This window comes from Haliotis rufescens, unplaced genomic scaffold (assembly GCF_023055435.1).
Source record: "Haliotis rufescens isolate VD_foot unplaced genomic scaffold, xgHalRufe1.0.p SCAF_3, whole genome shotgun sequence".
NCBI lineage: Eukaryota > Metazoa > Mollusca > Gastropoda > Lepetellida > Haliotidae > Haliotis > Haliotis rufescens.
In genome coordinates, this window is record NW_025964001.1 from 62,850,744 (window position 1) to 62,922,832 (window position 72,089).

The 72,089-nt window shown below is 42.2% G+C and overlaps 3 protein-coding genes and 1 long non-coding RNA gene across 7 annotated transcripts in view; 2 read left to right on the plus strand and 2 right to left on the minus strand.

The window, feature by feature from the left end:
* Nucleotides 1-5,520: 5,520 nt before the first annotated feature.
* On the plus strand, nt 5,521-57,318 carry LOC124132431 (transient receptor potential cation channel subfamily M member 4-like). Of its 2 annotated transcripts, XM_048403246.1 has the most exons (29): nt 5,525-5,838; nt 6,685-6,853; nt 8,561-8,652; nt 10,035-10,188; nt 11,716-11,911; nt 12,898-13,070; nt 13,427-13,613; nt 14,729-14,832; nt 18,335-18,432; nt 19,241-19,395; nt 20,469-20,585; nt 21,464-21,603; nt 28,501-28,560; nt 28,821-28,971; nt 29,486-29,592; nt 33,713-33,813; nt 34,245-34,470; nt 38,554-38,630; nt 40,383-40,473; nt 42,001-42,129; nt 43,925-44,179; nt 44,929-45,115; nt 47,391-47,541; nt 49,168-49,394; nt 50,933-51,046; nt 52,213-52,377; nt 54,395-54,476; nt 56,196-56,279; nt 56,468-57,318. In XM_048403246.1, exons 1-29 carry the CDS (start codon nt 5,819-5,821, stop codon nt 56,775-56,777), a joined length of 4,122 nt encoding a protein of 1,373 aa, XP_048259203.1. In that variant the 5' UTR covers nt 5,525-5,818; the 3' UTR covers nt 56,778-57,318. The 2 variants fall into 2 exon arrangements, with proteins under 2 accessions (XP_048259204.1, XP_048259203.1); XM_048403247.1 differs by lacking the exons at nt 44,929-45,115; nt 47,391-47,541; nt 49,168-49,394; ... (3 more) ...; nt 56,196-56,279; nt 56,468-57,318 and having other exon boundaries at nt 5,521-5,838; nt 42,001-43,082; nt 43,925-44,067.
* A 4,394-nt stretch (nt 57,319-61,712) lies between these two features.
* LOC125384314 (keratin-associated protein 9-1-like) lies at nt 61,713-68,186 on the minus strand. The gene is made up of 2 exons (XM_048403248.1): nt 67,401-68,186; nt 61,713-63,463 (listed from the first exon to the last, which is right to left on the minus strand). The coding sequence occupies exons 1-2, from the start codon at nt 67,670-67,672 to the stop codon at nt 62,686-62,688; spliced, it is 1,050 nt and encodes a 349-aa protein (XP_048259205.1). The 5' UTR covers nt 67,673-68,186; the 3' UTR covers nt 61,713-62,685.
* Nucleotides 63,506-66,457, plus strand: LOC124150861. The gene is made up of 3 exons (XR_006863289.2): nt 63,506-63,746; nt 65,139-65,195; nt 66,292-66,457. It is a non-coding gene; the product is annotated as an uncharacterized LOC124150861 (long non-coding RNA).
* Nucleotides 68,187-68,693: 507 nt separating the features above from the next.
* LOC124132363 (transmembrane protein 160-like) overlaps nt 68,694-72,089 on the minus strand; it is a 7,097-nt gene continuing 3,701 nt past the window's right edge. For all 3 annotated transcript variants that reach the window (XM_046496249.2, XM_048403250.1, XM_048403251.1), the window contains exons 3-5: nt 71,058-71,082; nt 69,960-70,058; nt 68,694-69,039 (exon numbers count right to left, since the gene is read on the minus strand). In XM_046496249.2, the coding sequence (XP_046352205.2) occupies nt 68,822-69,039; nt 69,960-70,058; nt 71,058-71,082 (342 nt within the window). In that variant the 3' untranslated portion in view covers nt 68,694-68,821. The remainder of the gene's footprint in view (nt 69,040-69,959; nt 70,059-71,057; nt 71,083-72,089) is intronic.

The window sequence follows — 72,089 nt, forward strand, 5'->3', positions numbered from 1 at the left end:
TTTAAAATAGTGTTATGTGAAAGGTTTGATTTTCGAACTAAAAACGCATTTTATCAGACGGACGAACGGACACGCGCGCACGCATGCTCAGACACACGCACCCACAAACACGTGCGCGAGAACTTATCTTTCAAAGTTATCTCATAAATCACAGGAATTCACACACAAAATGTCCGTGCAAGACAACCTCCACCATGCAAATTTTAAAGCAATATTTCAAAAAGTCTAGACAGAAAATCGTTGCAGCGCGAAAATAGTAGAAACATCAATAAATGTCGGAGCCGATCGATGTTCATCTTGATTATAAAAATACCCGTATCCTATAAACTCGACATGGTGAAGTTGTTAATTCCACGTCTGCTTAAAATTCCTTTGATGGAATCGGGACTTTAAGTTCACGCGCATGAAAAACTCGTGCAGCGGAAGTGAGACACGATTGTTTACCTCGTCACGTGACAATACTGGCGAACACCTGCATTCATGAAATATACAACGTTTCAAACCAGATTTGACATTTGTTATGTCGAAAGGCTGAAGCGACGAGACTAACTTAAAGAGGGACTACATAGGGCAGTGGGGTAGCCTAGTGGCTATAACGTTAGCAAGTCGAGCCGAAGGCCCGGGTTTGATTCCTCAGGGGGGGGGGGGGGGGGGGGGGGGGGTGAAGCACATTCTTGGTGATCCCCGTGACTTGGCTGCGATAATGACATTAAGCGACAAGTCGACGGTAAAGCCCATGCTAGGTTTGGACTTGGTACTTATACTAATGCCATAATAATTATTATCAATCGTTACATTGAAATGATATGTCGGTATGATCATGTGTAATTTTATTTAGCAGACACCCAGCAAACAATTCTACGTTGTGACAACGTTGTGACAACGTTGACATTTTGTTGCTACAACGTTGTGATGTAACGTTGTCACAACGTAAATCTGTAGACTCCCAGATTGGTTGCTACAACGTTGTGCGTAAACCAAAATACAACCAAATCAAGACGTTGTCACAACATCCATTTTTTACGTTGCTACAACGTTTATCCAAAACGTCGCGACAACGTAGGTATCGCATACATATGGCGACACTACAGCCATTGCAGCACGTTGTTGCAATGTCCATGTAGATTAACGCCTGTCTTATTCCTCATTACCTCCCAGGCAGCCAGTTTGTACCAATCTAGTTAAGACATCAGGTACCAATCTAGTTAAGACATCAGGTACCAAGCAATACATTCTGCAAACTGAATTCACTTTAACCCTATCCGTGAAACAGCAAGTCAATGAAATGCACTCTCTTTTGGCAGAGTTTGAAATACGGCCAAGATAAAAATCTAAATGTTTTAAGTTACATGTACCATTTGGTTATATAATATTTATTTTCCCAAACAGTTTTCAAGGCTATGTGCAAATTGTTCACAAATGTTTCAACACAATTAAAAGATATTTGATTTTCCCACGAATTTGCAAATTAAAAACCATCAAACAATAAGCCCTGCACAAATTGAAACATTTATAAATTTTCTTGGCCTTACCCCATACATTCAGCATTGAGAGCAACACTGTGACAAACAGAATAGTCTATGCATCTGATGTCCTAAGATCCATTTCCCAGCAACGAAATGACAATAGAATTCTGGTTGAGGTGACCTTTTTTCATTTATTAAATGACTAGTCAGAACTTGGGCTGAGTGGCTGAGGAGCCTTTTCAGTCCTCAAATGAAAAGTCACAGGGATGATCTTCAACTGTATCCATAGTCTCTCCTTAGGCCTTGGTAACTGAATAAAAAATGACACAAATGTTATAAAATGGCAAGGCAATGGACATATTTCTGACATAACAAAATAATGGTTGCATTCCCCAAAATAATATTTTGATGTCTGATGTCAGTCTTTAAACAGTTAAAAACTGCTGAAAGTGCGAAGACAGTAATACCATGATGCTCTTGGATCATACATAGGCTGAAAAGCTTTTAGCACTGAATCATTGGTGTAACTTTATACCCCCGCCCTTTTAGATTGTGGGTATAATTAAATAAGAATCATCTAAATTTTAATTCTTGAAGATGTTTGTATATATTATTGCATCATACATACCTTTCTGTCAGTGATGTACTTTAAACAAATATGCTCCCACAATACTGTTTTCTCCACCTGAAAGAAAAACAGAAACCACAAAGTATCACATTTTTAAATAAACCAGTACCGTATAGATAAATCACATTTACTTAGAGTATGATGTAACTGGTGGTAGTATTGGCAAATAGTTTTATCAGTCAATAGATCAACTGTAGTTATTCCAAAGCAGTAACTTTACCTTTCTGCTGTACATCACAAACTAGTGATTCAAGTGAATATGTTGGCCAAGTTTCTAAAACCTTATTTGAAAAATATATACATAAATGAAAAATATATATTGCCAAATAAAATAAATAGTTCCCATATTTGAAGCATGAATGTTGAATATGAATTATGAATAGAAGTGTTAACACTTTGGGGTATTTATCCTAATTAAAATTGTGATTATTTTTTTGTAATACTAACATTAATATGCCAGGATATTTATATAGAATCTATGTTCTAATATTTACAAAGATAGAAACATGGGAAAATTAACAAAATGCAATAGCTTATACAATACCAGACGAAGTTGAAACAGCTCTGTAAATAATTATTGAAATTTATTTGTTACTACGTTTATTAACATAATACAGTTCAATATCGTTAAATATAATTCTGTAGACCTAGTATGGTAGCCTACGTGGCAACATATGGAGATCGAAAACCGAACGAATAGGGTTGCTATCAATTCCATTGTATGTTTCATTGGTGCACATTGGCTACACCTATCTCACCTTAATAATCCACAAACAATGACCAACTCACTGACAATATATGGTGATATTTATCTTTTGACTATCGACTAGCTTATCATCACCAATATGAAAATACCGCAAACACCCCGTTATAGCGCGCGACGAGAGACTCGTTTTACTTTGCTCGTTTTCATTAGAAGGGAGTCGGACATAGATCTAGTTATCGGAAAATGATGAATTGATTCTTTTTTGGAAATAATAAAAATACACCATGATAAGAGCCTTGCTAAAATAAAATGTATAGACAGCACCAACAACCTGATGGTCCACATTTAGGCTACTTCAGTCAGTGCTTATTAGGCCTTTTCGGAAACAGCAAGTATGTTTCTATCTCTTCCCGAAAATAAAATTTTACATAACATCATTGAGCGCATTAAGACTAAGGCTATAACTAGTAGCCTACAGAGAGTCGATCTGAAAATACTTCCATTGTTTTGATTCCCTCTCTTCGCTGTATAAGAGAAATCTACTAAACCTTTCCCATGGCCTGAATGAGCCACATTGTTTCACAAAAATCAAAGTCCGAAGATTAGTACAAGTAAACTTTGAATGGTAATGATTTCCGAAATAACACGGAAATGGCGATAACTGTCGGTGGTCAGTAGGCGATGCATAAGTTAGGCCTATTTAGGCCTATTTAGGCCTACAGACCTACACGTTTACGATCGAAACCCGAACATAATATGACGGCCACAAAACGCCGCCAGACTGAATTCTGGTCAAACATATAGGCTACTGCTTGCCCTTGGTAATTACCCTTGGTATCCATAAAATAATAACATGGAAAAAAGTCTTGGGCCTCCTTCACCTCTATATATACATTATGTTCTGTGTATCAAATATTAATATCAACACTGACGCTCAGTGAAAGTGACCGGCAAACTGCATTCTAAACCCTGCCACTGCTGAATAATACGATACATTTAAATCATTTGACGATCTGCATGTACAGAAACATATCAACAAGCGGAGGCTGCTTCTGAAAAATTAACTTACCTCATCCGAATTAACAGATCATCTGTCCAGTTCCAGTTGCTGCACAATCTCTTGGTTGTAGACTTCTAATATGTCTAGAGCGAGCTTGAACTAAGATGGCTGGTGACAACAAATCTTCCGCGACAATGTGACGTCATTCTGACGTCACTTCACGAGGCAACAGGCTAAACTTTTCAGCAGTCGCTCCCACGCCGCTAAAAATGGGCGCAATTGTTTTTAACTGTACTATTACCTGTGACAACATTTAGTAGACAGATAACATCGTTATAGATATATATGTTTAAACAAAATAAAACTAAGAGATAGTAGATCTACGAATGGTTTCCAAAACATCATTTGCAAAAAGTGTTGTAATGTCCAAAGCACAACGTTATCACAACGTTAATTTGCAACGTTGTTGTTACGTTGTGGAATAACGTTGTCATAGAGATACGCAATTACGTTCTGGAAATTTTAGTATTAAGAGATGAAAATTTAAATGCCGAATATATAGAAAGGTAATGCATTACTGCCTTGGTATTCTGACAAATTCATGTTGATTTTGATAAAGCAGTTCTATTCCTTTATGACTATCGAGGAGGAAACTCTATAACGTTTCACCGACGTTTCAGAAACGTAGCTACAAAACGTTGTGTGATGTCCAATGCACAACGTTTTCACAACGTGAATGTGCAACGTTGTTATAACGTTGTGAAATAACGTTGCACGTTGACGTTATAACAACGTTGTGACAACGTAATATCACGACGTTACCAATCCACAACCTTTCCACAACGTTGTGACAACGTCGTGTGTTAGCAGGGCAGTGTATTTGAATGAGTTCAGTCACACTTGTTGATTGACCGAAACCCTATAAACCGCAAATTTAATAGTAAACATATTTTTTTCTTTATGCTTGTAAATAGTTACGTCCTATTAGAGAAACGGGTGGGGTTTTTTTTAATTGTAAACCAATAGTTAGTGTAACCACTTTTTGTTTGTTTACGTTAAAGAATTAATGTAGAATCTACTTGCAAACTGACTGTCTGTTATGGGTTCAGTTGTTTGTTTGTTGTTTGCACTCAGCAATATTCCAGCTATGTGATGGCGGTCTGTAAATAATCAGTAAACAACCAGACAATCAGCAACCCATGCTTGTCGTAAAAGGCGACTTCGCTTGTCGTAAGAGGTGACTATGCTTGTCGTAACAGGCGACTAACGGGATCGGGTGGTCAGGCTCGGTGACTTGGTTGATGCATGTCATCGTATCCCAGTTGCGTAGATCGATGCTCATGATGTCAGTCTGCTGATTGTCTAATCCATACTCGATTATTTACAGACCGCCGTCATATAGCTGGAATATTGCTGAGTGCGGCTTTAAACAACAAACAAACAAACAACGCAACTTTTTTTTTGTTTAGGTTGAAGAATGATTCTAGACTCTACTTGCAAACAGTGGCTGTCTGTTATGACATGAAAATCGTTTAGAAAATACCCTTTAATGTGGGTTATCCTTTGTGTTGTTTAAAGGCTAAAGTCCATATCATTTTATACAAGAACACGATTCCCAGCTCAGCTGGAAGCACCCAAGACTAATACCTTGAAACGCCTTAGAGTTTATCCATAGAAGAGACGGAGTAAGGCTAGAACATTGAAAGCTCCCTGCAGCGATTGCTGTCATTAACGTGAATCACACTTCCGCAAAGGTTATGTTTGAAGTTGATACGATGCATCAAACTATCAAAGCAGAACTGGGACAATCTGGCGATGAAAGAACCTCAGTCATGGATTTGTGGAAAGACAAATGAACGGCATTTCAGGCTACATGCAGGCTGTTGCTGTGGGGAACTGTTATTCACGGAAGCACCAATTTCGATCAAGGTCGTTGAGCTGAGTCGTTGAGTGGACCGTGCGTGCTGATGCGATTGTGAAGCCAGTGGGTCAGAGAAGCCGATCAGGTTTGGATCAACATGACATTCGATAGTAGAAGGTACGTGTGTAGTCATACCCGTCATACCTTCACTTACAGCACCGTGTCTTACTTTCAATATGCCGAAATAACTGAATAATTACATCTAAATCTAGACTGGACATGGGCTCTATACCTCGGAGCTTCACGGCCTCTCAGACCAACACTTGTAAAGTTGTATTTTTTTAATTTCCCAAAGCCGTTGTCGATTTATGTAGTGACTGTATTGAACAAATATTAGGTTTAATGAAAAATGCTGAATTTAAATTCCTAAGTGTATATTAACGTTTTTCCATGCCTCTCATGCTACTATTGTAATCATTTAGTCCTAAAGTGATGGTCCACTCAATAATTCAAATGTCAGGCATATGATATCATGTCACAGAAAATAAATTTATTAACGTCTCTGTGTCTAACGTACTTTATGGTGAATAATGTAAATAATCTGAATCTACAAAAAAAATCTAATAATTAATTATACTGTTTTATTTTAGATATGTAACATATGTGTAAAGTACACTTTAATTTTTTTCAAGATCAAACACAGTTTTGTGATTGTTTATTGATGTTTTCAATGGGAGGGGATTGGAGAAGATGTGTAGAAACGCTGTGTTAAGATCTGCGACAGTTACCTGCTTGGACTACGTCAGTAAATGCCGTCATCCTGATAGAAAACGTTCTGGTGAGGGGCTTAATACGACATGATATAAGGTCTGAGAAGATGTAGACGGATGTCTGTGAAACCTCTGCCCTTGCCTGTGCCAATGTTCTGAATGACATGATTCAGGAATATGTTTGCTTTATTTCCCTGACCATATTTGTGAAATCTCATCACCATGATCACTGCTTAGAAATGTGACGTTTCAGGGTTCAGTTCCTGAATTGTAACGATGGTGACGTAGTTTGGAGTTCGGATGATGATGATGATGATGATGAAGCACATGCAAATGACCTCGGAGACCTGGTATCGGATGGCGTCGGAAGCAAGTCAGTGTTGAGAAGTTTATCCGAGTCGAAGACTACTGACTGGAGCACTGTAAGTCAGACAGTCGTATTATTCTTACCTTGCGGGGAGTGTCCCTGCTTGATGGGCGAGCTGCCTAATATAATTGAATGTTTACAATATGTGACATGGTGGATTGTATGTCATCGTGCATTAGTCATTGTTTTGCTGTTAGCCGCTCGTTTGTCTGGTCAAGACTCAATTATATACAGATCGCTGTGATATACATTCAAACTCCATTGTCTTAGACTTGGTTGTGTTGCCTGCCTGGGTTGTGTTGAATTCACAATCCAGTCTCTTACTATACATGCTATATCTACCACTATTTTAACCCGGATGTCGCGAACTGGATGTGTCAAAGTCCTGCTTGTCTCAAACTCCTGCTTGTCTCAAACTCAATTGTCCCAATATTCGTTAAAACTTACCCTGATATGTCGGATTACATTTTGTTTAAAACACAACTTAGAATTGTATTAAGCATGTGCATTAAAGAACCATCGTTTGGACCAGTGAAGATCCAGGTCAGAGTACGTCTTCAGCAACCCACGCTTGTCGTAAGGGGCGACTAATGGTATTGGGTGGTCAGGCTTGGTGACTTGGTTGATGCATGTCATTGTGTCCCAATTGCGTGGATCGATGCTCATGGTGTCAATCACTGGATTGTCGGGTCCAGACTCGATTATTTACAGACCGTCATCATTTAGCTGGAATATTGCCGAGTGCAGCGTTAAACAACAAACAAACAAACAAACACATAACCCACTTGGACTCTGAACACTGCAGAGTGTATTAGTCAAGTCAAGCAGTATGTTGTGTTCTAGGACACTGACCCTTATATTTGAGTGCACCCATCAAGACCAGGGCCTATTGTAAGCCTATGTTAAAGTATGGGAGTTATGATCATCTCAGCGCTACGGCTATTGTAAGCCTATGTTAAAGTATGGGAGTTATGATCATCTCAGCGCTACGGCTATTGTAAGCCTATGTTAAAGTATGGGAGTTACGATCATCTTAGCGCTACGGCTATTGTAAGCCTATATTAAAGTATGGGAGTTACAATCATCTCAGCGCTACGGCTATTGTAAGCCTATGTTAAAGTATGGGAGTTACGATCATCTTAGCGCTATGACTATTGTAAGCCTATACTAAAGTATGGGAGTTACGATCATCTTAGCTACGACTATTGTAAGCCTATATTAAAGTATGGGAGTTACGATCATCTTAGCGCTAAGATCGCTTTGTGCAAGTAGGCCCTGGGTTAGAATTGGTCTTCAGCATACCATGCTTGTTGTAAGAGGCGCCTATACTTTTCATAAGAGGCTGACTTGGTTGATGCATGTCAACATTTCCCCATTGCATAGAATGAGGCCCGTGAAGATCCGGGGAAGAATAGGTCTTCAGCAACACATGCTTGACGTAAAAGGCGACTATGCTTGTCGTAAAAGGCGACTAACAGGATCGGGTGGTCAGGCTCGGTGACTTGGTTGATGCATGTTATCGGTTCCAATTGCGTGGATCGATGCTCATGATGTCAATCATTGGATTGTCTGGTCCAGGCTCAATTTTTCACAGACTGACGTCATAGAGTGCGAATATTGCCTAGTGTGGCAAACCAACTAAGACAGGCACTTAATGGCAGACCTTGGTTTCTAAAAATGATAATAATTGGATAAATAGTGTTATAGTGATTTACTTACAGTGTCCCTTTGCTTTAGTCATTTTGGATGGCATATTTTCCAGACCATAGCAGCAGGTTCCACGGACGAGGTTTGGCTGCAGCAGCTGGATAAGTGCGAGTGTGTCGGGTTTGTCGCAAGTCCAGATGACGACAGGTAAACCATGCATTTTACATATAATGGTTTTCAGATATAACCGATAAAGACTTCTCTCTTTCACCAAAATCAGTGATTCTTTCAAGGCTAGGTTATGAGGTGATGTTCACTGTCCATTTGTTTATTAAAAGCCCACTTGGTCATTGGTTTATGTTGAACATTAAAACTGGTCGATTATTTTAGGGTCGGTGGACAGATTGGTCTCGGGACTATATACATTTTTGCTGCCACACACACACACACATATTTTATGTAACATCTTTACGTGCCTTAATATGCAAATAAGTAAGAAAAGCCTCCCAACATGTAAGCCGACCCCCCTGTACCAATGTGTATGAGACTTCATATTCGATCCTAATTTATATACTGTATATCGCCGTCTGTAAAGCAACCCCACTTATAAGGCGACCCACCTGTACAAGACTTCAGATTAGATCCTAATTTATATACGGGGGCACGGGTAGCCCAGTCATCTAAGGCCCCGCGATTTGCTGTGCAGAGTTGCGTCCCTTGGGCACGCAAGAAACCTATGATTGTGGGTTCGAATCCCGGTTCGCCCCGATTATGTTTCTAGGTTTGTCAGCACAATACCCGTGCTCGTGGGTTTCACCGAAGTGGTAAACGTCTAAGACCTGCATCACTTCGAGCTTTCCTCCCACATTAAGCTGACACGCCGCGATATAACTGGAATACTGTTTAAAGCGACGTTAAACAAAACTCACTCACTCACTAATTTATATACTGCATATCGCCGTCTATAAAGCAACCCCACTTACAAGGTGACGCCCCTGTAAAAGCCTTCAAAATCAGTGCTATCTTGTTTTCCCCGTCTATAAAGCCAATCAGAATGAAGCCGTCACCAGTGCATACACAATCCCTACATTTGCAATAAAAACATGTTTGTCTTCCACAGAAAAAAAATACGTCGCATCCCTTCAGCGAATTCAGGGAAATGAACAGATCATAACAATTAAACTTGGTCAATTCCTATTTGAAATTTTAGACAAAACATCACTTGACATAATGATATACAGAATAAATTGTATTTCTTTCCTGGTAGGCATTGTTTACATGAAGAGGTTAAGATTACCATGTGTATTGTCTCTTAAACTAAGCCAGAAGCAACAATCAGCTGTGCACACGTTTCTCGTAATTTACCAGTGGTTTGGGTAAAAATTACCCAATAATATTACTTTAAGGAATTTCAATTTATATACCCCGTCTATAAAGTGAATCGGAATGAAGCACATCACCAGCCCATACATAATCCCTACATTTGCAATAAAAACGTGTTTGTCTGCTGCAGGAAGAAAATACATGGTATAACTTAGCTCTACATCGGTAAGACAGTGTGTAAATGTCTCATTAACTGACTGCTTCAGCCTGTGCTACTGTGGTCTAGAAAAGAGGGATCATGCTGTGAGTCTAGATGAGAAAGACAGCAAACCTCAGTGGAACAGGAACACCAACATCAGGCGGTCGAAAACAGATGCTGTCGGCAGGATACAGTTCCAAGATGATGCTCTCGAGTCCTGGGTGAGATGGCATTTGAAGTTTCACGCAAAAAAGGCAGTTTCTCATTCATTTCATCATGATTTAAGTTAGAAATGAATTAATGCATCACCCCGAGGCATTTTCTCGCGTTAGGTGAGGTGAGGTGAAATGGGGTTTAACGTCGCGTCCAAGATTATTGCACTTATATAGTGACGTGCATGTACGTGTGTGTGTTTGTGTGGCTGCTTGTACTAGTCCGGACTGATGCCAATTTAAAGTGCTAGCTCACTGAGATACCATGCCGCAGTTTTAACATGAATACCCCACTCAGACACAGTATACTGACTCCGAGCCGACCAGTCCTTGTTTTAGCCCCTTTATGCTGAGCGCCAGACAGGGTAACAACAAGTACCATCTTTTAACGTCTTTTGGTATGACGCGGTCGGGGATCGAACCCCGGACCTTCCGCTCTCTGGGCGGACGCTCTACCACTAGACCACGGAGGCGGTCTTTTCTCGCGTTAGGTTTTATACCTTAGGAGTTGGAGGCGAGTGGTGTAAAATCTTACGTGGGACCATAAAATCCCATGTACTCCGAGTGATCCTGCAACAACAAATTTATCTTACCGACATGTTTTAATATGACATTGCGAAAGAATTAACACAAATTCAACATTGATAGAAAACAGCTGTTCGTTTGAGCTGAGCTTAGCTTGTGTTATGTCACATTACTTCCATTGACTCAAAAAAAGCGTGCTGTTTTTTTGCTTTGAAGCGGTATATAAGGGATTTATTCTGTCTCTTAGAAATCCATGTGCAGTCTGGTAAAAGATGGAACTTGTTGTTACCCTGCCTGGCACTTGGCATTAAGGGGCTAAAACAAGGACTGGTCGGATCGGAGTCGGTATACTGTGTTTGAGTGGGGTATTCATGTTAAACTGTGTCATGGTATCTCAGTGGGCTAGCACTATAAAATCAACATTACTCCAGATGAGTACAAGCAGCCACATACCCACATGTGCATACCCGTCGCTATATAAGTGCAATAATCTTGACAGTGACGTTAAACCCCATTTCACCTCACCATATTAAATTGAGTGCAAAGTTAAAATATCTCGAAAAATAAAGCGAAAAAATGGTTATATTATGGGAATGAAAGAAATTGTTGTGGTTTGGCAGATATATACCGGTACATTCAATTTGTTTTTTTGATATCATGGGCATATTATTGACCCGTGAAGATTCCGGGATAGAATAGGTCTTCAGCAACCCATGCTTGCCGTAAAAGGCGACTATGCTTGTCGTAAAAGGCGACTAACGGGATCGGGTGGTCAGGCTCACTGACTTGGTTGATGCATGTCATCGATCTCAATTGTGTGGATCGATGCTCATGATATTATTCACTGGATTGTCTGGTCCAGACACGATTATTTACAGACCGCGGTCATATAGCTGGAATATTGCTGAGTGCGGCGTTAAACAACAAACCAACCAACCAACCAACCAATCATGGGCATATTGACCTCAAGTTTTAAGGTGAGCTACAGACTATGCTAATTTCTTTTTAAAGTTTTTCCGCCTGGACTTTGAAACGAAAGAGGAGAAGCTACATTACCTCCTTGACAACATCCTGCATCTCTCCCACTACAACCTCTACATCCACTTCCTCGACTTCCAACAAGGTCACGATGACCTGACAGACAGCCAGGAGACACAGCTGCAGGAGAGACTCGAGAGTGGACTCAAAACTCTCGCACTGAGGACCAGTAAGGGTCAAATAGTTTATGTTCTGGTGGTGGGATTGGGGTTAGGTTGGGGTTGAGGTGGGACTGGGATTAGGGTTGAGGTGGGGGTGGGGTTGGGTTTGGGTTGGGGACAGGGGATGGGTTGAGGTTAGGGTAGGGGTGAGGTTACGATGGACTTAGGGTTGGGTTGGGTTGGATAGTTGTTTTAGATGAAATATATTTTGGTCACTGTCTCAAGACGTTTCATATTTTGGAAAAACAGTGACCACTATTTTTTGGTTATAAAGTAACTTTAAGGATGCCCGACCTTGCAGAACAAGTCCAACAATGACTGTCAAGAAATGAGACATGATGTGAGGCCTTGGGTACAGTGATCAGTTCTAAAAGAAATCCTTGAATGTGTAGGTGGTCAAATAATCAAATGAAAAAATGTAAAAAAATGTAAAAGTCCAGTTTACACCCTTGGAATTTCCAGGCTCAATCATAGCACCACCAGTGGCTATTACAAGCTACGTCCTTTCTATGTCCCTCCTCCTGACCAATCACTTGCATTTACTTCATACAAAATGGTGGCGCCGAGTCAAAACGATCTGATCAATAACAATGATCTTTATTGTAATGAAACATGTCTTACCTTGCAAAGTGCATCAAATCACTCGAGCACCTTTATTAAAAACATGAAAAGATTTGGAAAAAATCTGTCGACGCCCAGTTGCCATGCCAAGTTGCCCAGTGCACGCGCTCGGCAAATCCTGCAGTCGACCCAAATCTGCACTGAAGTTTACGAACCGGATGTTGATTTCGTTACGTGATTTTGATTGGACTATGCATAGACTCGTTAGTCCAGCCAAAATGTAACTCCATAATTCAAGCTGAGTTCGGCAAGGGTGGAAACTAGACTTTTATGATCAGTAACTCTCTTGCCTCGGGAAGATGAGAAGAACCAAGAAGATTTTCTGCATCTGAACATTTTGTAAAACTTGATTGATCTTCATGTTGGGTTTCAGAGTTGTTTATCAGTTCAACGGGCCTGAAGACGGGCGTGTCACGCCACGTCCACAATGTCCTGAAGAAACTGTGCAGCAACCCGGTGTTCCATGCAGAGGTGTTCCGTCTAGCGTGTGCACCTTGGGGACATCTGGCTGATTCAGAGAGGTCAAAGTTCATTGGACCAGCATCGGCAAGGCCATAATTCTTACATGACTTATTTTGTTTTCTCAAAGTGTAAAATATTTTATTGAAATTGGATGAAATGAATTATCTCAAAATATTTAACTTGTAAGGTGAGATGGTTATGTGAATGCTGCACTTCCAAGGCATAGTGACAGGTAGGGTATATACTCCCCAGGGAGCTGAGATTGTAGATTTGCTACACATTGATCATATGACCCAGGTACTGGTGCCATGATTTGTGAACATTCCGTCATCTATTTGTGGTATGGAGCGTTGCACTTTATGAGAAAGACATTGTCATTATGAGACCTTACTATAAGAGTGATGTTGGGGATAAGTTGAATATTTATTTCTTTAACTTAGGAGCAGGTTCAAGTGATAAAACCAGGTCCCAGGGATGATGATAACGTGATTGGTGAAGAGTTATCTCCCTTGTTCAGTCATTATCTGTTGTTTGACGATGGAGTCGTCAGTCAAACAGGAACTTCATCCAGCATCAAACATGCAAGCTCTTTCAGGAGGAGGATAAAATACACTCTAGATCACCTGAGTAAGTCTTATTTAAAAAGTAGTATCAGAGATGATGTCACCAATTTATACCTAATAAGAGACGCATAAAACCTACATCTACCTGAAGTGATTTTTCTTACATTTCTCAATGTGTTCTCAATGCTGTGAAAGAATTTAAACAAAGTCAAAATTGACAGAAAACAGCTGTTCGATTGAGCTGAGGTTAACTTGTACTATGTCACGTGACTTTCATTGACTCGGAAAAAGCGTGCAACTTTTTGTTTCGAAGCTGGGTATAAGGGATTTATTCTCCCGCTGAGAAATCCATGTGCAACCTGTTTTCTTCATGGCGGGGTATAAGGGATTTATTCTTCCTCTCAGAAATTTATTTACCTTGCAGGCGGGATATGTTGTATTTTACCAAAATCACATAAACCAATCATATCTTAAGATCATGAAGGTATGATAAATACATTTATTAGATACAATGGACAGATACACATGATATGAGTCATACTCCAAACTATGTTTGTAACAAAATCTTCAGTTTCTAAAGTAATGTGATAAATTCATATTTCCTAAGCATGTTGCTATTTTTTTAATATGGCTTTTTGGTTGGTTGGTTGGTTGGTTGGTTGGTTTGTTGTTTAACACTGCACTCAGGAATATTCCTGCAATATGACGGCGGTCTGTAAATGATCAAGTCTGGACCAGACAATCCAGTGATTAATATCATGAGCATCGGTCCACGCAATTGGGACCGATGACATGCATCAACCAAGTCAGCGAGCCTGACCACCCGATCCCGTTAGTCGCCTTTTACGACAAGCATTGGGCTTTTTGGAAATTATCCAACATCTTTAGGGATTATTTATGCAATGGTTCATGAATATTGTATGAAAAATGAACTTGTTTTGCATATGAAAGTAACATAAAAAAAACTGAAATTTATTTGAACCCCAAACACGAAAACATAACAGTGAAACAAAGCAACGGTGATTGCACTGATGACTGATTGATCAGATTTTTTTTAAAGTTCAAATTTTTGAAAACCAGTAGAATAGGAAATGCTGGCAGTAAAAGAAAACTTTGCAATATTGTTATGAAAGGAGACCTTTTTTGCGTGTGAGCTACAGACCCTATGTTCTGCTGCAGGTGAAGATGCAGTGAGCGTGTATGTCCTGATCAATGGAGGATCAGAAACACTGACCCATGTGTACAAGGCCATCAGGAAAGGACACCCCGTCATTATCATACAGGTTAGGTTTTATGTATTGGAGAAAACACGCTCACGAGGTTTTGGTAGACAGAGCATGCCCTGGGGAGTGGGAAAAAACAAGGGGGCGAAGCCCCCGCAGTTTTTCCTGACCCCCAGGGCATGCTCTGTCTACCCAAACCGAGGGAAAGTTTTTTTCCATGCTTATAAACCGAAAAAAAGAAACTTAAAACAACATTTATCAACATTTTTATGTTTCGAACATACTTTCCATGAACCCTAGGAAACGCGCATAAAATATCTGTTGCTGGTGTACGGATCTTGAAAAGGACATTCTAAAAACCAGTGAGGCTTATCAACACCTCTGTAGCCTTGTGGTACACTCACTGGGCTACAGATATGAAGGTTGTGAGTTCGATCCTCGGGAATATAAAGAAAACATTTGTCATTTGATTTTACATTTCATTACATGTTACAATCTGAACAGAAGTTATATTAATAAAATACCAAGGACATTATATAAAATCCCTGGGATATTATATAAAATCCCAGGGACATTACAACGTCCCTGTTTATGAGATTTAACCCGACTGGAAAGTAAAACCTCACAATAAGTTTTAATGCCTATAGAAAGAAGTCTCATACTTAATAGCGATCCCAATGAATTGGTTTATAAGTGTAGGATAAAGCAAGTCTGAGGTTTTGGTTGAAAATGTAAAACCACGAGACCACCAAGCTCAAGATTTTACATTTTCAACCAAAACCGAGGAGCAGCATGGACTAGCTGGAGTCATGACATGTAAAATTGAACAACTTCCTAACTCCTGCCCCGGTAGCTCAGTGGGAAAACAGTGGGTTACAAAATTTAACACCATATGTGAGGTTGCAGGTTGATTCACGATATGGAATTTTCATGTTAAAAAATGTGACTTTTAACCAATCATCAAACACAATTGTTAACTGTTAATTGTAAAACCTAGGTATTACAATTGAAATGTATTCATCAGGTCCCGGGCATTCCACCAGAACACCCCAGGCAATGTTGATGTTACCTGCCTCGGACGTTTACCAAGATTCTGAAGAACCTTCTGTTACTGTAGTGTGACATCGACAGAGGTTTATAGTGTACGATAAAGCACATCCCCTGGGGTTTTCAGATCCCATAAAACCCAGAGTGGAAGTGTTTTATCTAACTTAGGAAAAAAAGGAAGTTAAAAAACATTTAATACCCGGTAACATTTTTATGTTTCAAGCATATTCTCCATGAACCTTAGGAAACGGGCGTAAAATATCTCTTGCTGGCGTACGGTACTTGAAAAAGACATTCTTAAAAGCACTGTGATTTATCAGCGCCTCTGTAGCCTGATGATACACTCACTGGGCTACAGATACGAAGGTCGCTGGATCCTCAGGAATATAAGGAAAACATTTGCCAGTATTGGTGCCATGACACAGTTGTTGTATGGGTGCCATGACACAGATGTTGTATTGGTGCCATGACACAGTTGTAGTATTGGTGCCATGACAGCTGTTGTTGTATTGGTGCCATGAGACATTTGCCAGTATTGGTGCCATGACAGTTGTTGTATTGGTGCCATGACACAGTTGTTGTATTGGTGCCATGACACAGTTGTTGTATGGGTGCCATGACACAGTGGTTGTATTGGTGCCATGACAAAGTTGTTGTATTGGTGCCATGACACAGTTGTTGTATTGGTGCCATGTCACGGTTGTTGTATTGGTGTGATGACACAGCTGTTGTATTAGTGCCATGACAGTTGTTGTATTGGTGCCATGACACAGTTGTTGTATGGGTGCCATGACACAGTTGTTGTATTGCTGCCATGACACAGTGGTTGTATTGGTGCCATGACACAGTTGTTGTATTGGTGCCATGACACAGTTGTTGTATTGGTGCCATGACACGGTTGTTGTATTGGTGTGATGACACAGCTGTTGTATTAGTGCCATGACAGTTGTTGTATTGGTGCCATGACACAGTTGTTGTATGGGTGCCATGACACAGTTGTTGTATGGTGCCATGACACAGTGGTTGTATTGGTGCCATGACACAGTTGTTGTATTGGTGCCATGACACAGTTGTTGTATGGGTGCCATGACACAGTTGTTGTATGGGTGCCATGACACAGTTGTTGTATTGGTGCCATGTCACGGTTGTTGTATTGGTGTGATGACACAGCTGTTGTAGTAGTGCCATGACAGTTGTTGTATAGGTGCCATGACACAGTTGTTGTATTGGTGCCATGACACAGTTTTTGTATGGGTGCCATGACACAGTGGTTGTATTGGTGCCATGACACAGTTGTTGTATTGGTGCCATGACACAGTTGTTGTATTGGTGCCATGACACAGTTGTTGTATGGGTGCCATGACACAGTTGTTGTATTGGTGCCATGTCACGGTTGTTGTATTGGTGCCATGACACAGTTGTTGTATGGGTGCCATGACACAGTTGTTGTATTGGTGCCATGACACATTTGCCAGTATTGGTGCATTGACAGTTGTTGTATAGGTGCCATGACAAAGTTGTTGTATGGGTGCCATGACACAGTTGTTGTATTGGTGCCATGACACAGTTGTTGTATTGGTGCCATGACACAGTTGTTGTATTGGTGTGATGACACAGCTGTTGTATTAGTGCCATGACAGTTGTTGTATTGGTGCCATGACACAGTTGTTGTATGGGTGCCATGACACAGTGGTTGTATTGGTGCCATGACACAGTGGTTGTATTGGTGCCATGACACAGTTGTTGTATGGGTGCCATGACACAGTTGTTGTATGGGTGCCATGACACAGTTGTTGTATGGGTGCCATGACACAGTTGTTGTATTGGTGTGATGACACAGCTGCTGTATGGGTGCCATGACACAGCTGTTGTATTGGTGCCATGACAGTTGTTGTATAGGTGCCATGACACAGTTGTTGTATAGGTGCCATGACACAGTTGTTGTATTGGTGTGATGACACAGCTGCTGTATGGGTGCCATGACACAGTTGTTGTATTGGTGCCATGACAGTTGTTGTATAGGTGCCATGACACAGTTGTTGTATTGGTGCCATGACAGTTGTTGTATTGGTGCCATGACACAGTTGTTGTATTGATGCCATGACATTTGTTGCAGTCTTGACTCCTTGACATTTTAGTAGTATTGATCATGTTGATGTCACGACACACCTGTAACCTCTTTAAGTGCCATTTAGAATTTGGCATGATGAACAAGAACAAGTGCCGTCACTAGTTTGATAACGGTGTTTGTCTCTACACTAAATCGTCACATTCATTGTAATAAAGAAGTTGTAGATCCATAGAACTATCTCCCTCTTGTTTGATACAGATGAAATATTGACTCCATGACTTTTTTTGTGGGATTGATGTCAAGACCTTGTGCTTTGAACCATGAGGTAGACTCACTTGCCCAGTAATTTCCTTCTATTCACCAGCATCAGAATGTGCACAGCATAGTTCCATGTTGTGTCCACCATGTCCACCATTTTGTATTTATATTTTATCTGTTTTCTAGAGAACTGGTGGCTATGCAGACAAACTTGCCAGGAACTATTTTTTAGCTCAATTATCTGTCCAGAAGTTTCTGGATGAGACCGGCAAGATAGCTGTAAGGTATGAATACACAATCTGTCAGGCAGGGATCCTACTTACACTGAAACATCATGAGCGGATACAGAGGGGGGTTGCGGGGGTGCGCACCCCCCTTTTTATTTTGAAAAAAATCTTTATTTCTGTATAAATTACCACCAAAGACAATAAATAGATCTTAATTGTGCACCCCTCCTTTTCAAAAAAGCTGTATCCGCCCATGAACATCTTCTAGCCCAAATAGTGATGACACATTAGGACACCCCACGAGAGCCTCGAAGTAAGATTTGACATTATTGAAACTACACTCTGCCTAAACAGTGGAAAACCAGGGAGGACCAATTTCAACTTTCACAATTTCAAAGGGTCATGAAACATTAGATGCTTTTGTATTTTGTTGTTTGTATTGAGGGGGGGGGGGGGGGTGGTCTTGATAACAAATGTACAAGCAAGGACATGGTGGGAAAGTGAGTGAGTGAGTATGGTTTTACGCTGCTTTTTACAATATTCCAGCAATATCACAGCGGGGGACACCAGAAATAGGCTTCACACATTGTACACATGTCGGGAATCGAACCCTGGTCTTCGGCGTGACGAGTGAACGCTTTAACCACAAGGCTACCTGACCACCCCTGAACAACAGGAGAAAAGGAGATCTTAAAAAAATCTTAAAAGCATTAGAGGAGGGTCATTATTTTCAGTATGTTAATGCATAAAAAACTCTTTTCCCCCACCTTCATGGCCTTGTGGTGTGGCCTAGGTATGTTTTACTAGTGTCCCCCTGCCATGTGGGGGCCATGCCTCCCTACAGTATACACTCAACTATTCCCAGGTCCAAGTTGAAGCCAGCCAAACAGTTGGAGGATATTGAGGAGGAAGATGAGGAGAAAGTTCGCCATATTCTGGAACACAACAATCTGACTGTGTTCGATCCTCTCCATCAGACACAGGGCCTCGACATGGTCATCTGCCAGGCACTGTTGAAAGGTGGGTTGCCGAGCCGTTGTTGCACATTGTAGGGCGGGTGTTGCACATTGCAGAGCAGGTGTTGCACATTGCAGAGCGGGTGTTGCACATTGCAGAGCAGTTGCTGCACATGTTGCACATAGCAGAGTAGTTGTTGCCCATGGCAGAGCAGTTGTTGCACATTGCAGAGCAGGTTGTGCACATTGCAGAGCAGGTGTTGCACATTACAGAGCAGGTGTTGCACATCGCAGAGCAGGTTGTGCACATTGCAGAGCAGATGTTGCACATTGCAGAGCAGTTCTTGCACATTGCAGAGCGGGTGTTGCACATTGCAGAGCAGTTCTTGCAGAGCGGGTGTTGCACATTGCAGAGCAGGTGTTGCACATTGCAGATCAGGTGTTGCACATTGCAGAGCGGGTGTTGCACATTGCAGAGCAGTTCTTGCAGATCAGGTGTTGCACATTGCAGAGCACTTGTTGCACATTGCAGAGCAGGTGTTGCACATTGCAGATCGGGTGTTGCACATTGCAGAGCAGGTTGTTGTATATGGCAGAGCAGGTGTTGCACATTGCAGATCAGGTGTTGCACATTGCAGAGCAGGTTGTTGTATATGGCAGAGCAGGTGTTGCACATTGCAGATCAGGTGTTGCACATGGCAGAGCAGGTGTTGCACATGGCAGAGCAGTTGTTGCACATTGCAGAGCAGGTGTTGCACATTGCAGATCAGGTGTTGCACATGGCAGAGCAGGTGTTGCACATGGCAGAGCAGTTGTTGCACATGGCAGAGCAGTTGTTGCACATGGCAGAGCAGTTGTTGCACATTGCAGAGCAGGTGTTGCATATGGTACTTTTCAGACTTCTGTGTTATATTGTGGCATTACTGAAGAAACACAAACCAATCACTCATTAATTCATGCTGCAATATTTGGTTTTAACACTCATGTGTTCATGGGCAAAAATATTGAGTGCAGTGATCATTTAAGTTGACAATGTTTCATACTCTATTTTCTTGTGTATACCTTCAATAACTTTGACTGTCAACTCTCTGCCATTCAGATGTACAGTTTACTGTTAAATTCTTCTCCTTATTTCAGGCAAACAAGAGACTCAGTTGAACAAGTTACTGGAATCATTTCAGAACAAATCGTCCACCAAGACTGCGGCCACCACTCAGATAAGCTCAGTGTCCAGCCAGCAGGAGTGTTTTCTGGGTGAGTCCCATGATGCACTTGCTGTTGTTCAGTCAGATGACAGAGTTTGGATGACCTTGTGGTTTGCTGTGCAGAGTTGCCACCCATTGTATTACCGTATTCGACGTAATAAGCACCCAGGGCGCTCTCAAAATTAGAAATAGGGGGGTCTTATTAGAATGTAACTTCGGTAAAAAAAAAAACAGATTTGAAAGATCGTAAATTTCGTGGTTTAACGCTGACAGTCTGAAATGATACGAAAGAAAAGTCTGTGCGTATTATACACGACAGATGTATTTTTCCAGAATTTAATTGCCCATAATACGGTATTTTAGCTTATTCAAAAGTTATTTACTTGTATTTTTCATTACCCATGCAAAAGTCAAATACAACCAATTCTTGTCGTAAGAGGTGACTAACGGTCAGGCTCGCTGACTTTGTTGATGCATGTCATCGTATCCCAAATGCAATGATTGATGCTCATGATGTCAATCACTGGATTAACTCGATCATTTACATCCCGCCATCATATAACTGGTACATTGCTGAGTGCGGCGTTAAACAACAAACAAACATAATGTTTTTTGTTCCTTGGACATGGATCTTGACAGGACCATTTCTCATAGCATCAACTGCAGAATAATGAAGTCTGTCCGACCATATTAACCAGAATGGCATCATTCTGGACTGTCGGGTCCAGTCTCGAATATTTACTGACTGCCATCATACAGCTGGAAAATTGCCTAGTGCGGGGTTAAACAACAGATAAACAAACAAACTAATGTCAAATATCCTCAATAAACCCATAAGATTTCAACAATGACAGTAGTATTTAGTCTTGAAAAGTTCACAAATTGTTCGTACATTTAGACGACCAATATATCCCAATTCATTCCCAGGTTCAGAGAGCATGCAGATGGACTTTCTGGTCGAGGCCATGTTGAATGACAGCTCAGATGTGGTGAATGTCATCTTCAAGGGCAATCTGTGTCTGGTGAAACACTTCACTCTGTGCAGGTTCTGTCAGCTGTACAACAGGGTAGGTACAGTGTGGATTGGGAGGGCAATCTGTGTCTGGTGAAACACTTCACCCTGTGCAGGTTCTGTCATCTGTACAACAGGGTAGGTACAGTGTGTAGTGGGAGGGCAATCTGTGTCTGGTGAAACACTTCACCCTGTGCTGGTTCTGTCAGCTGTACAACAGGGTAGGTACAGTGTGGATTGGGAGGGCAATCTGTGTCTGGTGAAACACTTCACCCTGTGCAGGTTCTGTCAGCTGTACAACAGGGTAGGTACAGTGTGGATTGGGAGGGCAATCTGTGTCTGGTGAAACACTTCACCCTGTGCTGGTTCTGTCAGCTGTACAACAGGGTAGGTACAGCGTAAAGTGGGAGGGCAATCTGTGTCAAACACTTCACCCTGTGCAGGTTCTGTCAGCTGTACAACAGGGTAGGTACAGTGTGGATTGGGAGGGCAATCTGTGTCTGGTGAAACACGTCACTCTGTGCAGGTTCTGTCAGCTGTACAACAGGGTAGGTACAGTGTGTAGTGGGAGGGCAATCTGTGTCAAACACTTCACCCTGTGCAGGTTCTGTCAGCTGTACAACAGGGTAGGTACAGTGTGGATTGGGAGGGCAATCTGTGTCTGGTGAAACACTTCACTCTGTGCAGGTTCTGTCAGCTGTACAACAGGGTAGGTACAGTGTGGATTGGGAGGGCAATCTGTGTCTGGTGAAACACTTCACTCTGTGCAGGTTCTGTCAGCTGTACAACAGGGTAGGTACAGTGTGGAATGGGAGGGCAATCTGTGTCTGGTGAAACACTTCACCCTGTGCAGGTTCTGTCAGCTGTACAACAGGGTAGGTACAGTGTGGAGTGGGAGGGCAATCTGTGTCAAACACTTCACCCTGTGCAGGTTCTGTCAGCTGTACAACAGGGTAGGTACAGTGTGGATTGGGAGGGCAATCTGTGTCTGGTGAAAAACTTCACTCTGTGCAGGTTCTGTCAGCTGTACAACAGAGTAGGTACAATGTGTAGTGGGAGGGCAATCTGTGTCTGGTGAAACACTTCACCCTGTGCAGGTTCTGTCAGCTGTACAACAGGGTAGGTACAATGTGTAGTGGGAGGGCAATCTGTGTCTGGTGAAACACTTCACCCTGTGCAGGTTCTGTCAGCTGTACAACAGGGTAGGTGTAGTGGGAGGGCAATCTGTGTCTGGTGAAACACTTCACCCTGTGCAGGTTCTGTCAGCTGTACAACAGAGTAGGTACAATGTGTAGTGGGAGGGCAATCTGTGTCTGGTGAAACACTTCACCCTGTGCAGGTTCTGTCAGCTGTACAACAGGGTAGGTACAGTGTGGATTGGGAGGGCAATCTGTGTCTGGTGAAACACTTCACCCTGTGCAGGTTCTGTCAGCTGTACAACAGGGTAGGTGTAGTGGGAGGGCAATCTGTGTCTGGTGAAACACTTCACCCTGTGCAGGTTCTGTCAGCTGTACAACAGGGTAGGTACAATGTATAGTCGGAGGGCAATCTGTGTCTGGTGAAACACTTCACCCTGTGCAGGTTCTGTCAGCTGTACAACAGGGTAGGTACAATGTGTAGTGGGAGGGCAATCTGTGTCTGGTGAAACACTTCACCCTGTGCAGGTTCTGTCAGCTGTACAACAGGGTAGGTACAGTGTGGATTGGGAGGGCAATCTGTGTCTGGTGAAACACTTCACCCTGTGCAGGTTCTGTCAGCTGTACAACAGGGTAGGTACAGTGTGGATTGGGAGGGCAATCTGTGTCTGGTGAAACACTTCACTCTGTGCAGGTTCTGTCAGCTGTACAACAGGGTAGGTACAGTGTGGATTGGGAGGGCAATCTGTGTCTGGTGAAACACTTCACCCTGTGCAGGTTCTGTCAGCTGTACAACAGGGTAGGTACAATGTGTAGTGGGAGGGCAATCTGTGTCTGGTGAAACACTTCACCCTGTGCAGGTTCTGTCAGCTGTACAACAGGGTAGGTACAGTGTGGATTGGGAGGGCAATCTGTGTCTGGTGAAACACTTCACCCTGTGCAGGTTCTGTCAGCTGTACAACAGGGTAGGTACAGTGTGGATTGGGAGGGCAATCTGTGTCTGGTGAAACACTTCACCCTGTGCTGGTTCTGTCAGCTGTACAACAGGGTAGGTACAGTGTGGATTGGGAGGGCAATCTGTGTCTGGTGAAACACTTCACTCTGTGCAGGTTCTGTCAGCTGTACAACAGAGTAGGTACAGTGTGGAGTGGGAGGGCAATCTGTGTCTGGTGAAACACTTCACCCTGTGCAGGTTCTGTCAGCTGTACAACAGGGTAGGTACAGTGTGGAATGGGAGGGCAATCTGTGTCAAACACTTCACCCTGTGCAGGTTCTGCTAGCTGTACAACAGGGTAGGTACAGTGTGGATTGGGAGGGCAATCTGTGTCTGGTGAAACACGTCACTCTGTGCAGGTTCTGTCAGCTGTACAACAGGGTAGGTACAGTGTGTAGTGGGAGGGCAATCTGTGTCAAACACTTCACCCTGTGCAGGTTCTGTCAGCTGTACAACAGGGTAGGTACAGTGTGGATTGGGAGGGCAATCTGTGTCTGGTGAAACACTTCACTCTGTGCAGGTTCTGTCAGCTGTACAACAGGGTAGGTACAGTGTGGAGTGGGAGGGCAATCTGTGTCTGGTGAAACACTTCACTCTGTGCAGGTTCTGTCAGCTGTACAACAGGGTAGGTACAGTGTGGAATTGGAGGGCAATCTGTGTCTGGTGAAACACTTCACCCTGTGCAGGTTCTGTCAGCTGTACAACAGGGTAGGTACAGTGTGGAGTGGGAGGGCAATCTGTGTCAAACACTTCACCCTGTGCAGGTTCTGTCAGCTGTACAACAGGGTAGGTACAGTGTGGATTGGGAGGGCAATCTGTGTCTGGTGAAACACTTCACTCTGTGCAGGTTCTGTCAGCTGTACAACAGAGTAGGTACAATGTGTAGTGGGAGGGCAATCTGTGTCTGGTGAAACACTTCACCCTGTGCAGGTTCTGTCAGCTGTACAACAAGGTAGGTACAGCGTGTAGTGGGAGGGCAATCTGTGTCAAACACTTCACCCTGTGCCGGTTCTGTCAGCTGTACAACAGGGTAGGTATCGTTTGTAGTGGGAGGGCAATCTGTGTCTGATTAAACACTTCACCCTGTGCAGGTTCTGTCAGCTGTACAACAGGGTAGGTGTCGTCTGTAGTGGGAGGGCAATCTGTGTCTGGTGAAACACTTCACCCTGTGCAGGTTCTGTCAGCTGTACAACAGGGTAGGTACAGTGTGTAGTGGGAGGGCAATCTGTGTCAAACACTTCACCCTGTGCCGGTTCTGTCAGCTGTACAACAGGGTAGGTGTCGTCTGTAGTGGGAGGGCAATCTGTTTCTGGTGAAACACTTCACCCTGTGCAGGTTCTGTCAGCTGTACAACAGGGTAGGTACAGTGTGTAGTGGGAGGGCAATCTGTGTCTGGTGAAACACTTCACCCTGTGCAGGTTCTGTCAGCTGTACAACAGGGTAGGTACAATGTGTAGTGGGAGGGCAATCTGTGTCTGGTCAAACACTTCACCCTGTGCAGGTTCTGTCAGCTGTACAACAGGGTAGGTACAGTGTGTAGTGGGAGGGCAATCTGTGTCAAACACTTCACCCTGTGCAGGTTCTGTCAGCTGTACAACAGGGTAGGTACAGTGTGTAGTGGGAGGGCAATCTGTGTCAAACACTTCACCCTGTGCAGGTTCTGTCAGCTGTACAACAGGGTAGGTACAGTGTGGATTGGGAGGGCAATCTGTGTCTGGTGAAACACTTCACTCTGTGCAGGTTCTGTCAGCTGTACAACAGGGTAGGTACAGTGTGGAGTGGGAGGGCAATCTGTGTCTGGTGAAACACTTCACTCTGTGCAGGTTCTGTCAGCTGTACAACAGGGTAGGTACAGTGTGGAATTGGAGGGCAATCTGTGTCTGGTGAAACACTTCACCCTGTGCAGGTTCTGTCAGCTGTACAACAGGGTAGGTACAGTGTGGAGTGGGAGGGCAATCTGTGTCAAACACTTCACCCTGTGCAGGTTCTGTCAGCTGTACAACAGGGTAGGTACAGTGTGGATTGGGAGGGCAATCTGTGTCTGGTGAAACACTTCACTCTGTGCAGGTTCTGTCAGCTGTACAACAGAGTAGGTACAATGTGTAGTGGGAGGGCAATCTGTGTCTGGTGAAACACTTCACCCTGTGCAGGTTCTGTCAGCTGTACAACAAGGTAGGTACAGCGTGTAGTGGGAGGGCAATCTGTGTCAAACACTTCACCCTGTGCCGGTTCTGTCAGCTGTACAACAGGGTAGGTATCGTTTGTAGTGGGAGGGCAATCTGTGTCTGATTAAACACTTCACCCTGTGCAGGTTCTGTCAGCTGTACAACAGGGTAGGTGTCGTCTGTAGTGGGAGGGCAATCTGTGTCTGGTGAAACACTTCACCCTGTGCAGGTTCTGTCAGCTGTACAACAGGGTAGGTACAGTGTGTAGTGGGAGGGCAATCTGTGTCAAACACTTCACCCTGTGCCGGTTCTGTCAGCTGTACAACAGGGTAGGTGTTGTCTGTAGTGGGAGGGCAATCTGTTTCTGGTGAAACACTTCACCCTGTGCAGGTTCTGTCAGCTGTACAACAGGGTAGGTACAGTGTGTAGTGGGAGGGCAATCTGTGTCTGGTGAAACACTTCACCCTGTGCAGGTTCTGTCAGCTGTACAACAGGGTAGGTACAATGTGTAGTGGGAGGGCAATCTGTGTCTGGTCAAACACTTCACCCTGTGCAGGTTCTGTCAGCTGTACAACAGGGTAGGTACAGTGTGTAGTGGGAGGGCAATCTGTGTCAAACACTTCACCCTGTGCAGGTTCTGTCAGCTGTACAACAGGGTAGGTACAGTGTGTAGTGGGAGGGCAATCTGTGTCAAACACTTCACCCTGTGCAGGTTCTGTCAGCTGTACAACAGGGTAGGTACAGTGTGGATTGGGAGGGCAATCTGTGTCTGGTGAAACACTTCACTCTGTGCAGGTTCTGTCAGCTGTACAACAGAGTAGGTACAATGTGTAGTGGGAGGGCAATCTGTGTCTGGTGAAACACTTCACCCTGTGCAGGTTCTGTCAGCTGTACAACAAGGTAGGTACAGCGTGTAGTGGGAGGGCAATCTGTGTCAAACACTTCACCCTGTGCCGGTTCTGTCAGCTGTACAACAGGGTAGGTATCGTTTGTAGTGGGAGGGCAATCTGTGTCTGATGAAACACTTCACCCTGTGCAGGTTCTGTCAGCTGTACAACAGGGTAGGTGTCGTCTGTAGTGGGAGGGCAATCTGTGTCTGGTGACACACTTCACCCTGTGCAGGTTCTGTCAGCTGTACAACAGGGTAGGTACAGTGTGTAGTGGGAGGGCAATCTGTGTCAAACACTTCACCCTGTGCCGGTTCTGTCAGCTGTACAACAGGGTAGGTGTCGTCTGTAGTGGGAGGGCAATCTGTTTCTGGTGAAACACTTCACCCTGTGCAGGTTCTGTCAGCTGTACAACAGGGTAGGTACAGTGTGTAGTGGGAGGGCAATCTGTGTCTGGTGAAACACTTCACCCTGTGCAGGTTCTGTCAGCTGTACAACAGGGTAGGTACAATGTATAGTCGGAGGGCAATCTGTGTCTGGTGAAACACTTCACCCTGTGCAGGTTCTGTCAGCTGTACAACAGGGTAGGTACAATGTGTAGTGGGAGGGCAATCTGTGTCTGGTCAAACACTTCACCCTGTGCAGGTTCTGTCAGCTGTACAACAGGGTAGGTACAGTGTGTAGTGGGAGGGCAATCTGTGTCAAACACTTCACCCTGTGCAGGTTCTGTCAGCTGTACAACAGGGTAGGTACAGTGTGTAGTGGGAGGGCAATATGTGTCTGGTGAAACAGTTCACTCTGTGCAGGTTCTGTCAGCTGTACAACAGGGTAGGTACAGTGTGTAGTGGGAGGGCAATCTGTGTCAAACACTTCACCCTGTGCAGGTTCTGTCAGCTGTACAACAGGGTAGGTACAGTGTGGAGTGGGAGGGCAATCTGTGTCTGGTGAAACACTTCACCCTGTGCAGGTTCTGTCAGCTGTACAACAGGGTAGGTACAGTGTGTAGTGGGAGGGCAATCTGTGTCTGGTGAAACACTTCACTCTGTGCAGGTTCTGTCAGCTGTACAACAGGGTAGGTACAGTGTGTAGTGGGAGGGCAATCTTTGTCAAACACTTCACCCTGTGCAGGTTCTGTCAGCTGTACAACAGGGTAGGTACAGTGTGGAGTGGGAGGGCAATCTGTGTCAAACACTTCACTCTGTGCAGGTTCTGTCAGCTGTACAACAGGGTAGGTACAGTGTGTAGTGGGAGGGCAATCTTTGTCAAACACTTCACTCTGTGCAGGTTCTGTCAGCTGTACAACAGGGTAGGTACAGTGTGTAGTGGGAGGGCAATCTGTGTCAAACACTTCACTCTGTGCAGGTTCTGTCAGCTGTACAATAGGGTAGGTACAGTGTGGAGTGGGAGGGCAATCTGTGTCAAACACTTCACCCTGTGCAGGTTCTGTCAGCTGTACAACAGGGTAGGTACAGTGTGAATTTGGAGTGAGAAAATACTTGTAATTTTGAGAAAAGAATTGAAATTAACAGAAATTAATCAAAGCAACGAGAAAAGAATTGAAATAACGAGTAATTGAAGTTACGCAAGAAATAATCGAACAGAGGAGAGAAAAAAATCGAAATTACAATAAAATAAGCAAATATTTAATATAAATATATAGGCAACCAAGTGGCAACATAGGGCTTCCGTAGGCAGCTGTACAATAGGGTAGGTGTTGTGTGTAATGGGAAGAGAATCTATGTCCAACACTTAACCTTGTTTTCATTTCAGGAACAGTGTTTAGGATCCTGTCTTCCACTCCTCCGGTCTGCCAATGCAAGAAATGTGGAGGTTAGTTGACTATCATATAATCGCCATCTGTGCAAGCTGGATTAGGTGAAGAAACAGTGAAGAAACATGTAAAGATACAACACATGTAACAGACAAGACTTCACCTCATTATTTCAAAAGTAATATTCTCATCTGGCATTTCTTGATAAAAACGTAATACAGGATTTGATGACTTAATTAAGATAAAAATTGGTAAAAATAAGTCCCAGCACTGTGACTCAGAGCTCGTTGCATTGTGAAGGGCTATGTGACTGTTTCAGACTCTGGGTGTGAAGACGGCAATGTTCGGCCCGTCTGACGTGCGGCTGGTGCTGCGTGACCTTCTGGGCGGGTCCTACCCCCTGACATGTAAAGGCAAGAACTGTCCTTGTGTGCTGCAGGAGGCGGATGTCCGCAGCATGAAGTACTACGGTAGGTCGCTCGTCTCAAATGCTGTCATGCTCTGTCACATTCACTGTCAAATACTGTTACCCTCTCCCCACACTCTCTCACTCTCTGTCACATACTTTCACACTCTTCTCACATGCTATCACACACTCTGTAACACACTCTCTTACTCTCTGTCACGCTTTCACACTCTTGTCACGTGCTTCCACACACTCGGTCACACTCTCTTACTCTGTCACACGCTTTCACACTCTTGTCACATGCTTTCACACACGCTTTCACACTCTTGTCACATGCTTTCACACTCTTGTCACATGCTTTCACACTCTTGTCACACGCTTTCACACACTCTGTCACACGCTTTCACACTCTTGTCACATGCTTTCACACTTTTGTTATATGCTTTCACACACTCCGTACAAATTGTACTCTGCGAATTTAGTACCCAATTCAGTTTAGAGCAGTTAAATCTACAGTTAATCTGGGTGTTCATTGAAGACAGTGTATGTATCTCCTAGATGATATATTTCCCCTTCAGAACCCGACATGTATCGGACCTGCCTTCCACCGATCCAGGAGTTGTTCCTGTGGGCTCTGCTGACGAACCATCAGAAGCTGGCCAAGGTCTTCTGGAAACACAGCCAGGTGGGGGCAGTTTACCTTGAAAACCTTGTCTTGATTATGACTCAATATTTTATCATGTCAGGAGTCATTCAATTGGGTTCAACACTGCTTTGAACAGTATTTCAGTTATATCAGCATATATTGATTTGGGTGCTGTGACGTGGCATGCCTCCCAGGGTAGTCTTGTCTGACTAGATCAAGAGCTACAATCTGACACCATGGTAGTTTTGTCTTACTAGATCTAGAGCTACAATCTGACACCATTGTAGCTCTGTCTGACTAGATCAAGAGCTACAATCTGACACCACTGTTGCTCTGTCTTACTAGATCAAGAGCTACAATCTGACACCATTTTAGCTCTGTCTTACTAGATCAAGAGCTACAACCTGACACCACTGTTGCTCTGTCTTACTAGATCAAGAGCTACAATCTGACACCACTGTTGCTCTGTCTTACTAGATCAAGAGCTACAATCTGACACCATTGTAGCTCTGTCTGACTAGATCAAGAGCTACAATCTGACACCACTGTTGCTCTGTCTTACTAGATCAAGAGCTACAATCTGACACCATTGTAGCTCTGTCTTACTAGATCAAGAGCTACAACCTGACACCATTGTAGCTCTGTCTTACTAGATCAAGAGCTACAACCTGACACCACTGTTGCTCTGTCTTACTAGATCAAGAGCTACAACCTGACACCACTGTTGCTCTGTCTTACTAGATCAAGAGCTACAACCTGACACCACTGTTGCTCTGTCTTACTAGATCAAGAGCTACAATCTGACACCATTGTAGCTCTGTCTTACTAGATCAAGAGCTACAACCTGACACCACTGTAGCTCTGTCTGACTAGATCAAGAGCTACAATCTGACACCATTGTAGCTCTGTCTTACTAGATCAAGAGCTACAACCTGACACCACTGTTGCTCTGTCTTACTAGATCAAGAGCTACAATCTGACACCATTGTAGCTCTGTCTTACTAGATCAAGAGCTACAACCTGACACCACTGTAGCTCTGTCTGACTAGATCAGGAGCTACAACCTGACACCACTGTTGCTCTGTCTTACTAGATCAAGAGCTACAATCTGACACCATTGTAGCTCTGTCTTACTAGATCAAGAGCTACAACCTGACACCACTGTAGCTCTGTCTGACTAGATCAAGAGCTACAACCTGACACCATTGTAGCTCTGTCTTACTAGATCAAGAGCTACAATCTGACACCATTTTAGCTCTGTCTTACTAGATCAAGAGCTACAACCTGACACCACTGTTGCTCTGTCTTACTAGATCAAGAGCTACAACCTGACACCACTGTTGCTCTGTCTTACTAGATCAAGAGCTACAATCTGACACCATTGTAGCTCTGTCTTACTAGATCAAGAGCTACAACCTGACACCACTGTAGCTCTGTCTGACTAGATCAAGAGCTACAATCTGACACCATTGTAGCTCTGTCTTACTAGATCAAGAGCTACAACCTGACACCATTGTAGCTCTGTCTTACTAGATCAAGAGCTACAATCTGACACCATTGTAGCTCTGTCTTACTAGATCAAGAGCTACAATCTGAGACACTGGTAGCTCTGTCTTACTACATCAAGAGCTACAATCTGACACCATTGTAGCTCTGTCTGACTAGATCAAGAGCTACAATCTGACACCACTGTTGCTCTGTCTTACTAGATCAAGAGCTACAATCTGACACCATTGTAGCTCTGTCTTACTAGATCAAGAGCTACAACCTGACACCATTGTAGCTCTGTCTTACTAGATCAAGAGCTACAATCTGACACCATTGTAGCTCTGTCTTACTAGATCAAGAGCTACAACCTGACACCACTGTTGCTCTGTCTTACTAGATCAAGAGCTACAACCTGACACCACTTTTGCTCTGTCTTACTAGATCAAGAGCTACAATCTGACACCATTGTAGCTCTGTCTTACTAGATCAAGAGCTACAACCTGACACCACTGTAGCTCTGTCTTACTAGATCAAGAGCTACAACCTGACACCATTGTAGCTCTGTCTGACTAGATCAAGAGCAACAACCTGACACCACTGTTGCTGTCTTACTAGATCAAGAGCTACAATCTGACACCATTGTAGCTCTGTCTTACTAGATCAAGAGCTACAATCTGACACAACTGTAGCTCTGTCTTACTAGATCAAGAGCTACAACCTGACACCACTGTTGCTCTGTCTTACTAGATCAAGAGCTACAATCTGACACCATTGTAGCTCTGTCTTACTAGATCAAGAGCTACAACCTGACACCACTGTAGCTCTGTCTGACTAGATCAAGAGCTACAACCTGACACCATTGTAGCTCTGTCTTACTAGATCAAGAGCTACAATCTGACACCATTTTAGCTCTGTCTTACTAGATCAAGAGCTACAACCTGACACCACTGTTGCTCTGTCTTACTAGATCAAGAGCTACAACTTGACACCACTGTTGCTCTGTCTTACTAGATCAAGAGCTACAATCTGACACCATTGTAGCTCTGTCTTACTAGATCAAGAGCTACAACCTGACACCACTGTAGCTCTGTCTGACTAGATCAAGAGCTACAATCTGACACCATTGTAGCTCTGTCTTACTAGATCAAGAGCTACAACCTGACACCATTGTAGCTCTGTCTTACTAGATCAAGAGCTACAATCTGACACCATTGTAGCTCTGTCTTACTAGATCAAGAGCTACAACCTGACACAATTGTAGCTCTGTCTAACTAGATCTAGAGCTACAACCTGACACAATTGTAGCTCTGTCTAACTAGATCTAGAGCTACAATCTGAGACACTGGTAGCTCTGTCTTACTACATCAAGAGCTACAATCTGACACCATGGTAGTCTGTCTTACTAGATTAAGAGCTACAATCTGACATATATATATAACATTGTGTTACTGTGGCAGGACAAGCTGGCCTCTGTCCTATATAACATTGTGTTACTGTGGCAAGACAAGCTGTTCTCTGTCCTATATAACATTGTCTTACTGTGGCAAGACAAGCTGTTCTCTGTCTATCTAACATTTTGTTACTGTGTCAGGACAAGCTGTTCTCTGTCCTATGTAACATTGTGATACTGTGGCAGGACAAGCTGGCCTCTGTCCTATACAACATTGTGTTACTGTGGCAGGACAAGCTGGCCTCTGTCCTATATAACATTGTGTTTCTGTGACAGGACAACCTGTTCTCCGTCCTATATAACATTGTGTTTCTGTGGCAAGACAAGCTGGCCTCTGTCCTATATAACATTGTGATACTGTGTCAGGACAAGCTGTTCTCTGTCCTATGTAACATTGTGATACTGTGGCAGGACAAGCTGGCCTCTGTCCTATACAACATTGTGTTACTGTGGCAGGACAAGCTGGCCTCTGTCCTATATAACATTGTGTTACTGTGGCAGGACAAGCTGTTCTCTGTCCTATATAACATTATGTTTCTGTGGCAGGACAAGCTGGCCTCTGTCCTATATAACATTGTGTTTCTGTGGCAGGACAAGCTGGCCTCTGTCCTATATAACATTGTGTTTCTGTGGCAGGACAAGCTGGCCTCTGTCCTATATAACATTGTGTTTCTGTGGCAGGACAAGCTGGCCTCTGTCCTATATAACATTGTGTTTCTGTGGCAGGACAAGCTGTCCTCTGTCCTATATAACATTGTGTTACTGTGGCAGGACAAGCTGTTCTCTGTCCTATATAACATTATGTTTCTGTGGCAGGACAAGCTGGCCTCTGTCCTATATAACATTGTGTTTCTGTGGCAGGACAAGCTGGCCTCTGTCCTATATAACATTGTGTTTCTGTGGCAGGACAAGCTGGCCTCTGTCCTATATAACATTGTGTTTCTGTGGCAGGACAAGCTGGCCTCTGTCCTATATAACATTGTGTTTCTGTGGCAGGACAAGCTGGCCTCTGTCCTATATAACATTGTGTTTCTGTGGCAAGACAAGCTGGCCTCTGTCCTTTATAACATTATGTTACTGTGGCAGGACAAGCTGTTCTCTGTCCTATATAACATTATGTTTCTGTGGCAGGACAAGCTGTTCTCTGTCCTATATAACATTGTGTTTCTGTGGCAGGACAAGCTGTTCTCTGTCCTATATAACATTGTGTTTCTGTGGCAGGACAAGCTGGCCTCTGCAGTGGTGGCTGAGTTGCTGCTGACAAGACTCGCTGGCCAGGAGAGCAACACAGACAGAGCGTTCAAACTCAGGGAGAATGCAAAGTAAGTGCTCTGAAACATGTTCAGGATGAACGCTGGAGAGATTTTACCCAGCCTGCACTATTGTTCAGGTCAGAATAGGTTCGCATAAGGATGGGGGATGAGGTGATACAGTTGTTAAACTCTAGGAACATCCTATACTGAAATGATATTTGCAAACTTTCATCTCGCAGAGGAAAGAGTTCACTTCCCATGAAGAAACATTTCCTGCCGTACACAATCACAGGGGATGTTTTCATAATTTAAAAAACAAAAGAAACGTCATAATGTGTAAGTCATGTATTTTGTCTCATCATATCAAACATTGAAACATTTGACACATCAAACATTGAAGAATATGAAAGGAATCTGATCTCGTAGTTCTAAGCATGTTTGACAAAGGAATCTGTACAGTTATTATGAAATATCTTTTCTATTTTGTGAATATTTACAAGGGAATTTGGCGATCTGGCAGAGGAGGTTCTATGGGTTTGCTATGAGCTGGACGAAGGATTGACTCAAAAGCTACTGACCCAGAAGTCGACCTGGTGGGGAAACAAATCTGTCATTGAACTTGTGTACAGCTTCCGGAGTCGGAGCTTCGTCAGCAAACCTGCGTGCAAGTCCCTGTTGGATAAAGTGTGGAGGGGGAACCTGCAGTCCGACAGGTTCTTGCTGGTGGTAGGTTTCTGCATATATTCACCTCCCTTCATATCCCCTGTTGGTACATGATATATACATTCACCTCCTTTCATATCCCATGTTGGTACATGATACATATATTCACTTCCCTACATACCCAACTTTGGTACATAATACGTACATTCACCCCCCTACATATCCCATGTTGGTTCATGATACATACATTCACCTCCTTCCCTGTCCCATGTTGGTACATGATACATACATTCACCTCCTTCCCTATCCCATGTTGGTACATAATACATACATTCACTTCCCTCCTTATTCCATGTTGGTACATGATACATACATTCACTTCCCTCCTTATTCCATGTTGATACATAATACATACATTCACTTCCCTCCTTATTCCATGTTGATACATGATACATACATTCACTTCCCTCCTTATTCCATGTTGGTACATTATACATGCATTCATTTTCCACCATATCCAATGTTGGTACATGATACATACATTCACCTCCCTCCTTATCCCATGTTGGTACATGATACATACATTCACTTTCCACCATATCCCATGTTGGTACATGATACATACATTCACTTTCCACCATATCCCATGTTGGTACATGATACATACATTCACCTCCTTCCCTATCCCATGTTGGTACATGATACATACATTCACTTCCCTCCTTATCCCATGTTGGTACATTATACATGCATTCACTTTCCACCATATCCCATGTTGGTACATGATACATACATTCACCTCTCTCCCTCTTCATTGGTTGGTACATGATACATACATTCACCTCCCTCCTTGTCCCATGTTGGTACATGATACATACTTTCTCCTCCCTCCTTATCCCACGTTGGTACATGATACATACATTCACCTCCCTCCATATCCCATGTTGATACATGATACATACATTCACTTCCCTCCATATCCAATGTTGGTACATGATACATACATTCACCTCCCTCCATATCCCATGTTGGTACATGATACATACATTCATGTCCCTCGCTATCCCATGTTGGTACATGATAGATACATTCACCTCCCTCCATATTCCATTTTGGTACATGATACATACATTCACCTCTCTCAATATCCCATGTTGGTAAATGATACATACATTCACTTTCCTCCCTATCCCATGTTGGTACATGATACATACATTCACCTCCCTCCATATCCCATGTTGGTACATGATACATACATTCACTTTCCTCCCTATCCCATGTTGGTACATGATACATACATTCACTTTCCTCCCTATCCCATGTTGATACATGATACATACATTCACTTTCCTCCCTATCCCATGTTGGTACATGATAAATACATTCACTTTCCTCCCTATCCCATGTTGGTACATGATACATACATTCACTTTCCACCATATCCCATGTTGGTACATGATACATACATTCACTTTCCACCATATCCCATGTTGGTTCATGATACATACATTCACTTTCTTCCCTATCCCATGTTGGTACATGATACATACATTCACTTTCCTCCCTATCCCATGTTGGTACATGATACATACATTCACTTTCCTCCCTATCCCATGTTGATACATGATACATACACTCACTTTCCACCATATCCCATGTTTGTACATGATACATACATTCATCTCCTCCCTATCCCATGTTGGTACATGATAAATACATTCACTTTCCACCATATCCCATGTTGGTACATGATACATACATTCAATTTCCACCATATCCCATGTTGGTTCATGATACATACATTCACTTTCCTCCCTATCCCATGTTGGTACATGATACATACATTCACCTCCCTCCATATCCCATGTTGGTACATGATACATACATTCACTTTCCTCCCTATCCCATTTTGGTACATGATAAATACATTCACCTCCCTCCATATCCCATGTTGGTACATGATACATACATTCACATCTCTCCATATCCCATGTTGGTACATGATACATACATTCACTTTCCTCCCTATCCCATGTTGGTACATGATAAATACATTCACCTCCCTCCATATCCCATGTTGGTACATGATACATACATTCACTTTCCTCCCTATCCAATGTTGGTACATGATACACACATTCACTTCTGTTGGTACACTCAAACACCATTGTGTCAAACTTTCAGCTGTCCCGAAGTAGAAGCTTTGTCCCTGCATATACCTACTTAATTCATCATTAGTTAACCTCTGATGTGACGAATTGGACATGTCGAAGTTACGGTTGTCTCAAGGTTATTTTCCAGTCCCAAACATGTACTTCCAACAAGAATTTACTCAGTCTCGACAATCTCGGCACAACTCATTGTCATTTTGGTTCAATAATAAGGCTTGACAAACCGGAAATCTCAACACCAAGCACAGAAGTGAATGGGAGTGAGTGAGTGAATATGGTTTTAAGCCGCTTTTTGGCAATATTCCAGCAATATCACGGCGGGGGACACCAGAAATTGGCTTCACATACTGTATCCATGTCGGGAATCAAACCCGGTTCTTCAGCGTGACGAGCGAACGCTTTAAACACTAGGCTACCCGACCGCCCCAGAAGTGAATGGAGTCATGTGATTGTCACATGTTTATCTTGTGATTACAAATTGTGGAATGGATCAAGGAATAGGATTTGCATTGATAGTCTTTTTGTTTCACTGGTGTGATCAAATAACGGATAGATACCGAAATGAATGAGTACGGTAAGCAACATAACTGAGCAATTTAGTGCAGGGCGTGGTATTACCGGGAAGATAAAAAAAGATAAATCGATTGATTTGTAAGAATCAGTGACGGCTGTCACTGTTTCGGAGGCATTCCTTCAATCTTCATTTTCTCCAGCTCGTAAGACAATGCGTACTGCTAAATTAGATGATGTAGACGAGGCAGTTCTAAATGGTTCAAGATGGTTTAGGAACAGCAGCGTCAATATCTCTGAGTGTATAATCAGGGCCAAAGTAGAAGCGTTAGCCAAAATGTTAGGCAGGTCAGAATTAACTTGTACCACTGACTGGTTAGTTCGGTTTAAGACTAGATTCAATTATTATGCCATTATTGCCAATTATTGCTAATAGTGATCAATAATAAAAGTAATTTTGGTCTTCTTTTTTTTTTTCTTGTTGCTTGTTTTTTGTCGCATGTGTTTTGTGTTATTCATTCTTTGTGTCAATCAGTTATTTTCGTTTGTGTCGAGCCTTGGATGGTACGCTATGTTATCTTGGTAGTTATTTTATAATGGATCGTAGTGGCGCACTCTTACTAACCTATTAAATATGTCATACGCAAAATGTTTCTAATTCTTTGTTCAACTTTGATGACACATAAATTAGGATTGATCGATGCTGATTTTCTTTACCGCGTTCGATAAACAAAGTACCTGTCATTAGCGACTCAAGGGCGGGCAACTCTATTATTGCGGTATCACTATTTTGTGGTGTGATACGTGTGGATTATGTGGCTTACATCACATCCTGTTTTGGATTATACATAATCAGTATGCATATGACCTAGGTCGGGTCAAGGACATCGCCCAAACAAATGGATTCTTTTCTAATCAATTTTGAATGGTGGTAGGGGTAATTCCACTTTAAAAACATTCCAGAAACTATCATTAAAACATTAATGTGTATACTTACGAGTAGCCGTGACATACCGCAACGAGTCCTGTATTCGATCAAGCGAGAGGGCATGGGTATCCCAGTTGTCGAAGGCGCCGCGATTTGCTATGCAGAGTTGCGTCCCTTGGGCATGCCAGAAACCTATGATGATGGGTTCGAATCCCAGTTTACCCCAATTATAGTTCTGGGTTTGTCAGTTCAATACCCGTGCTCATGGGTTTCACGGAAACGGTAAATGTCTGAGACATGCATCACTTCGGGCTTTCCTCCCACATTAAGCTGACATTACGTGATATAACTGGAATACTGTTAAAAGCGGCGTTAAACCCAACTCACCCACTCGATCAACCGATGAAATATCGTGCTTAGATTTGCTTAAGTAAACAGCCAAGGTGTGGATTACGAGATTTTTTGATACCGCAATAATATAGAGCCCGCGACAATATACACTCATACTATACATGATACATATTTCCTCTTCCCCAGGTTCCTGTGATTCTCAGCATGGTTCCAGCTATTTTCCTGGTGCCGTTTCTCCGTGTCAACTCCCTAGAACCAAGGGGGTATGTATATTGTGAGGTGAGGTGAAATGGGGTTTAACGTCGCGTCCAAGATTATTGCACTTATATAGCGACGTGCATGTACGTGTGTGTGTGTGTGGCTGCTTGTACTAGTCCGGACTGATGCCGATTTATAGTGCTAGCTCACTGAGATACCATGCCGCAGTTTAACATGAATACCCCACTCAGACACAGTATACTGACTCCGAGCCGACCAGTCCTTGTTTTAGCCCCTTTATGACGAGCGCCAGACAGGGTAACAGCAAGTACCATTCTTTTAATGTCTTTTGGTATGACGCGGTTGGGGATTGAACCCCAGACCTTCCGCTCTCCGGGGGAACACTCTACCACTTGACCACGGAGGCGGTCGGTATGTATATGGAAGCAGAAGATGGGTGGGAGTTGTTTCCTTGTTTGTTGTTAAAGCCACACTCAGCAATATTCCAGCTATATGGCAGCGGTCTGTAAACAATCAAATTTGGACAGACAATCAAGTGATTGACATCATGAGCATCAGTCTACGCAATTGGGATACGATGACATGCATCAACCAAATCAGCGAACCTGACCACGCCATCCCGTCAACCGCCTCTTATGACCAGCATGGGTTGCTGAAGATGGTGGGTTAACCCAAATACTGGGGAGGATGCAGCTCAAGCCTTAGGATCATGAATCATTTTGATGGTTTATGTTATTTCTGATTTTCATAACAACTTTGCATTTTGCATCCTTAGATGAGGGTCAAGAATATATTATTTGTAGGTTCATCTTTATGCAATCAAACATCTCTGACAGCGATATACAACAATTTACATATGATATACTTGGCATCCATCATCTTTAAGTAACTGACCAGTGCCCCATTAATAACCATTGCCGGTCAATATTTTCTCAGGATGATCCCCGTAGTTTCCTTCTTTTATTTTATACTTCAGTGTGAAAGACTGAGTTTTCCGAAGCTGAGAAAAGTGATATTTTCATTGCAGTGAAGATAACACTTGATATTTCACTGCTGTGAACTTAACACTTTGACGGAACTATTGTCATACAAGAGTGACCTCCCCTCAAAATGTCTCCCTTTATCATGTGTCTGGCCTGTACACAGACTGTTGACTTCCTATTAACGTTAGATCCACATTGACAAGGCAAAATAATGACAGATAGTCATTTATGGAGTTAATATCGCTTCAGGCTGTTTGTTATTCTCTTGAAAATGTCTCACTGTAAATTTCTCACTTAACTCGTCAATCGTGACTGTTTGTTTTGCAAAGCACCATTTTTGTTACTTGACCAGCTTATATTCTTTCTATTCGAACATCTTCCAACAGTGGTTTGGTAGTTTTCAAGAATATTTATTTTTAAGGTGGAATTAGTATATAATCATATCTATATGTATGATACAGAATTTTCGTGCCCCGAAATACTTGATAGTTTTTAAAGATTTTGCAAACACGAAGCTACTTTTTTAGTTGCAAATACAAGGGGTGGTGAACCGTCCCTGTGGGTTAGGTAGGAAGAATTTACGTTTCAAGGTTTTAAAATAATTAAATTCCCGTTAGACAACTACACAAAAAGTATAATAGATAGGATACTCATACGCTACTCGTGAAAATATCTCCTTTCCCCCGTCACTTGATGAGAGAAACATGATATTTCACGAGACACATCGAATATCCTCTGTATGATGGCTGGAACTGGAACCAGTCTGTCTGGAGTGAAGACGACAGTATCAGGTTCAGCTGATGTATGTTCCAGGATTTCGGTTCCGGACAACAGACAAGGCAAGTGCTGTCAGGGCATCAGGGACTTCTACTCAGCCCCCGTGGTCAAGTACCAGTTGAACGTGGTAGGTACATTAATCTGTCGTAGAGAGTTATATTGGAATGAATTAATGAAATAATGTCCAACGTATCTCCTGCATCCCATGTAGACCAGGTGTGTGTCTATCCTGTATATCCCTTCGTCCCAGGTATTTCTTGTTTTCCCACTATCCCTTGTTTTCCCACTATCCCTTGTTTTCCCATTATCTCTTATTTTCCCACTATCCCTTGTTTTCCCACTATCCCTTGTTTTCCCATTATCTCTTGTTTTCCCACTATCCCTTGTTTTCTCACTATCCCTTGTTTTCCCACTATCCCTTGTTTTCCCATTATCTCTTATTTTCCCACTATCCCTTGTTTTCCCACTATCCCTTGTTTTCCTATTATCTCTTATTTTCCCACTATCCCTTGTTTTCCCACTGTACCTTGTTTTCCCACTATCCCTTGTTTTCCGATTATCCCTTATTTTTCCACTGTACCTTGTTTTCCCACTGTACCTCATTTTCCCACTTTCCCTTGTTTTCCCACTGTACCTTGTATCCCAAATATCCAATGTGTGCCATATGTATATAGAATACTGCACTCATTCTCGTTAGATACCATTTTTAAAAGAAATGAGTGTGGTATTTTGTTTATTACCGGTGTTAAATATGTAAATAAAGTTAAATATGGTGCAAATACATATATATGTTTTTAAAGAATTTCTTCAACTTATGGTTATTAAAGCACATTGTTAGTACGCAGGACGACTGTAAGAAAATTAGCGCTGTGTTCACTTTGACTGATCTGGTCGTGCAGTCGTGTATATTCATTCATGAACAAAAATCTTCAATGTCACAAAATACGCTGCGAAGGGGAAACTAAAGGCACAACGGGAGCATCTAACGTAAGTCTAGATATCTGTCCAGACAGTTTAAACGGACTTCATTTCACCACACCTAACCTTTTACGTTAAACCAAATTGAAAGTTGCGAAAGTGGTAGGGTGCATTACGCTCATTGGGTCCCTCGATCTATCGGTAGTCGTATTGCAAATGGATATAGCTTGATTATATAATGTCTGTAGCAGCTCTACGCATAACTTATATCGAATGCAAAGGGAATTTGAGGCGTGTGACTATTTTGTTTGGTTTATTAAAGTGTTTGTAATTGTCTCTTGCTTTCATGAGATCCTTTAGTTCTGTCTTGTATTTGCGAAAGTGATTTATGTCTCGTGATTTTTTTATGAGTGCAAAAAGTAGTTCCAGTGTAACAGAGGTCACGGTTATCCAATCAAAAGGAATAAAATTAGGTCAATCTTGTACGACACACATGTGGCGTATAGAGTTAGTATCTCACCACCTGTATCTTCACTACATGGGTAATAAATCCCTGTATCTCATTCTCAGGAAACATGCCATTCAGTAAATTTTGTAGAGTTAGATTCCCATCCACAACATCTGGCTGACACTCTGTCATAACTTACTCACTCACTCACTCACTCACTCACTCACTCACTCACTCACTCACTCACTCACTCACTCACTCACTCACTCACTCACTCACTCACTTCAGGTGGCGTTCCTGATGCTCCTGCTTCTGTTCAGCTATGTGTTGCTGGTCGACCTGCGTCCAGAGTTCACTGTGTGTCAGGGTGTGCTGTGTGGCTGGGTGTTCCTCTACACAGTGGAGGAAGTCAGACAGGTACGTGTTGCTGGTCGACCTGCGTCCAGAGTTCACTGTGTGTCAGGGTGTGCTGTGTGGCTGGGTGTTCCTCTACACAGTGGAGGAAGTCAGACAGGTACGTGTTGCTGGTCGACCTGCGTCCAGAGTTCACCGTGTGTCAGGGCGTTCTGTGTCGCTGAGTGTTCCTCTATGCTGTGGAGGAAGTCAGACAGGTACGTGTTGCTGGTCGACCTCCGTCCGGAGTTCTCCGGGTGTCAGGGCGTGCTGTGTGGCTGGGTGTTCCTCTACACAGTGGAAGAAGTCAGACAGGTACGTGTTGCTGGTCGACCTGCGTCCAGAGTTCACCGTGTGTCAGGGCGTTCTGTGTCGCTGAGTGTTCCTCTACACAGTGGAGGAAGTCAGACAGGTACGTGTTGCTGGTCGACCTGCGTCCAGAGTTCACCGTGTGTCAGGGCGTTCTGTGTCGCTGAGTGTTCCTCTATGCTGTGGAGGAAGTCAGACAGGTACGTGTTGCTGGTCGACCTCCGTCCGGAGTTCTCCGGGTGTCAGGGCGTGCTGTGTGGCTGGGTGTTCCTCTACACAGTGGAAGAAGTCAGACAGGTACGTGTTGCTGGTCGACCTGCGTCCAGAGTTCACCGTGTGTCAGGGCGTTCTGTGTCGCTGAGTGTTCCTCTACACAGTGGAGGAAGTCAGACAGGTACGTGTTGCTGGTCGACCTCCATCCGGAGTTCACCGTGTGTCAGGGCGTGCTGTGTGGCTTGGTGTTCCTCTACACAGTGGAGGATGTCAGACAGGTACGTGTTGCTGGTCGACCTCCATCCGGAGTTCACCGTGTGGCTGGGTGTTCCTCTACACTGTGGAGGAAATCCGACAGGTACGTGTTGCTGGTCGACCTCCGTCCGGAGTTCACCGGGTGTCAGGGCGTCCTGTGTGGCTGGGTGTTCCTCTACACAGTGGAGGAAGTCAGACAGGTACGTGTTGCTGGTCGACCTGCGTCCAGAGTTCACCGTGTGTCAGGGCGTCCTGTGTGGCTGGGTGTTCCTCTATGCTGTAGAGGATGTCAGACAGGTACGTGTTGCTGGTCGACCTCCATCCGGAGTTCACCGAGTGTCAGGGTGTCCTGTTTGGCTGGGTGTTCCTCTACACTGTGGAGGAAGTCTGACAGGTACGTGTTGCTGGTCGACCTCCGTCCGGAGTTCACCGGGTGTCAGGGCGTCCTGTGTGGCTGGGTGTTCCTCTACACTGTGGAGGAAGTCTGACAGGTACGTGTTGCTGGTCGACCTCCGTCCGGAGTTCACCGGGTGTCAGGGCGTCCTGTGTGGCTGGGTGTTCCTCTATGCTGTGGAGGAAGTCAGACAGGTATGTGTTGCTGGTCGATCTGGGTCCGGAGTTCACCATGTGTCAGGGCGACCTGTGTGGCTGGGTGTTCCTCTACGCTGTGGAGGAAGTCAGACAGGTATGTGTTGCTGGTCGATCTGGGTCCGGAGTTCACCATGTGTCAGGGCGACCTGTGTGGCTGGGTGTTCCTCTAGGCTGTGGAGGAAGTTAGACAGGTGCCTGTCAGCCAACATATTCAGGCCAACCGTAGAAAATGCACATTTGGATCAAATTTGAGCTATATATCTGTAATAAATGACAATTTTAATACTTAAGTGGCAAAAAGCAGCATTGTTTGTAGACTTTGCACATATATTCTATTATTTTCAGTCAACAGAGATTGGTGGATGTGTTCCATTTTTTGAAAATTAGGTACTTTGGAAAGGATGAAGTTTTCTGACCGGATGTTCCTCCACACATGCCTGTCCCATTTCAGTTCCTGACTGGCAGGGAACAGGACCTCAAGGGTCGGTGGCATCTCTACTGGAAGGAGGGATGGAACCGCCTGGATGTCTGCACCATCCTCATCTTCATCCTGGGGATGGTGCTGGTGGTCATCCCGGACCCCCACTCCCACCGAGGCGGGCGCATCATACTCAGCATAGACTTTGTCCTGTTCTGTATGCGGCTACTTCAGGCTTTTGCCGTTGGTGCTGACATCGGACCCATGTTCACAATGATACTCAAAATGGTAAGAATATGTAAATTGGGTATAATGAAACAGTAACCACCTTGGATCTTCATTTGATGGACCATATATCTTTAAAAGGACTCTAAGGGACTCAAGGCCTCCAATAGCCACTAGGCCTGTAATAGACACTGGACTTGTAATAGACAGGGCCTCCAGTAGACAGTGGTTCTGTAAGAGACCCTGGACCTCCAATAGACACAAGCAGACAGGGCCTCCAGTAGACACTGGTTCTGTAATAGATGCTGGACCTCCAATAGACACGAGTAGACAGGGCCTCCAGTAGACACTGGTTCTGTAATAGACCCTGGACCTCCAATAGACACAAGTAGACAGGGCCTCCAGTAGACACTGGTTCTGTAATAGACGCTGGACCTCCAATAGACACGAGTAGACAGGGCCTCCAGTAGAAAGTGGTTCTGAAATAGACCCTGGACCTCCAATAGACACAAGTAGACAGGGCCTCAAGTAGACACTGGTTCTGTAATAGACGCTGGACCTCCAATAGACACGAGTAGACAGGGCCTCCAGTAGACACTGGTTCTGTAATAGACCCTGGACCTCCAATAGACACAAGTAGACAGGGCCTCAAGTAGACACTGGCTCTGTAATAGACCCTGGACCTCCAATAGACACAAGTAGACAGGCCCTTGTATAGACATACACCTACAGACCCTACAATGACGCCAGTATTAATGTCATGCACCGTAATACTGGATACTGTCTCAGTGATCAAGTCAATCTGCCTTCAGATCAGGGACACGGTGACCTTCGTCATCATCCTCATGGTGTTCATCCTGTCCTATGCTGTGGCCTCAGAAGCCATCCTCTTCCCCCGGTCCCGGCCGGACATCCGCATGCTGTACTACGTGCCACGGAAGGCCTACTGGCAGATCTATGGGGATTTCTTTCTGGATGAAATAGAGGGATCGGACTCAGGTAAGTTTTCATGACATCCTGGGCCTAGATTTTCGAAACGATCGTAGCCCTAAGATTATCGTAAAGTTATCGTAAGGAAATCGTAGGCTGTCGTAGCATATTTTCGAAACTATCGTAGCCCTAAGATATCTTAAGATTGTCGTAAATCTAAGATAGCCCCATACCTGTCGTAAGTTTATTTTATCTTCATCCAAGATGGCGGCATACTGTTCCATAGATAGTGTGCCAAACAATTAGTCGGCTTGACGTTCAAACATTGACATTTCATTTTGTAAAACTGAGTGATTCAAATTTACACTTCAACAACACGAAGAACGCATCAAGGATTTCACGTCAAAAATGTTCTTAATCGCAACAGCGATCCACATAACTGTTGAGTCGATAGCTTACAATATATTTCTATCCGAGTCCATGCTGAAGAAGTGTGAAACAACATACCTTTTCGATAATTTCGGAAGGATATAAACGGAAGGTGTCTTTGCGAGTGAAAATTAGTGTCACTTTTAAATTTGAAAATAATTATGGATCTAGATAGATAAAAAAAATATTTCATCATCTAAATAATAATAGCTTGATATTGTATTTAAGGCCTTGGTTAATTCGTGAAATTTATTGGATACATAAATACCAAACAAACTTAACAAGCTTAGATTGATTCGATCAAAGGTCTCGTCATTGTCATTTAGAATAGCGTTACTTTCGTCCTTGACTTTGTACGCGATGTGTTTATTTCATACAGTTCTGCGCACTCACGAGAGGGCCATTTGAAGGGAAAATAGTGAAGGATCTTTTCGCACATTATTTCAATTCTAATAGCTAAAGTGTGGTAACACTACACTTATTGATTATAACATCCATTGGTTTTGAAAAATGCTATTGCATGGCACACGAATGCTATTTGTGTTCGGGTAGTCATGGCAACATTTATCATAAAAACAAAACGTGAAGGATTGTACAGAATTTCACTCAAATATGTGCATGTTAAACAATGTCACCTGACAATGTGATCATGAATTCCCTGTCACTTATATATGTTGTCAGCAGCTGGGAAATCCCCGTGACGTCATTGGGAAATACCCCGCTTTTTCAATCCCTAACACAAATGAGTTCTCTGTCAGAGTTACGATAGGTATCGTAACTCTGAACGATCTGCGACAGGTTTACGATAGTTTCGAAAATCTATCTTATCTTAACCTTAAGATATCTTATCTTTGAACGTAAGTTGTTAAGATTTATCTTAGCTAAGATCGTTTCGAAAATCTAGGCCCTGGAGGACAACGGTGGCCATCTTCCTGAGGCAAGAGAGTTAACTGACTCTAAACGTCCAGTTTCCACCCTTCCCGAACGAGGCTGAAATTTCTGGGCTCGATCATAGCGCCACCAGTGGCTATTATGACTTATGTCCCTTTAATGCCCTTCCTATTGACCAATCAGATTCCACCTCTCATATCACTTGCATTTGCTTCAAAGAAAATGGTGGCACCAGGTCAAGACGATCTGATCGATGATCTAGATATATATTGTAATATAACAGGTCTTTCCTCACGAAGTGTATCAATTAATGTGAGAACCTTGATTATAAACATGAAAAGATTTGGAAGTATCCTTCGACGCCTAGTTGATGGTACTCATCATTTTAATGGACTAACTCCATAATTGCAGCCTAGTTCGGCAAGGGTGGAAACTGGACTTTTACATTCAGTTAACTCCCTTGCCTCGCTCAAGAAGATGAATGGTGGTATATTTCTTAAATTCTTCTTCTTGAAAATTTGAATACTGTTAGTTCAAGTGTGCTGTCTTCAAATAGTCATGTGACCTCATCCTGTATGTTTGATGCAACACTGTTGCATATGTTCCCTTGCTATCGAGAACATGTGCCATTGTCCAAGAGACTGGTATTTTGCTTGTGTGTTTCACACATGGCAGTCTTATTGCTACTACTATTGTAAGTATAGCACTTACTATAGACTTACAGCTAAAGCCACTTTGTGCAGGAGGGACGCTAGTCTTTTAAGGTATGTCAGTTAAAATAGTCTTACTGCTAAAACTGCTTTGTGCAAGCAGGTCGATGTCCTTTGGTGCATTTCGCCTTGACCTCAAGAACATGGGACATTGTTCATGAGACCAGGGCCCATTTGCAAAAAGCGATCTTACTGCTAAATCGATCGTAACTCCCATACTTTAACATAGGCTTACAATAATCTTAGCGCTAAGATGGCTTTGTGCAAGTGGGCCCTGTAAATAATTTGTATGTTCACTACATATTTGTCTTCAGCGTCCTGCACCAATGATGTGCGTCTGTACGGTAACCAGACCATGGACCGCTGCCCCAGTACGGAGGGGCAGTACATCGTGCCGATACTACTGGGGGGCTACACCATCATCACCAATGTCCTGCTGCTCAACCTCCTCATCGCAAAGTTCAAGTGAGTTGTGAGATGAATACCACCGCTTCCGTGGTCTTGTCGTAGAGCGCCTGCCTCTGTGGTCTACTTGTAGAGTGCCTGCCTCCTTGGTCTTGTTGTAGAGTGCCTGCCTCTGTGGTCTTGTGGTAGAGTGCCTGCCTCTGTGGTCTAGTGGTAGAGTGCCTGCCTCCGTGGTCTCCTGGTAGAGTGCCTGCCTCCATGGTCTAGTGGTAGAGTGCCTGTGTCCGTGGTCTAGTGGTAGAGCGCCTGCGTCCGTGGTCTACTGGTAGAGTGCCTGCCTCCATGGTCTAGTGGTAGAGTGCCTGCCTCCATGGTCTAGTGGTAGAGTGCCTGCCTCCATGGTCTAGTGGTAGAGTGCCTGCCTCCGTGGTCTAGTGGTAGAGTGCCTGCCTCCGTGGTCTAGTGGTAGAGTGCCTGCCTCCGTGGTCTAGTGGTAGAGTGCCTGCCTCCGTGGTCAAGTGGTAGAGGGCCTGCCTCCATGGTCTAGTGGTAGAGTGCCTGCCTCCGTGGTCTAGTGGTAGAGTGCCTGCCTCCGTGGTCTAGTGGTAGAGCGCCTGCCTCCGTGGTCAAGTGGTAGAGTGCCTGCCTCCGTGGTCTAGTGGTAGAGTGCCTGCCTCTGTGGTCAAGTGGTAGAGGGCCTGCCTCCATGGTCTAGTGGTAGAGTGCCTGCCTCCGTGGTCTAGTGGTAGAGTGCCTGCCTCCGTGGTAGAGGGCTACCCGGAGAGCGAAGGTTGTTGGTTTGATCCCTCGATGCGTCATACAAAAGACATTAAAAGATGGTGTTTGTTGCTATCCTGCCTGGCACTTGATATTTAGGGGCTAAAAAAAGGACTGGTCAACTCGGAGTCAGCATTCTGTGACTGAGTGGGATATTCATGTTTAACTGCGACATGGTATTTCTGTAGGCTAGCACTATAAAATCAGCATTAGTCTGGACTAGTACAAGCAGCCACACGCACACACACACACACACACACACGCATGTTGCTATTTAAGTACAGTAATCTTGAACGCGATGTTAAACCCCATTTCACATCACTACCTGATGAAAACATTGAGGCCTTGGCAGCCCAGAAGTCTATCACATTGAAGTTTACTGTGCAGAGTTGCATCCCTTACTGCTAGAATCTATTGTTTGCGATTTTCTTAAGCCTAGATTGTCCTCACTTAACATTTTGTGTTGTCAACTAGGGGAGAGACGATACAGTAAGGTGACGATATGATGTGTCGTGATACATATCACGATACGATACCCATCGTGATACCCATATTTGCGTCAATTCGCGTGGAAACTTTTGACTTTTAATAAATGTAGATCAGAGCAGGTTCAAAAGCAAAAGATAGCTGTAGACAGGTGTCTGTAGCTGTTTTTTGTATTAGTAAACTTGAAACCCTAATTACAACACATTTTGCAAAATTTGCCTGACAAAAATGATGAGGTGGGGGTCATTAACGAACAGTAAGTAAGTTGTTTTAGCAAGTGTATCATCTTGTATCCATACAGAAAAATTATGTTTTTTGCATCGTATTGTCGCATGAAAAGTCACAATGCACCGATGTATCGTTGCATCCCCATTGTCAACACAGTTCCATAAATCCGACATGCTTCAACTGCTCTGTTCACAGCGACACATACGCCAATGTCCAAGGTGAGGCGAAGATCCACTGGGCGTGGTACAGGTACCAGATTATCTACGAGTACGCCCAGCGACCTTGTCTCCCTCCGCCCCTGAATGCTATAGAGTGTGTGCTGTCCCTCCTCCGACACCTCTTCAAGATGGTGAGGAGAGTTGTGTGCTGTTACTGCTGTCCCCGTTGTAAGACAAGCACAGGCGGAATACTCACCCAGCCAGGTGGGTCATACCTTTATTTAGCTGTGACCCGTGAAGATCCCCCCGTGAAGATTCCGGGGTAGAATAGGTCCGGGGTAGAATAGGTCCGGGGTAGGTGGATCGCTGCTCAAGATGCTCAAAATGTCACTCACTGGAGTGTCTAGTCCAGACTCGATTATTTTCAGACCGTATCATACAGCTGGAATATTGCTGAGTCTGGTGTTAAACAACAAACAAAACAAAAAATTAAGCTGCTGTTTCTTTATTGTAGCTAACACATCTATGAAAGTAAACTTAATTCCACATGCCCTATGGCTCAAAGTATGAATAAATATCCCCGGGCCATAGAAACCATGACGATAGGTTCACCAGGGAATCAGTCTCATTAAAATCAGATCTTAGTTTTCGCTACCACTAACCAAAGATCTGAGGACATCCCATAATGGGTCACGTCGGAACGACCTTTCGCAAACATTGACCGACCAATGACTGACAAGAAATGGACATTTGCCAATCAGAAGGCAGCTATCTCAAGCTTTATGGCACTAGTTTCACGCTTCGAAACATATTTTGACGTATTCTCGATTAAACAAAATTAAAACTGACCAAAACAACATTCTGGAATGGCTTATAGATGGCCTCGATTGTATGGAAATAATCATAAAACCTGTAACTGTCGTTCAGAATACCCTCTGTTAAATATTTCGAGGATGCATGATTAGAAAACACATTTTGACTGTCACTTTCAGGATCTGGTAAGCGACGCTCTCATTGGTTGGATGAAAGGTCGTGCTGACGTGACCCGTAATGGGATGTCCTCAGATCTTTGTTTAGCGGTAGAGAGAACTAAGATCTGTTTTTAATGAGATTTCCAGGGAATCAGAACCACTATGAATAACATGAAAACAAACTTTGAGTTGGAAAAGTGGTTTCTTAAAAAGATAGTGGGTGCAAGGGCAGTTTAAGAGGCTGCCAGTTCATGAGACACAAGAAATTTGTATTAAAAAGCCTTTATGGTGCTTAATACTGATCTGTCATGAGATTATAATTATTTGCAAATTCAAATGATGTAAAAGTAAAAAATTTAAAACTTCACTCTCCTGCTGTTAACTTAGTTGATGTCTTGGTCTGAAGAGTGGGCTCTACTTCAAGTAGTTTGTTTCAGATTTTCTTTGGCAAACATCAGGAAAAACATCAAATGGCAGAAACATTTAAGGTGTTTGGCATATGACCTTTGGAATATATGGTGTTTTCAACATTTTCTTATTAGAATGATGTCAATATGTTGATAATGTTGACAGGATTTGCAATGCCCAGACATACAATGCATTTGATCAATTATTTTTAAAAATTAGTTTTTGTCAGATTGTTGTTGCTTTATCTGGGGTTTGTGGGGGGCTCTTCAGGAAGCATTTTTATTTTCTGTTTTTAACTTTTGAGTCCAGTTGGCCAAATCTGTAAACCGAAACTTAAGAAAAGTGTGCGCAACTATTCACTGGTCTAATATTGGAATTGCAATTAAATACTGTGGTTTTTTTTGTGTTTGGTTGTTTTTACAGTACAAGCTGAAAAAATTGGTCCTACAAGTATTCAGATCCATTGGCGGCACCCTGAAGACAAAGTTGCTACTCGGTACAGGATACTGTGCTATAGAATAGTCGACACTGTACAAGGTATGAACTTCTTATGATGAGGGGCGGTCGGGTAGCCTAGTGGTTAGAGCGTTCGCTCATCACGCCGAAGACCCGGGTTCGATTCCCGACATGGGTACAATGTGTGAAGCCCATTTCTGGTTTCCCCTGCTGTGATATTGCTGGAATATTGCTAAAAGCGGCGTAAAACCATACTCACTCACTCACTCTTATGATGATGATGATGATGATGATGATGATGATGATGATGATAGACTCCACTCTACTCCTGAATGGCATTGATACCCTTGTCAGCAGATGTAAGAGACAACCAAGTTTGAGCAAGTGGTCCAACTCGCTGACTTGTTTGTCATCTTATCCCAGTTGTGTAGATCGATGCTCCTGATGTCAATCACTGGATTGTATGGTCTACTCTATTATTTACAGACCGCTATCACATAGCTAGAATATTACTCCGTGCAACGTTAAACAAACAAGGATGTGTTATCGTGGTATTGCACATACTTGATTAGCTAAGTTATTACATTGCCATTCTGTTTTGAGAAATACCCTGGACTGATCCACTTCAGTGGCTTCACTTTAAACTAAAAATAACTGACCAATCAAATTACACCAATGAGTTACAGCAATTCTGGTGCTACATTAGTAATAAGTGACATTGACATGGTGTCGTCTCTTTCGATTCAATCACTTCTGACACACGAGTGCAGAGAATTTTTAATAATCTACTCATCGCCAAAAGAAACACAATCTGTAGAAACATATCAAGAAGTATGTACATTAAGAAGATATGTTTCCAATGTGTACCACTTAATGACAAAACTAACAATCAGTCAAGTGTTACCATAGAGTGTCTTATTCTTATCACGATGTGCTGCACGTGATTTTCAAACTTTAGACGCTGATCCTGCACGAGACAAATGGTGCATCACGAGTCATGGATCTATGCCGTCACATGTGATGCGTTCATGAGAGTCGGTTCCCACAACATAACAGTATGTTGGTTGGTGCATCGAACCAATCTAATATCTCGTCAATATGATTAATTCTTCATATATTAACCAACATGTATGGTATTCACGTTTCTTTTGGTGTTGAGTATAGAATGAAAATATGATACTCTGGATAATTGAAGATATGTTTCGTGTAGCTATTTCCCCAAATGGTACCGTTTCCCTGATCCCCAGGCATCCCGAACATCGACCAGCCTGACCTGGCGCTGACTCTATACTCGGATGTTTGCACTGTGAGGAACCTACAGCCACACACCACCTACAGGTTCAAGGTCAGCTACGAGACGACATCTACGTGGGAAGACTGGGCGGAGGCTGACTTCAGAACAGAGCCTAAAGGTGAGATCTGGGGAAGGAATCAACCTGGGTTTCGTTCCACAAAGCTATCGTAGCGCTGCGGTAAGTCTATGTTAGTGTATGGGAGTTACGATCGTCTTGCACAACGATCACTGTGTGGAACAAGGCCCAGGGCCCCCGTCCTCAAAGCGATCTTTGCGCTATGATGATCGTAAGCCTATGTCAAAGTGTGGGACTTATGATCACCTTAGTGCTAAGATCGCTTTGAGGAACGGCGCCCTTGACCTTTTGAGTTTTAACATAAATATTTTTTGCGTTTATTGAGTCAAATCAAGTCAAATCGGTGTGGGCATAGCAGGATATAAGAATATGTAGTTTTTGTGTTTGAGATTGTTGGTATATTGGCTGACTTTACTGAGTGTAATACACAGCTTATCAAGTTGGATTATAATGGTAAAACATTTTTGAGGAGCAATGTTTGTATTGATTGATGTATTTGAACAACTATTTATTATAGAGAGTAAATGAAGATACCTAACCTTTGCCCTCTTTCTACTATTTTCGAGCATCTTATCATCCAAAGCATGGTTTAAAGCAACACCTGTATTCTTGATTTATTAAGTACTCTATTTTAACCTGCACCTCTCTAATCAATAACCCTGTCTAATCAGTCATTTTTGTACTCCCCAAAAAATCATTGAACGAGCATCTCCATAATCCAGCAATTTCTCTTTACCAGCATCTGTATAATCCAACACATTGTCTTAAGCAGAATTTGTATAATCCAGCACTTTGTCTTAACCAGCATCTGTATAATCCAACACATTGTCTTAAGCAGAATCTGTATAATCCAGCACATTGTCTTAACCAGCATCTGTATAATCCAACATATTGCCTTAACCAGCATCTGTATAATCCAACACATTGTCTTAAGCAGAATTTGTATAATCCAGCACTTTGTCTTAATCAGCATCTGTATAATCCAACACATTGCCTTAACAGCATCTGTATAATCCAGCACATTGTCTTAACCAGCATCTGTATAATCCAACATATTGCCTTAACCAGCATCTGTATAATCCAGCACATTGTCTTAACCAGCACCTGTATAATCCAACACGTCTTAACCGGCATCTGTATTATCCAGCACATTGTCTTAACCGGCATCTGTATTATCCAGCACATTGTCTTAACCGGCATCTGTATTATCCAACACATTGTCTTAACCGGCATCTGTATTATCCAACACATTGTCTTAACCGGCATCTATATTATCCAGCACATTGTCTTAACCAGCATCTGTATTATCCAGCACATTGTCTTAACCGGCATCTGTATTATCCAACACATTGTCTTAACCGGCATCTGTATTATCCAACACATTGTCTTAACCGGCATCTGTATTATCCAGCACATTGTCTTAACCGGCATCTGTATTATCCAGCACATTGTCTTAACCGGCATCTGTATTATCCAGCACATTGTCTTAACCGGCATCTGTATTATCCAACACATTGTCTTAACCGGCATCTGTATTATCCAACACATTGTCTTAACCGGCATCTGTATTATCCAACACATTGTCTTAACCGGCATCTGTATTATCCAACACATTGTCTTAACCGGCATCTGTATTATCCAACACATTGTCTTAACCGGCATCTGTATAATCCAACACATTGTCTTAACCAGCACCTGTATAATCCAACACATTGTCTTAACCGGCATCTGTATTATCCAACACATTGTCTTAACCGGCATCTGTATTATCCAACACATTGTCTTAACCAGCATCTGTATTATCCAGCACATTGTCTTAACCGGCATCTGTATTATCCAGCACATTGTCTTAACCGGCATCTGTATTATCCAGCACATTGTCTTAACTAACATCGTCTCTGAAGCACTCCCTTTAAACTAGCATCATGAATTGACACTACTCTTTCAAGTCCATTGTCTCACAATATGAAACATTTTTCCTCCTACATCATGTGACATAACTGAAATACTATTCATAGGGCTGTTAAACCTTATGTGAGTGTCTGTTGTATTCGTGCAGAGAGTGACTTGGCAAGTTGCCATGAGAAGGACTGCGTTGAGCAGCTGGAGGGTCGGCAGCTGAAGGACGACGTGACAACACAGTGAGTACACCTCTCGAGGCCTTCATCTGGATAGTTGGTGAAAAAGCTTGGGTATGATGTTATGTGGAATTAATTATCTCCCACCACAAAGTGGAAGGGGGATATAGGAATGGGCGCTGTCTGTCTGTCTGTCTGTCATGTTTCGTTTCCGGAGAAGAACTCAAAAACCATGAGAGTTATCTTAACCAAACTTGGCACATAGATAGGCCTAGTGCTGAACTGGTGCCTTTTGAGAGTTTGGGATTTTTTTTTTTTTTTTAAATTTTCTAGTTTCCATTTGACTTTGACTTTGACTGAAAATGGAGGTAGTGCTCCTTTCCGTAGCTGATCTTGAAAAACATAAAATATTTCTTCAATAAATTTGGCTAATAGATAGGTCTAGTGGTAAACTGGTGCCTTTTGATAGTTTGGGATTTTTTTTTTTGATTTTTTTTGTGTGTTTCAAAAGCAATGACTTTGACTTGACTGGATCTTGAAAACCGTACAATATTTCTTGCCTGGCACTCAACTGGACATGTCATATTGGCGGGGGAAATGAGTATTTCATGCTTGTCTAAGTGGTGAAAGAACTGTTGTAAATATAGCTGTAGTAGTTGGCTGTCGCAGCATTTGATTTAGCTACGAGTGAAAAATATGAAGTGCTGTCATGGCTGAGTATGAACAGCGGTCAACAACAGCGAGTGGTGCTTTCCAGCATGTCATTGTGCTGGAATTACGAGTTGTTTGCCCTTGTTTCGTACTTTCCGCTCTGTTCTGGATGTTTCTGTAAGTTATGCTCTGTTCTGGATGTTTCTGTAAGTTATGCTCTGTTCTGGATGTTTCTGTAAGTTATGCTCTGTTCTGGATGTTTCTGTAAGTTATGCTCTGTTCTGGATGTTTCTGTAAGTTATGCTCTGTTCTGGATGTTTCTGTAAGTTATGCTCTGTTCTGGATGTTTCTGTAAAGTATGCTCTGTTCTGGATGTTTCTGTAAACTATGCTCTGTTCTGGATGTTTCTGTTAAGTATGCTCTGTTCTGGATGTTTCTGTAAAGTATGCTCTGTTCTGGATGTTTCTGTGAATTATGCTCTGTTCTGGATGTTTCTGTTAAGTATGCTCTGTTCTGGATGTTTCTGTAAGTTATGCTCTGTTCTGGATGATTCTGTAAGTTATGCTCTGTTCTGGATGTTTCTGTAAGTTATGCTCTGTTCTTGATGATTCTGTAAAGCATGCTCTGTTCTGGATGTTTCTGTAAGTTATGCTCTGTTCTGGATGTTTCAGTAAAGTATGGTATATTCTGGATGTTTCAGTAAAGTATGGTATGTTCTGGATGTTTCTGTGAGTTATGCTCTGTTCTGGATGTTTCTGTAAAGTATGGTATATTCTGGATGTTTCAGTAAAGTATGGTATATTCTGGATGTTTCAGTAAAGTATGGTATGTTCTGGATGTTTCTGTGAGTTATGCTCTGTTCTGGATGTTTCTGTAAACTATGCTCTGTTCTTGATGATTCTGTAAAGCATGCTCTGTTCTGGATGTTTCTGTAAACTATGCTCTGTTCTTGATGATTCTGTAAAGAATGCTCTGTTCTGGATGTTTCTGTAAGTTATGCTCTGTTCTTGATGATTCTGTAAAGCATGCTCTGTTCTGGATGTTTCTGTAAGTTATGCTCCGTTCTGGATGTTTCTGTAGGTTATGCTCTGTTCTGGATGTTTCTGTTAAGTATGCTCTGTTCTGTTCTAGACTTGAAGATATATCTAAGTCAGTGAACACCAACAAGCAACAGGTCTCCCAGTCTCTACAACAGGTCACAGGTCACATAACTCAGTAAGTAGAGCATCATGGGATTTTTTAAAGGTGAAGGTCAGTCACATGGTTATACAAACTAAAAGTTGGCTTTTTCATCTTTTTGATACTATAATAAAGCATTATAATATAACAAATGCTTATCTCAACATTACACACAGAGTCACATCCTAAGGAATTGGAGTTAGTCTCTTGGTTTTTTTCCCCAGGCTGAAAGACAAGGTGAAGGAACTGCACGAATCTACCACATGTATAATGACAGCTGAGACTGAGAATATTGCCCAGCTAGCCAGGCAGCAAGCAGACTCCACAGTCACCATGGCAACAGAGATGGCCAGCTTGAAGCAGTCAGAGGCGGCCATGTTGGCAGAGATCAGGTCACTGAAGAAAGAACTGTCAGAGATGAAAGAGAGGTCAGCAATGAGGTCGGAGGACCTGCACGCCCTGATGACCCAGCAGACCTCAATGATGCAGCAGGTCCTGCAGGCAGTGGGCAGTTCAAGGCAGCCTGTGACATGAAGACTTGTTAGTTTTTCAGAACCCTCAGAAATGAGGCATTGTAAATTCTGTGAAATTAACATGATGAAGATGAATTTGTTATTTGAGAATAGGATGTCTTGAAGGAGAATAGGATTGTGTTTTTCATCACAAGGTAGGTACTGGACCTTCAAACTCAATCTGGCAGTCATGTTTTTCATGTCTCCAATACAAAAGATGTTACAACTGTTAGTTTTACACATCTAACACCAACTCAGGAGCCTATTGGCTTGGTCCTGTTTCAGGAAATAATTATGTATTCCAAGTTTCTAACATGTAGCCATCTTCTTAAAATCACATTCCCTTATTATTCTGTTTCATGCCAGACTATTTTCTTTCCTGGATGAACACACCCTAATTAAAGTATTATTTACAAGATATTTGAAAAAAGCATAATTTACATTGTGTTTGATAGAAAATATGTTTTATTTACATCAATCTCATTAAAATCAGATCTTAGTTCTCGCTACCGCTAAACAAAGTTCTGAGGTCATCCCATTACGGGTCACGTCAGAACAACCTTTCATCCAACCAATCAGAGCGTAGCTTACCAGATCGTGAAAGTGACAGTCAGAATGTGTTTTCTAATCATGAAACCAAGAAATATTTAACACGGGGTATTCCGACCGACAGTTACGGGTTTTATGATCATATCCATACAATCTTGGCCATCTATAAGCCATTCCAGAATGTTCTTCTTATCAGTTTTAATTTTTTAAATCGAGAATACGCCAAAATATGTTTCAAAGCGTAGTCGCCAGTTTGAAACAAGTGTCGTAAAGCTCGAGAAAGCTGCCTTTTGATTGGCTAATGTCGATTTCTTGTCAGTCATTTCATTGGTCGGTTAAAATTCGCGAAAGGTCGTTCTGACGTGACCCTTAATGGGATGTCCTCAGATCTTTGTTTAGCGGTAGCGAAAACTAAGATCTGATTTTAATGAGATTGTATTTACATATCTTTGTTATATTAAGACTTTTGTATTCCAAGAGTACTTCTGGTCACTCCTGATAATGTTATTGGTGCCTGTTGTTCTACCTCCTCCAGATCTCGACATTGCACAAGAATATGAATAACTCTGGCCTGAACAGATTGTCAGGGAAATATATGCTGTTGACTCGCAATATCAAGACACATTTATTACTCACTGGATTTGTACAAAATGCCAGTTATTATTGAAATATGCCTTATCTTCCCTGGTAGCATTGTGTGTAGATATTTTGTCATAATATGGAATGGACATGTATTTCCTTATATTTTGATTTGAATATTTTCTTGAAGGATGTTTTACTTCAAGACAGGAGTATACCTGTTTCATAATATTTACCCTGTTCAATGAAATCAATGGCAACTACCTGGTAATGATTTATGTTCCATAATATACTGATGGAAATAAGTAAAGGAACAGGTATGAAGGTAGGGACTTGTTTGACAGACACGCTGTATGTGCTGTGAAGGGATAGGAAGGGAGGTGTTAGTTTGACAGACACGCTGTATGTGCTGTGAACGGATATGTAGGGAGGTGTTAGTTTGACAGACACGCTGTATGTGCTGTGAACGGATATGAAGAGAGGTGTTTGTTTGACACACGCTGTATGTGCTGTGAATGGATATGAAGAGAGGTGTTTGTTTGACACATGCTGTATGTGCTGTGAACGGATAGGAAGGGAGGTGTTAGTTTGACAGACATGCAGTATGTGGTGTGAACAGATATGTAGGGAGTACTTCTTTGACAGACACGCAGCATGTGCAGTGAATGGATAGGAAGAGAGGTGTTTGTTTGACAGACATGCAGTATGTGGTGTGAACAGATATGTAGGGAGTACTTCTTTGACAGACACGCAGCATGTGCAGTGAATGGATATGAAGAGAGGTGTTTGTTTGACAGACATGCAGTATGTGCTGTGAATGGATATGAAGAGAGGTGTTTGTTTGACAGACACGCTGTATGTGCTGTGAACGGATATGAAGAGAGGTGTTTGTTTGACAGACGCACAGTATGTGCTGTGAATGGATATGAAGGGTGGTACTTGTTTGACAGACGCACAGTATGTGCTTTGAATACGAACAATTTGTGTTGGCAGTGTATTGACATACCAGATATTTCACATATTTTGTTTGATTGAAGCATCGCTATTGAATGCAACATTTTCACCTTCTGTATATTGGTGATATTTACCAAGGCATCTTATGGGCAAGCATCATTTGTATTCTATTTCATGTATTTCCTCTGTAGATGTAAATAAAGCTGACTTAACTGGGGACAATTGGTCACAAAGGAGGCTGAAAAGTTGAAACATACAAACACCATCTCTAAGCTCCACTCCACTCCACTTGTAATTCCTTGCATTGCTAACATCATCTTTTCAGAAACCACCTGACCCATGAAACTGAAATTTCTTGTACTTGTTCCAACTAATGATGATTTCAAGAGGTTTTAATCTGATTTTTCAGTAAGGCTATGCATACGTTTCATTATCCTTGCGGTTCTCATACAAACTGGTATAATTAGAAAACTGCAATATTTTAGAAAGTATAGAAGTTTGACAGTTTTTTAATGTAGACTTTTCTGTTCAGTTTTATGATTGGTACACACACAAGTACAACATAGCTCAACATCATATAGCTCATTGATCCTATTTTTACTTGTTTATCTTTGAACATTTACACTGATTTGTATACATGTACTGTTTCAAAGAATAAAATGGCTGGCATGTGCAAACATTAGTTTTCATGTGATTTTTTTCCATAATAAAAGAATATCTGCTCATTTTCTCAGGACTATATGGAGGACACGTATCTTGTTGTCATCTGTCTTTGTGAAATCACAAGCTGGGACAGAAGTGCCTTTACTTCTGTTGGCGGCATATTCCATCTTGCATTCTCCTCAAAAGTATCCTCCCGTTTCTGTACATCTTCACTCCTTCCCGGCCACTGCGGCTTGTCTTGATACACTCCAGCATCCAAGTTATCCCCGTGTGACTGGCAGTTGTCGTAAGTTTATTGTAATGATTGTCAGTGGCGGCAAATGATTGAAGCGCTACTAAAATGTTAAATGCTGTCACCAGTAGCAAATGATTAGAATTTAGAGTTACCTCCCCTGCTTGTGAACAAACATCACAGACTTGATCATTTGAAAAGTTTTTTGTTTTGTTTCTTTGTTGTTCAATGCTGCACTCAGCAATATTCCAACTATATGACAGTGGACCAGACAATCCAGTGATTGACATCATGAGCATCGATCCACGCAATTGGGATACGATGACATGCATCAACCAAGTCAGCGAGCCTGACCACCCGATCCTGTTAGTTGCTTCTTACGACAGGCATAGTCGCCATTTCTTGATGTCAAGCATGGGTTGCTGAAGACCATTTCTAGCCCGGATCATCATGGGTCTCATTGGCTTCTCATTCATATAAATAAACATGGTTTACTAAAAAAAAACAAAGCCTGTTATAGACTACATTGAGGATACATACATTGGTAGACCACATTGCCGACCTAGACGACCAGCCGGATTTTTAGTTAGTCTGTGGCATGGTGGAATGTCAAATTTAATCAGAAAAATTACTCATAGATATCCGTAATCGTCAACTTCCTGTTTTTTGTTTTTACTCGTGGGACAATGGAGGTACATTTTAAATTATTGAAAAATGCTGTTTTGCAGGCGAAAAAATCCCTCATGCGGGAGACTGGGAGATTTCATCAATTTGCAGGAGTCTGCCGCAAAACAGGAGGGTTGACAGGTCTGAGTGGAAGCAGACCTACCAAGAACAAACAATGCAGTAGTCATGGGATTTCATTGTCACCTCCAGTCCAGTGTCCAGGTTCATCACCCAAACATCTGGACCTTCATTGGTGTCAATCAGAAGGAGCAGGCACTCAAAGAAGTGCAGATGGCGCAGATCGTTCTGGTCAAACTGCCCTCCCTAGAGGAAAGTCTACAGAGACTTGCCCATGTTGTTGAAAATTTTGAGGATATGTACATTTTAGATTTCTTGAGGGCAATTGCTCATAACCTGTCGTTTTAAAATATGAAGTCAAGAACAAAGTGAAATATTAAATCATGAAATCAGGTATTATTGAGGAAGTTACATGTATGAAATATTAAAATGTGAAAATATTTCCCTTTCCTTTGTGGTCCTTTGTGATGGGGGGAAGGAAATGACCTAGGGGGGAAATTTGCTGGGGTGGGTGGGGGCAATTGACTCGGAGCAATTGGCAGGGGGTAATAGGCCTGGGGGGAAATAGGCCTAGACCATGAGCCGGAGATGAGTCGTATAAAACATAACTCGGGACACATTAAACCCCATGTACCCCGAGTGATCCTGCTACAACTAATAGTGTACATGGGGGCACGGGTGGCCCAGTCGTCTAAGGCGCCGCGATTCGCTGTGCAGAGTTGCGCTACTTGGGCACGCCAGAAACCTATGATTGCGGGTTTGAATCCCGGTTCGCCCCGATTATGTTTCTAGGTTTGTCAGCTCAATACCCGTGCTCATGGGTTTCACCGAAGTGGTAAACGTCTGAGACCTGCATCACTTCAGGCTTTCCTCCCACATTAAGCTGACACGCCGTGATATAACAGGAATACTGTTAAAAGCAGCGTTAAACCCAACTCACTCACTCACTCACTATAGTGTACAGTGTTTGAAGTGTTTTGATGACTATAATTAGACTTATACATGGATAACATATTTTATGAACGCTTCACTTGTTATCATGATTGTGGACAGATATTTGAAGTCTGCTGCTTCCATTGTGACAACAATAGATTCTCTTGTTTTTGTTTGCAATATATTTTTCAATTTGACAAATATCACTCATTCTTTTAACGACATCAAAGGCTGTTTTTTGTCGACTCATACTTGATGAATAAATTAATCCTTTGGAGAGCAAAATCCAAACATGACAGAATATTTTGTGAATTCAAGTTTAATATTTAAGTTACAGTTGATAAATATTTCAACCTGTGACCAGAAGTCCTTGACGTGTTCACATTCATAATAAATATGTGATAAATCTTCTCTACAGCATTTACAGAAGGTACAAATACGTATCAAATATGTATCATTATCAACTAGGTTCATCTTTGTGAATAGTGTATAATGAATAAAGCTATATGGAAAATCCAGCAGCTTACAGTCTTTAGTACAGTTTCTATACTATGAAAACATTTTTTTCCAATTAATCATGTTAATAGGAAAGTGGAAAATACCATTTCAGTATTCTAATACTTTAACACTTGTGTCACCCTTGATTATCTTGTCATGTTGCTATTACCGTATTCGACGTAATAAGCGCCCAGGGCGCTCTCAAAATTAGAAATAGGGGGCTCTTATTAGGATAGTATTTTGGTGAAAAAAAACAGAGTTGAAAGGTAAATTCCGTGGTTTATGCTGACAGCCTGAAATGTTTATATAGACATATATTATTCCAGAATTTAATTGCCCATAATAATAGGTGCATATAACAAACGAGTGCGTATTGTATGCGAATAAGTAAGTCATTTGTACATTGATCAATCGGAAAGGGTGCTAATTGGGATTGTTCATTAGCCAATATATTAGCAAATATCGCAGTGGGCGCTTAATAGAGCGGGGCGCTTATTACGTCGAATACAGTAACATGATTAATCAGTTACAGATTAACTTCAACTGAATACATATTAACTCACTTATTTTAATCAACAGTACTCTGTTTCTGATGGTTCATGCCATTTCATGTTCCGACCATTATAGTCAAAATAAGTTTGACTTATGCTAAGCAGGGTAAGTTTTAACTTAGTGAGACTTATAACTTATTCCAGCTCTTGAGACATCCTGGTTAAATTAGTGATACATATAGTAAGAGGTGATGGGGTTGAAATGGGATTTAACGTCGTGTTCGAGATTATTGCACTGATACAGAGACATGCATGAAACTTGTTGTGTCATCTTTTAACATCTTTTGGTACGATGCAGCTGAGGATGAAACAACCGACCTTCCACTCTCTGGGCAGAAATACAGTTTGCCAGGACCAGACTGTGAGTTTGGCACAACCAGGGAGTCTACACATACTTTTTCTAGACAACAGGGTTTGACACATCCATGTTGGAGACCAAGGGTTTGACACATCCAAGTTGGAGACCGTGGGTTTGACACATCCAGGTTGGAGACCAAGGGTTTGACACATCCAGGTTGGAGACAACAGGGTTTGACACATCCAAGTTGGAGACCATGGGTTTGACACATCCAAGTTGGAGACCAAGGGTTTGACACATCCAGGTTGGAGACCAAGGGTTTGACACATCCAGGTTGGAGACAACAGGGTTTGACACATCCAAGTTGGAGATCGTGGGTTTGACACATCCAGGTTGGAGACCAAGGGTTTGACACATCCAAGTTGGAGACCAAGGGTTTGACACATCCAAGTTGGAGACCATGGGTTTGACACATCCAAGTTGAAGACCAATGGTTTGACACATCCAGGTTGGAGACCAAGGGTTTGACACATCCAGGTTGGAGACAACAGGGTTTGACACATCCAAGTTGGAGACCGTGGGTTTGACACATCACGGTTGGAGACCATGGGTTTGACACATCCAAGTTGAAGACCGTGGGTTTGACACATCCAGGTTGGAGACCAAGGGTTTGACACATCCAGGTTGGAGACAACAGGGTTTGACACATCCAAGTTGGAGACCGTGGGTTTGACACATCCAGCCCAGATAGCATTCAGACGTTGGCCCAACGTCGGCAATGGTTGGCAGTGTCGCGGTCGGATTTTATACGTTGGCCCAACGTTGTTACAACGTTAGGTCGCATTTCGGAAATTATTTCCAAGGGGCGCTACTCGTAATTGACAACTTCACAGAGAGGGCGCTGCGTTTTTTGCGCCTCTCAACGAGCAGACGACGAGACACAAGCACACGTTCGATCATCGGAATACCGTTTTCCTCGAATATATAGAGGTAAGTGTTTAATCATTATCTAATATGATGTACAAACAGTACCCGAGAATAAAACAACCATTGTTCATTCAGAAATATCAACACGAGTAATTATTTTCCAGAAATTGAAAACACCACAAACTTCATCAAGTTCATGACCCGAAGCCAAATAGGAATATATGTCACTCTGATTGCTTGCAAATATATAGCTTGCTATTACTAGCATACCCCCCAAAAAGTCGCGCTTGTCCGTATCATAAAGTTTGTCGTTATCGTGAGGACAAGTTAGTGCAAAGAAATGTGCACCGTGTCGCGTAAGTGCAGTTGCAGTGTCGATCTCAGCTGTTTCTAACAGTTGGTGGTCATCGGACAGCGAGCGACCACATGACTACCTAAACAAACACTGACTGTGGTATTTGTAAATGAATACTGGTTGTTTCTATTCTCGTGGAAGTTTAAAAATAACAAGCAAACTCAACTGAAAAGGTCAATTTCGTTCTCGCTTGTGCAATTTTACGGTCAAAAAAGATCAACTAAACTGAACAATTCAGAATGAGGCTTCCAAAACTCAAAGCATTCCGTGTACATGATAAAATAATACCATGCAGACTCCTACTGATCAGTGTACGGAGCTTTTCCCTGTTGTCGGCAACATCGCGAGTTCAGTTTTCGATCACAAATCAGTGGCCGTGGGATTGCGTTTGTTGTTATTTGAAAGGGATTGATAATGGCATAATCGCTTTTTTATTTGTGCATACCGCGGGGGAGTAATGGTTAGAACGAAGGGAACGTATTGGATTAGATTGGGTACGAAATAGTCATGAAATCATTTCCGATTGAGAATAATATATTTCAATAAATATTTACAGAGCTGTTTCAGCTTCATCTTGTGTTGTCTCCGATATCGCATTTTGTTAATTTTTCCAACGTTACTATCTTTGTAAATGTTAGAACTTAGATATAATGGCATATTTATATGGAAAATATTCATATTTTTATTTTTAAAATAAAATAGAATCTAAAATCACGATTTTAATTTAATACCAGTGTTAACACTTCTATTACTTATTGGAAGGTCAATTCATAATCTTATTCAACATTCATGCTTCCAACATTGGAACTCTTTATTTGGCAATATATATTTTTCATTTATTTGTTTATTTTTCACATCAGATTTTAGAAACTTTGCCAACATATGCATGCTATTTTGCATTATTTTTTACTTGATCACAAGTTTGTGAGGTACAGCAGAAACGTAAAGTTATTGCTTTTGAATAATTACAGTTGATTTCTATTGGCTGATAAAACTATTTGCCAAATATAACCACTCACATCATACTGTTAGTAAATCAGATTTATCGCTACTGATTTATTTGAGAATGTTATACTTTGAGGTTTCTATTTTTCTTTCAGGTGGAGTTTACAGTATTGTGGAAGCATATTTGTTTACATCACATCACAGCCAGAAAGGTATACATGATGCAATAAATAATATATTCAAACATCTTCAATAATGGAAATTTAGATGATTCTTATTTAATTACACCCTCAATCTAAAAGGGCGGGTGATCAAGTTTATCTGTCCGTCCTTCCTTCCAAAGACATTTTTTTTGTGTGAGTGCAGTTCAAAGTTTGATTTTGATATGTATATTTTCGGAAAAATAAGATTCTTTAAATGTTTTTAACTTCAAATATTTCTTTTTATGTCAACCTTTGTGCGACCTATCACTTGAACACTACTTCATGGATTCTTTTCCAATTATGGGTACAGTTTCTACACCCACAGGAGAGGTGCAGTGCGAAGTTTGGTTTTGATTAGTGTATTTTCTAAGAAAAAATAGCTTTTGTTATGATTTGAACTTAAAATATTTTTTATTTCAACAATTGTGCTACCTATAACTTGAGATCTACTAGAGAACATGGATTCTGTCCAAATTTAACGAACACTTTTATATTAAAAAATGGGATGCACAGCAAAGGTTGATTTTGATATGTGTATTTTATTAAACAATATAATTTTTGTACATGTTTTGAACTTAAAATGTTTGTTTTTTAATTTAACATTGTGCGACCTTTAACTGCATGGATTCTTTCCAAATTTAAGAAACACTTTCTATGCTAATAAAAGAGGTACAGTGAAAATGTTGATTTTGATATGTGTATTTTCAGAAAAAATATGATTTGTTTCATGTTTTGAACTTAAAATTATTTTCTTCAACATTTGTGAGACCTATAACTTGATGTGCAGTGCAAAGTTTGATATTGATAATTATGCTTTTTCTATGTTTTAAACTTTGAAAAATGAATGAGTCGTTACTCTTGTTCATTTAGTGTTAATAGCTTTTCTGCCTATCTATGATTCAAGAGCATCATGGTATTACTGTCTATGCTACCTTCCCAGTTTTAGCAGTTTTTTAACAGTTTTATGACTTGGATGGGTGGAGGTAGCACTGCTGAAACCTTTTTTTCATACATCAAATTATTATTTAGGGGAAGGCAACCATTTTGTATGTAAAAAATGTCCCTTGCCTTATCATTATTATAATTGTGTCATTGTTTTATTCAGTTACCAAGGCACACAGAGAGACCGTGGATACAGTTGAAGATCATCCCTGTGATAAGTTCTTCTGACATCTGAGGATTGAAAAGGCTCCTCAACCACTCAGCCCAAGTTCTGATTTGTCATGTAACAAATAAATAAAGGTCACCGAAACCAGAATTCTATTGTCATTTTGTTGCTGTTATCATATTTTTTAATAGATCAAGTATATTGATCATAGGACATCCGATGCATGGACGATTTTGCTTGTCTCAGTGTTGCCCTAATGCTGAATGTATGGGGTAAGGCCAAGAAAAATTAAACGTTTCAATTTGTGGCAGGCTTATTGTCTGATGGTTTTTAATTTGCAAACTTGTGTGAAAATCATTTATCTTTTAATAGTGTTGAAACATTTGTGAACAAATTGCACATAGTCTTGAAAATGGTTTTGGAAAGTAAATATTATAGCACCAAATTGCACGTGTAATTTAAAACATTTTGAATTTTTTCTTGGCCCTATTTCAAACTATGTATGCCGAGGTACCCTTCCAGAAGAGAGCGCATTTAATTGGCATGTTCTTTCATGGAATGAGTTCAGAGTGAATCTAACTTGCAGAATGTATTCCTTGTTACCTGATGTCTTAACTACCTTGGTACAAACATTTCAGGCTGCCTGGGAGGTATAGTGAGGAATAAAACAGACGTAATCCAACGTTGGCCATCAACGTTGGGCCAATGTTGGCTATCAACGTTGGCCCAACGTCATTTTGACCGGCGGCCCAACGTTGGGCCAACGTTGGCTGAACATCGTTGTCCCAACGTTGGGTAAACGTTGGCCAAACGTTGGCAAAGAAACGTTGGCCCAACGTTGGGTCAACGTTGGACCAACGATGTTCGGCCAACGTTGGCCCAATGTTGGGCCGCCGGTCAAAATGACGTTGGGCCAACGTTGATAGCCAACGTTGGCCCAACGTAAGTGATAACGTTGGCCCAACGTTGGCCCAACGTCTGACTGCTATCTGGGAGGTTGGAGACCAAGGGTTTGACACATCCAAGTTGGAGACTGTGGGTTTGACACATCCAAGTTGGAGACCATGGGTTTGACACATCCAAGTTGAAGACCGTGGGTTTGACACATCCAGGTTGGAGACAACAGGGTTAGACACATCCAGGTTGGAGACAACAGGGTTAGACACATCCAGGTTGGATACCACAGGGTTAGACACATCCAGGTTGGATACAACAGGGTTTGACACATCCAGGTTGGATACCACAGGGTTAGACACATCCAGGTTGGATACAACAGGGTTTGACACATCCAGGTTGGATACCACAGGGTTAGACACATCCAGGTTGGAGACAACAGGCTTTGACACATCCAGGTTGGAGACAACAGGGTTTGACACATCCAGGTTGGATACCACAGGGTTCAACTGTTGTATTTACTCGAACATCTACATTTATCTCAACAAGTTCAAACCCATGCAGCATCACAAACTCTCTGTATCGAAGGGCACGCGGCTCAGGCAAATTGGCAGGTTCAAACACTTTGTCAGTTACGAAAATGTTCTGATACATCAGCAAAGCAGTAAGTGATCGCCCTACTTACATTGTGGCCAAGTCTCACTCCATACGAAGCACCAGCTGTGTCCTGACCTGGACTGACTCCAGGCCACGCAATCTCATAAAAATCAGACCTTCTACTCCCATACAATACCTCACTGCATGAAGATCTGAGGACACCTCAATACGTTTTTGCCACAGGGGAATATTCTAATCAGCCAATCTGCTTTCTAAATCTTGGTGACCTGTGAAGATCTGGGTTAGAATAGGTCTTCAGCAACCCATTCTTGCCGTAAAGGCGACAATGCTTGTCGTAAGAGGCGACTAACAGGATCAGGTGGTCAGGCTAGCTGACTTGGTTGATGCATGTCATCGTAATCCAATTGTGTGGATCGATACTCATGATGTCAATCACTGGATTGTCTGGTCTTGATTATTTACAGACAGCCGTCACATAGCTGGAATATTGCTGAGTGCAGTGCTAAACAACCCAAACAATCCAACAAACAAACCTTAAGTCTTGGTATAAGTGAGCGAAGCATTCAGACAAGTACATTTCATATCCGTATCGCTAAAATGAATGTAGTAGATGATTTCCGAATGCAAAAACATAAAACCACATGATTATATTGTAGTGGATAGTTTATCCATCCTGTTGTTTCTGAACGCCATGACATCTACGTTCAGTAGGGTGTACTATCAAGGGCATATCTGTGTTCAGCGGTGGTTTTCTTGTGCTAAGGTGTGAAGCAGAATCATTTTAGAAAGCTGACATCAGATTGATCAAGAACCATGCCTCGTTCATTCAGGGTGAATGACCTTCAATGTAGGTGTCTTCACATCTTGACACAGACAGGTATCATATCGGGGTGAAAGATCTGGTTTTAATGACTTTGCAGACTATGGACCCTAGTTCATCTATATCGGGGTAACTGCAGCAAGCATTGGCAGTCTTTCTTAAGTTTAAAGTGTCCCATTGACTTTGGGGAAGGTATCAGACTTCTTCCCCATCAGGTGTCTCTGGGGGTTCCTCTGTGAGTCCGAGATACATGGTGACTAGCGCCAGCCAGACCAGCAGATGGAAGGTGGCACCAGTGATGTTGATGAGCGATGCCACAAGGGACATCCCCATTCGCTGTCGTAGCTGGAGGATGTAGATGATGAAGTTGATGGTGCCCCAGGTCAAGTTGATACCAGCCAGAAGAAACACACCTGTAACACATTAACACACCTACATGAACACACCTGTATCAATGAACATACCTGTATCAATGAACACACCTGTAACACATGAACACACCTGTAACACATGAACACACCTGTATCAATGAACACACCTGTAACACATTAACACACCTGTATCAATGAACACACCTGTATCAATGAACACACCTGTATCAATGAACATACCTGTATCAATGAACACACCTGTAACATATCAACACATCTGTATCAATGAACACACCTGTAACACATCAACACACCTGTATCAATGAACACACCTGTAACACATGAACACACCTGTAACACATCAACACGCCTGTATCAATGAACACACCTGTATCAATGAACACACCTGTATCAATGAACATACCTGTATCAATGAACACACCTGTAACACATCAACACACCTGTATCAATGAACACACCTGTAACACATTAACACACCTACATAAACACACCTTTAACACATTAACACACCTGTAACACATGAAGACACCTATAACACATGAACACACCTGTAACACATGAACACACCTGTAACATGTGAACACACCTGTAATATATGAACACACCTGTAACATGTGAACACACCTGTAACATGTGAACACACCTGTAATACATGAACACACCTGTAACACATGAACACACCTGTAACATGTGAATACACCTGTAACATGTGAACACACCTGTAACATGTGAACACACCTGTAACATGTGAACACACCTGTAATATATGAACACACCTGTAACACGTGAACACACCTGTAACACGTGAACACACCTGTAACAAGCGAACACACCTGTAACATGCGACCACACCTGTAGTAATCAAGATTGCCTTGAGCACCTAGCTGTGAGATTTTGGGTGCTTACTTTCAGCAGCTAGTTGTGAGATTTTAGGTGCTTACCTTGAGCTGCTAGTTGTGAGACTTCCAACGTCCCCTCGGCTTGCATCCCACATGCCACGGCACTTGCTAGGTAGGTATTCCTGCACCAGGACAGGTACCCTAAACATAACAGCAGCTGGCATCACAGGCTCACCACCCAAATACAGTCAAGTCTCGTTTATCCGACACTCGTTAATCCGACAATCGGCTTTATCCAACACAAATGATGGGAACCGATTAAATCAGTGCTGTTAATCCAACAGTCTCGCACTCCCACTCCGACATACCTAATTTGCAACGATTTGCTGAAATCACTCATTAATCAGTCTCGTTAATCCGACACGGTGATCAGCGTACTCCATGGTCATCTGCCCGCGAGTACATAGCCCCGTGTTTTGATGCGAGAGGAGTCGGCGAGTAGCTGCATATTTAAACGGCTGCAGAGATAAACTTTGTGTTTTGTGTTAAACTTTAGAGGTTGCATGATTAGAAAACATATTCCGCAAACAATGTAACACAAAAATATGAATATTTCCGTTTTCCTTTTTTATTACAACATGTTTGAATCGTTATCTATCGTGTAGTTGTCCAATTTTCGATCACGACCGTTGATAATACCAAATTTCGTTTATCCGAAATACTCATTAATCATATGCAACCAACAATGTCAGATGAACGGGACTTGACTGTACTTGTAGATACACACACTGATGACAAGTAACAAAACAGTTGTAAAAACAGAATGCACGCAACATTTGATCAAGCTGCCACAACTGAAGATGTCATGACAATTGTTTGGGTCCATCTTCAAACTTGAAGAATGCTATTTATAAGCACTTGTAAACAAGAACGTTTGCCCAATTCCTTGCCAACTTGGTGTTCTGAATCCCACTGTTTACCTTGTGGAAAATTCTGTTCATTAAGTCTGTTCACTTGTTCATCATGTTCCTTCAGTTTGTCCAGTTTACTTGCATACTAGTTCACTAATATAACACATTGTCACAAGATATTGTTTACTAAGAAAATATCATTTGTATGTGTACATTTAGGCACCATTATGATTTTAACCATGGCTTTGGCATTCTATTACAAGGAATATAGAACCCTACCCATACTCACCATTTTCATTTGCTAACCGGATGGCCTGAAATGAAAGTGACAAATCAATATTTATATCGCTGTGTATAAGGCGAGTTTTTCGTACCTCGAAATAGGGGGCTTTCAAGGGGGGTCGGCTTATACACCGGGTTGAAGAGTTGTGATGTTTTTCCCCCAACACAGACATAACTGTGAGCACGTAACACCGGATATACCTTGCCAACAAATCTGTAATGACGTACGCAAACTACTTATGTAATTACACTGTCTGGTTATAAAAACAGTTTATTATCATTTATAGACAGGGTATATAAATTAGCATCGATTTTAAAGGCTTGTACAGGGGGGTCGTCTCATATGTTGGGTCGCTTTATAGACGGCGATATACGTTATAACCTCAAACATGAGAATTAAATCTTACTGTGCAGTCTGTTTTTGTAATAGTCCCTGAATACATTTAACAGGCACTTATCACTTGATCTAGGATAACTAAATGCAATAACAAGCATGAAATACTCATATCCCCCCACCAATATGACATGTCCGGTTGTGTGCAATGCATTAGCTCCTGTGATCTATGTTCACTGGGCCTTTTTGTAAATGGCCTAAATTGCAGCACTAAAATAAAGTTATTACTGGTGTTGTTTCCCATCTGCAGTTTATGATAGAATATGTAACTGTATTTGTAATGAGTAAAGATGAGACATATGGACGAACAACTTCTTTATTACAATTAGGATCTATGGTTTCTGTGTAGGTTCTAACACCGTTATCAAGCAAGTGAAGTACAGAGTATGGTTGACCAGAATATATACAGGATAGGAGGCAGTGTTTATACAGTTGAGTAGGTTTAAGATCAGTTACACTGTTGTATTTGTCATGAGTTGTGTTTCAGCATAAAGTTAGTCAATGAATGCAACAACCGTGTCCATGACACTTTTGGAGGAACATACACACAAGCAATGCCGAACTTACCAACAAGAATGGAAATGAATTCAATACTGCGAGATGACATTATGTGCCAAGTTTGGTGAAGAAATATGGATGGTTTTC

Bases quoted from the DNA above. Each gene is read 5' to 3' on its own strand.
- LOC124132431 (XM_048403246.1), top strand. From the start codon at position 5,819: ATGACATTCGATAGTAGAAG. The intron at 33,814-34,244 runs GTAAGTGCTCTG...AATATTTACAAG, and splicing joins AAACTCAGGGAGAATGCAAA to GGAATTTGGCGATCTGGCAG. The intron at 56,280-56,467 runs GTAAGTAGAGCA...TTTTTTCCCCAG, and splicing joins GTCACAGGTCACATAACTCA to GCTGAAAGACAAGGTGAAGG.
- LOC125384314 (XM_048403248.1), bottom strand. From the start codon at position 67,672: ATGTGTCAAACCCTGTTGTCTCCAACCTGGATGTGTCAAAGCCTGTTG. The intron at 63,464-67,400 runs GTGTCAAACCCA...TCCAACTTGGAT, and splicing joins CTGTTGTCTCCAACCTGGAT to GTGTCAAACCCTGTTGTCTC.